General features: G+C 40.3%; 1 protein-coding gene across 1 annotated transcript; it reads right to left on the reverse strand.

Annotated features, from left to right (window-relative positions):
- Positions 1-35,123: 35,123 nt before the first annotated feature.
- Positions 35,124-52,060, reverse strand: LOC118786015 (growth factor receptor-bound protein 14-like). The gene is made up of 13 exons (XM_036541011.1): positions 51,998-52,060; positions 45,089-45,245; positions 43,134-43,255; positions 42,277-42,351; positions 41,855-41,992; positions 40,155-40,265; positions 39,261-39,356; positions 38,467-38,529; positions 37,144-37,260; positions 36,378-36,447; positions 36,142-36,229; positions 35,690-35,783; positions 35,124-35,408 (listed from the first exon to the last, which is right to left on the reverse strand). Exons 1-13 carry the CDS (start codon positions 52,058-52,060, stop codon positions 35,262-35,264), a joined length of 1,341 nt encoding a protein of 446 aa, XP_036396904.1. The 3' UTR covers positions 35,124-35,261.
- Positions 52,061-69,360: the final 17,300 nt, after the last annotated feature.

The following is a 69,360-nucleotide window of genomic DNA, read 5'->3' on the forward strand; positions in this document are numbered from 1 at the left end:
TTCTGAGTGAGAGTACAAGGCAAGAGAACAGCTTAATGAGTTGCCCTCGCCCAGCACAGCACTCCGCTGCCCACCCCTGCTGCCAGGCCTACAGCAGAGAGCAGAGCAGCCAACCTTCCCTTCCCCTCCCGCCTCACGGAGGATGCATCGGCCTCTCACAGCCAACCTGCGGAGTCTGTCTGAAGGAGAACTCCCGTCCCCAGCACTGCCAGATCACAGGCAGGCCTTTACTGTCTACAGCAGTTCGGACAGATATTCGACTAATTTGGAGGCAGGCTCACTGATGGTGAGAAGTTACAGGGGACCCTGCCATGGCCAAGTAAGGTGACAGACAAAATGTAGGTCTCAGAAAAGGGTAACTTCAATTCTCCAGTATGAAGAGGGTATATATATTTACAGCTGCGGGAATATTTACAGTAGTCACTATGAGATGCTCTTGAATAGCACACCAAGACTATACAGCTTTAAACAACAGCAAAAACTATATGGTTGTCAAAAGTCAAGCCGGGCACCACCCCCCAGAGTTCTGTGGGTGACTGGCTTAAATACCCTAAAGAAAGTGTTCAGCAAGAAAAGGCAGATACCATTTTGCCCAAACTATTGGTAAGTATACCAGACATAAAGCACAAAAATAAAGGATTGCAGATATCAGCATGCAACCTCTTTGCATGTATGAGAGTGAACCTAGTTATTGCCACTTACCAAATCGAATATTCTTGCTTATCGGGAAAATAATGCTGTGCAAAAAGATTCATTAAATACCAACAGATAGCCTCTGTTTTTAAACATCCACTCCTGTTGCTTGAACTACCTTCCCACTAGACCATGTCATTCCATACAGGCAGCCAGACAGTAGCACGACCAGGACAAGGAAAGGTTAGTGAAATGATGATTTTTAAGTGGAGTAAACAGTGACCAGGCACCAAAAAAAACACAGCAGATGAAAATGGCAGTTGAAGGGTTAAACTGTATGATCAATAAAGTAAATGATATGATGATATTAAAAGATTACAGTGATTTTTTTATGACTGAAATTGCTCCTGTAGGCTGAAATTAATACGGAATTAATAGGGATCTAGCATGCTTCTTTTTAAATGAGAACGTGATGATGCTGGCAACAGCATGTCATCATCACATTACAAAAGGTGTCCATGGCTAAAAAAGTATCTTTCAGGCTGAGCAATATTTTCTTTACCTGGCCCTGAGCCCTATCTGATTATTCCACCAAATATTCGAGCCCTCCTTTCCTTTTTAGCACGGGATGCTATATTTCAGCAAGGCAATAAAATGAGTTAATCGGTATGTACAAAGAAAGGCATAGTTTGAGAACATTATCAGTGTGACTGTAGTATAGGGAAATGCCTATCTGTGGAACATTCTTTACAGTCATACAGAGCAGAAATCAAAGGACTGACTTTCTTCAGTTATGACCTGCTGAAAACACTGATATATATCTCATATATATATATATATATATATATATATATATATATATATATATATATATAAATATATATATACACATACATGTAGATATATATATATATATATATATATATATATAAAATATATTTTTTTAATTTTTATGGGTCATGACAGGGATGTCTTTTCAGTACTGCATGATAATACCGTGGTCTGACCTTTTTTCCATCCAGAGTGTGCGTGATAGCGAGCCCTCAATTCAGCTGGCTTTTTTATTCTGAATCGATTACTTTGTTACGCTGTTATTAGCACCTTATACCCATTGTACACAAGGTTTTTTCTCATCTTTATACTGTATGATACTAATAGATATATCTCAGAATTAGTTATCTGATGAAATGGGATATAGCAGTGATTGAGCTAAAGGTTTTTTCTTACTGATGCATTGAGATAAGGTTCAACTCATCCAAATAAAGTCTCACCTTTCATTCAGAAAAGTGAGACTTCTCATGAACACATTAAAATACTTTTTTTCTTTGCACTATCCATATAATTGGACACCAGGGGTGAGATTTTCCCCTGCCAACGGCCCTTAGCATGACAGCACCCAGGTGTGCAATTAAGTGTGGATAAGCCGCGGTCTGTGTTTTAATAAAAGCCTGTTTCAGCGGAGATTAACAGTTATTGTTTCATTTAAGGAACTGTAAAAAAAAAGATATACAGGTGAGTCACTGATGAAAGCTATTTTTTAAATATCACAAAATGCCAATGTACATAGGTCATGTGGTCACACTAAACCATCAAACACTAAGTCTGCTGTTTATCAGAGGAATAGCAGGACATACAGTAAAGGAAGAAAAGAGTCAGTGGTCATTGCTGGTGAATTATACTGTACAGTATGAGATTACCAGGCTCATGCGAAAGGCAGTTCAGAATGAAAACTCTTCAACGTCACTGAGATTAGACCGTCGGCCAAGTTCTAGACACAGCTGAATTGCGTTGTGGTAAAATCTTACTCCGCTAGATAATAATGGTGGTTTGGGTCGACCTGGGAGAGAGATCGGAAGGAATTAGAGGAAATACTCATTAAAAGGTCTAATGATTAGAATATTGATTAATTAGCCAAACATTGATTTACAGTCACACCTTATCAAGTACGATGGCTCTAATTACTGTGCCATTACACCATAGATTGACCTGCTCTTTTTTTGTCACTTGCAATGAAAAAGAACATTTCTTTGACTGCCTTTAGGTTTTTTGACCTGTAAAATTTTAATAAGGAGTACAGAAGATGTTGCGTTTGAATTGACAGTCAAGAGAGGACAGGGCTTATGCCCCTGGATTTGTGTCACACAGAGAGCGGGAATGCACCTCAAAGGGATTATACAGCTAAAACTGCTCACTCTTCTCTGCCACCAATCCAAGTTCCTCTCAACTAGCAGCTCACTTCATTGTTAAATTACTCATTTAATTACATTTTTCATTTTCAAGTTCTACAAAAATCAATACTCAAAAACATAATTGTTATGAACAATAATATGTAATTATCCTTCTCGTAGACTATGTTATGAACACATTTTCTGATGCCTGTCTATGGTTAGTTAATGAAAAGGCGCTGGACAGGAATTGAATCATGTTTTCCACTCCGCAGATTCAGAAAATGATGCTTACACCTTTGAATAAATCAAAGTCTGGCTGATGAAATTAGAGATACAGAACTCAGTCTGCGGTGGTATTTTTTCTGTTACTACTACTTACAATACTTCTTTCATTTTAAGCATTGAAAACACTTATTATGTATTATCAGTATCAGTTTAGACAAACAAGTTACCAGCTGACAAGAAAAATTTAAGAAGAAAATTGGATTTAAGCTATAGCATATTTGTATTTTGTATATTTGTTTTGCTAACTGCAAAAATTGGATGTGAACTATAGTATCATCTTAATATGCCGGATACTTGCTGTTAGCATGTCTTTCAATAGCCATCTTTGCTCTTGCTTCTTTCAAGTATTATTCAAAATATTGGTATGGCATCATTGGGAATGTCAATCATTTGTTGATTTTGTCAGTATCATACAACTAGCTAGCTAACCTTTGATAAGTAACCTTAAAAATAAAAAGAAGAGGAAGATAAACAACAGAACGAAAGAATGATAACAATAAACCAGCAATTAGCAAAGATGTCTTCAAAACAAACAAATATACAGATATATGTATATCATTTTTTAATATATAAGCTACAACCTCGTCTAAAATAAAGCTTATGACCCTCCACCATGCTGCATGGTTTCTAGGTGGTAGATCCTGCACCAGATAACATTAGATAACACTGCCATTAACTTTAATGCTAACAACAAGCTCAGCACAATTTGCAAATATACTGATCTTTCTGTTTTATTTTTATATATTTAGTTTGCACACAGAAAAGATAAAACTTAACAAGGCAGATATGAGTAAACAGATACACATGAACAAGGTAAGTAAAGAAACCCAAAAAGGGCTTGTAAGTTGAGGCTTACCCTATTATAAGATGCATTGTTAAAGAAAGAGAGAAAAGAAATGAAACCCAAAACAATGCAAACTGCCAAGAAAAAGAAAAACCCATGAACAGATTACATGGTGAGATTTTGTAATATCTGTTTTATTCAGTCTCTGGATCCAATACACCCAATGATGACATCACAAAATCCATTACATGGCACAACATACTGTGCAATTTGTATCGGCTAACAGAGGATTAATAATAACCTGTTAATTACCCTGTTAACTAGTTATGAATAACAGATGTTTGTGGATCTGATGGCAATCCGAAACAGCTTTTCTTTTATCAATGCTTGGATCAGGTTGGCACAGTTGCTCTGATGGGTCTTTGTTGGTCAATTTTCACACATAAATTAATGTAAACTTTGGCAATATATGTTTATGGTTTGCAAAGTTCTACCTATGAAATAAGTTTAAATGAAAAAGAATAAATAAATTAAAAATGAAGTGGATAACCTTGTAAATTACTTTTCTCATTTGATGTCATTTAAAGGTATCTGTCCACATTTCTTTCATGTTCTGTTAATCTACCACTGACCTTTTGAACTTATTTTAAAAACCTTTAGCTGCATGTTTAAATGGCGTTGTATTTTAAATTGTATTTAAAGAAGACTGACTCTTCTAAATAATACATTAAAAATGTATAAATGTGTGTTAAAAGGGATGTAGCCTTTTAAGAATAGTACACAAGCTCAAAAGTCTTTGTATGTGTGCTTTGTCAAAGAGCTAGCTAGCTCTCTCTCTCTCTCTCTCCTCTCTTTCTGTCTCTCTCTCTCCTACAGCCTTGTTAGTGAATACTGTCTGTGCATATGATTTATGAGTCCAATGACACTGCAGCAATATTTTATCAGTGAAATTGTGTTTTTGTTTGCCTCAGAGACCCCCAGGAAATGATAGGCTAATGCCTTGGTTTAAGGAACTGTGATTTCCATCAGTGCTGAGATCATATCACGCGATTCATGCAAAATGTATTTCTGGATACTCTGACCTCTATCAATCTGATAACCGGTGACCAAAAGGCTAAATTCACTCGGTACAAGAACACAGAAGTGAATCATAGTCGCTTGCATCAGGAGGTAAAGGTCCTTGCATAAGGAGAAAGACAAGACGCTGGCTTTCTCTGAACAATAATCACGATCTTGAGTTCAGCTGATTCTAGCAATAACTCTGGTGTTCATGCAGAGTATCAGTACTGTTTCCTCATCTGATGTCATAATTCATATATGTTTTTCCCACACCCATGGGACTGTGTGTCTTGCACATGAATCTGTTTAAACATATCAAAACCCTGAGCCAAATTGCAAACAAATTCCAATAAAATCTGCTAAGAGAGGAATGAGGGAACCACACAGGCTGTCTTCTTGCATTTCTCAGCAGACGAGAAATGCCTCACACCTTGGCCATTTTGCTGTATCAAAACCCACGTCCACACCACCTTTGTTTGCACTCTTTATTTGCATTTCAAAGAAAGCCCATGGGAAACTGCTTTGCATATTTACATCTGATTAGTGACTTTAAATGAACATGTCAAAATCAGTAAAATGTTCCTTTCTGGCTTTGAGTTGACTACAAGACTTATCTTATTAGCATCTGAGAACCTGTTCTAACAAAGGCACAATGCAAGGCAATCTTGTGTAGTGAAAAAATGTTTGCAATATACCAAATTCTTCACACTAGAATAACATATATGCAAAATAAAGTTAATTAAACTGTAGAAAATGTGTTAAATGATGTTTCTATGAAATTACGTAGCGATGTACTTTTCCCATTACATTTACATTCAGTCTACTTAATTTGTAACATTGTTTCATTAGTTTTCAGTAAATAGTATTATGTGAGACTGCACTGATCATTTGAATGTATCCACATGAGAGTGTTTCTTAGATAGCTGAATCTGAGGTGAAACACAATCATGTTGTAGGGTGTATAACCAACATTATGTTATTATTACGTAAATCTCACAATAACAATTTCAGGTAAACAGGTGGCCATAAAACTGCTGGCAAGATGTTCATTCCCCCACCTCAAGTAATGGTTAAGTCCCTCTCCCAGCTTTCCTCCACAGTCTACAGTAACAACGTAAGGAAATAATTCAAATGTTATGACCCTTCCTCGATGATCACTTCATGATGTATTTTTTACACTACCTGTCTGCGGTGGGAAAACTAGGCTGGGAAAAGCAGGCCGCCACATCATTAACGTGAGCCAAGCTTAAACATGCAAAGGGGGGGGGGGGGGGGGGGGGGGGTCGGGGGGAAAAAAAAAACCAAAGTTCAAAATGTTAAGCTGCGGCTGAAGCATAATTGCAAAAAAAAAAAAAAAAAAAGAAAACTATCTTTGCCGGTAACTTTGCGATGCAAACTTTGTTCAGCCTTAGCGCCGCGCGGTGTATAAAATATGAACTAACTATGTGATTATTAATTGGGCCCATCTTAATTTCTGTATTCTGCGCTGCATATTGTCGGCGGCTCTCCACGGGATCCGTCTGCGCGCTGGCGGTGTCGGGGGGCTCACGGTCTGGACGTCTCAGCCATTTAAAGAGCGGCTCGCGGATCGCGCGCCGGAATACCAATGAATGGGGTTAAAAAGGCTCTGCTCCTCTAAGAGACCGCCTCTGCCTCACCGCCGTTCCTCAGGAGAGTCTCCGAGGACTAATTTCCAAAACCACTTCTTAATGTGGGCCTGTGTCAATCACTAGAACAGACAGCTTCATCCCCTGATATGAAATAGTCATACATTAGGAACCGAGTGGTCCAGCTCCACTCCAGGAGCGCTCGAGCTTTCAAATACAAAAAAAAGGATACTTTAATGCCAACAGCACCAGAAATTATTTCTCGTTTTGCTTTTCGGGCGCGTCCGCGTAACAATTATAAAGATCGAAAACTGAGACACAGCTGAAGTGGCCCTCTCAGAAGATGTGTTTCCTTTTCATTAGTGATCTTCCACAAGACATGTACCATATAGTGCAAGGATAAGGCAGGCCTGAGAGCTGGGGATGTATCTTTTTTTATTGCTGATGAATGACCAGCGTGTGAACTCTTCCCTTTTCATGGTGTGCTCTTAGTTGACGACTTCATTCGGGGGCCGTGGCGTTCGGAATAAAAATTTCAAAAGGATCTGCGGCACTATGAAAAAAAAAAAAAAAAAAACGCAAAGTGTGGGAATTCATTTTCTCCTGAAAGAAGTCTGTTGTAGATGTTTCATTTTAAACTTTGTCATTTGAAAGCCTGGAGGGTGTTGGAAGGGAAAAAAAGCATGTCTTATACTTTCCATCCCATTATTTCATGAAAAGAAGAATAAAAAAAACACAGAAGCATAATCTACATATATCACTGTTTGTCTAACACGTCAAAAGAAGAATAATGAGAGAAGAAACCAAATTAGTCAAATTCTTACATTTTTACATAACAAATTAATTTGATCTAGAACTGTTGGATTCAGGGTAACTGCATGTCTTGTCAGTATGCAAATTAAACATCTCTTTTAAAGACATTAAGCATGTCTTTCTGTCTGTTCCCAGCATTGGGGGTGATTCGTTCCTTATTCATTGTCATTTAATACAAGTTCATGTTATCCTGTTGCTCTTTCATTTCAACACAATACTACTGCCCTGTCTGACCACTAGCACTGGGATGGCTGCGTACTGTTGAATGTGAATGTTTTTTTCTTTGTTCTCATTCTTTCCTTTAAACATAACTTGGCATCAATTGCAACTAAAATACTGCAGAAAACATTAGTTTTCAGAACGGCTTGTCTGAAAAAAGACATTATCACTAATCACAGTATCCAAACTCTCTGAGTGTCTCCTGCTCTCTGCGGAAATGGGTTCATTTTATGCTATGTGACGGGCGAACTACAGTTGTGTGTCAGCACTAAGTGTAATTATTGATTACAATACAATAATGCTGAGTGTGTTCTGGTCCCCAAAGTTCTCTCACCCCATCAGCAGATTCCAAATGAAGCGACTGAAACACAAAACAAATGTGGGAACCTGTTAGGATACTGTCTGAATTTTAATTGGGTGGGGCTAGATGTGGGTTCTTAAAGAGACGGGTGCTTTTTTTAATTACATAGTTACTAACTACAGGGTTTAGGGCTCTAAGAGGCTTTCTTACTTCTGAATGTTAACATTTTTTTCTTCGTTCTGCATGGTGTTAAATGGTTTACTCTCATCAGATCTCTTGAAAGTGCATATTTCATCCATCTGTCTATACATCAGGGTCTACATTATTGAGAATAGGCCTCTGTTATTGCTTATTAATTACCTATGTGTCATGCACACTGGGTATCCTTATGTAACTATATGGGGCACTAAATAATGTGTTATAAGTAAATCATTTCTTTGTAAACACCGCCCTGTGGTCACATAGCTCTTAAATCATGGCTTTCCCGTTCACTCTCTCTCTCTGTCTTTCTCTCTCTCACAGGACCTAAACTCTTTCTTGCTTCTTTTCCAGCCACAGAACCTATGGAGCGATAAAAACCATCTCACACACTGGGGTTTTGGTTTTCATTTTACAGTTCGAGATGACATGCGACACGAGGAATGATGAGAAAGCTGTGGGGAGGCTTCCGGAAGATTGATTCTCCCACTGCCTCATTCTTTTCTAGTTAGTCTTTTATTGACTACAAAGGTATGGGCGACGCAGTAGGAAAGAAGGGCCGGCCTGCCCTGTTTAATCCTTTGGGGCATTGGCAAAAAGGTGATCACTTTTGGAGGACGCTAGAAGGCCTACAAGGAAATCAGTGCGGTATATGAGCTCCTAAGCTGATTAAACACACGAGGGACAGCCGGGGTTGAGCTCCGGTGCTCTCCGAGGCGCGGGAGGGAAATGAAACCATCCTACTGGAGGATATTGAGAGGCTTCGGTACTGGGGCCGCAGAGTACAGGCGATCACTTAGGGAACTTGTCACCTGGAGAGCAGCCGAGCAAGGACTGTGGGGGGGGGAGAGGGGAAAAAAAAGACAAGGAAAAAAATAATAATAGGTTCTCTCCCTTGAGAGAACACAAAATAGCAGATCATTTATTGTGCTTATGGTTATCGGTGAGGAGAACAAAAAAAAAACATGATGGATTTTGAATGGTTTTAGGATCATGTAATGTAAGATGGGCCAGGTTTTCTCTCTTTCTATTAACAGAAGTTCAACCTTCTGTTTCTTTTCAGGCATATGTTCTTGATATCAAATTATTTTGGTTTTAATGGCTTAAGTCTGTTGCTCAATTTTATGGAGATTTGATACATGCACTTGCTGAATGGAAGATAAGATGACTCTCTAAGCTTTTACCACAGAGCTTGAATTTCACTTTAAGGCAGATCAAGTCGAAACAGAAATGTATTTTCTGATTGCAATTCCCTTATCAGCCTGTAACTTTATTTTTGTAAAGTAATATATTTCCAAACATTTCCATACAGTACAGAAAACTCAGTGAAGGTCATGCCTCTTTGTAAATGTCCATAACTTTATTTGTGGGCAGTTAATGTAGTCATGAAATGCATTTTGTATGAATATGCAGATTACCTCTCCCCACTCTAAATACTGCACGCATTTATGTTGCGTGAATAATGAACACCTCGTTTATCATAATCTCTCTGTACTTCTGTGCCTACCTTACTGCCCACTGGCGCAAAGACCACAAAGAAGAACACACCTTACAAATCCATTTTTGGCGTATTTACATTTGAAGTGCCTCTCATCCAAAATCCACAGAGAATATATTTTCGTTTGTCCTCTTGGTAGTTACATAATAAATTAACCACTTCCAAGCAGGTATGAAAAATCAATGCTTAAGGTGACATGTATAACTAAAAAGCTGTTTTCAGCTGTTGAGTGGTTGTCTGGTTTAGGCATTCATTATGGCCTTGGTTCTTTCCCAGGCTTGTCATCAGCCAGCAACATCCAGGAGCTCACAGAGGCGTAACGGATTGGTCTGGTTCTGCCAGGATTGGGTGGAAATGCTGTTTTGCCACTCTCAGGCACCCTGCAGCTTGTCAGGTGCCTATAGGTAGCTCCGATCAAATGACATCAGCAAGGCTGCATCCATCCTGCAGTTGATGTATGCTTTGAAGCAGTACGTAGGGTTACTTGTAGTGTGAAAAAAAACCACTGTTGGCTCCCAAGTGGCTCAGTCAGTAAAAGCACTCATTCGCTAGCCGACAGTGACCAGAGCTCACAGGCGGAACACATTGGCTTTGTTCTGCCGGGGATAGGGGTAGGTACATCAGCTGGGGCTTCGGTCCCATTAGCAACAGCAACCCCTGCTGGTCGATCGGGCGCCTGTGGTCCACGTGCCAAAGCTGCATACGAAATGTCTTCCTCCGACTCATAGCTGAGCTAGCTTAGCTTGTGGACCGCAGTGTGAAAAGAAGCAGCGGCTGACATCACGTGTCCCAGATTGACAACGGGGGTTGTGCAATGGGACCGAACATCGATGATGACAAATTGGATATTCCAGAAATCAAGGAATTGGCCATTCCAAATTGGGGAGAAAATGGGGGAAAAAAAAAGAAAAACAGCCACTGTTGGTGTGTGAGTGTATTGGAGGATTGCATTCACTGTTCCCAGCTCTCCTGTACAAGGGCTTGGGGTGTCATGGCGGTCTAAGTCTGGTATGCATGTGCCCATACCAAACTGGGATGAAAAAGGAGGGGGGACAAGTGCAAACAGAAAACCTTCTTTTTTCTTTTTTTTAATCTGTTTCCACAGGAAAGCAAGAAAATACAAAATCACTTTAGGTTCCAAATTCAATGGAAGTATTTACTTAGCTTGATTTGCATACTGAAATGGAAAAAAAAATACATGTTTTCAGTTTATGTGTAAATTGAACAACATGATCACTCCCTTTCTTCAGCTGAGCTGCATGGCTTCCAGATGTTCAAGCTTTCCCTAATTATCCCAAGCGCTCTTGCCCTGAATCTAACACATAGGTCCTTACTGTTGAGTCACTGTGTCTCTTTGTGCCTCAGGCACGAGCGAAAAAAAAAAAAACAACTCAAAATCCAATTACAATGAAGCTACCTATCTGTTGTATTGTAGTTGTCTTGCCTGAAAACATGGTAATGACTGCATCGTGTAAGGATTTTACACTAGTCTTTCTAATCAACGTTATCAAAGATATAGTCATTTTAACACGTTTTGTTCAAAATCGGCTGTTTTAGACTAAGGTTTTCCCAAAGTCAAGAATGAGAACTCTTTTCAGTTGTCTGGGAAAGTGTTCAAAATCTACAGCCTCTGCACTCTTTTGGCATTCCTTGCAGACGCTATACACTGACACGCCAAGGCGAGGCTCAGACTGAAGTAACCAGCACTATTACTGTGCAAAACCAAGTCTTAGGGCCTGACTTTAAAATTAATGAGCGAAGAACTCTGACTTCCAGTTGATGTAAAATTTTTATGAATGCTAATCTTCAAGTTATCTGTGTGGTGCTGAATTACTATCACCACAGTCTTGACGCTTTGAATTTTTTTTCTTGTCTTTCGGCGCCTCTCCTGTAGATTGGCAGGCTGGCTGATGTGAATACCGAACCGGGTGTGGGCTAAAAGGAACAGAGGTCAAGGGTGAAGGATTGGACCAACCTGTTGTTTAGTTTTGTGGTAATATAATTTGTGTTGTTAATTGATTTAACAATCCTCCAAGATGCAGTTTTCTGGCGGAAGATTAAAGATAACATCTGGAAGATGGAGAGAGGGAGGAATGGATATGGGATAGTCAGGACACAGGGAAAAGGCTCATCCACCTGCACGCCATTTCTTTTTGTGTGGATTACATTGCTTAAGCTTTCTGCTAGCTACAACCTGTAAAATCCTGTGGTAGATAATTCCTAAACTGGGCATGGATTGGTGAGACTATGGGTCGCAGGGGCTCTGAGAGCGTAAACGCTGCCAGTGCTGCATCCTTCCAATCTCAGTGCGGAGGGGAAAAAATCGTAACGTTTCCATTTATCCCAACATTGCTACATTTAAAAGGTTTGAACTGGAACTTCTCTGAAACGAAAGCGCCCAGACACACAAACACAAAGGCACTGCTTGAAAGCTCAGAGCTGCCACTGCTATGTACAACCCCCACGTCATGCATCGTGTGCCAACACCCGTGTTACTCACTATCGCCGAGTGCTGTAAAATTACAAAGGATCTTTAAACAAATCAACAAAGTGAACCTGCCACCGGAGTGCCAGGAATCAATTTGTCCGTCACGTGCGGGATGTCGCTGGCGGATGAAGTGCGAGCAGGCACTCGGTGAGTTAATGGCTTCTTGTCATCGACGCTGAAACGCCACCCTCGCCAGGAGTCGTGCCTCACTTCTGGCAGGAGTGGCCAGTTCTGCGGAGATGATTTTAATGCTCTGTAATTTTGCTCCCCAATAACGAGACCCTCCAGTCTCCAGTGGTTTAAAAAAAAAAAGAGAGAAATGAGGCTTTCGGAGATAATGTTGTATCAGTGAAGCAGGCATGTGCACAGAGTGAACTTGCAGCTCGGTGAGATCGTACTGCTGAGACGTGTGGCCAGTCTTCATGGACAAAACTTTGTGTGTCAGGCTTAATTGTGAGAATAAAAACATGATAAGACAGACATAAAACAATTCTACTGATGCCAACTGTTGGGATAAACTCTCCATTACTTTAACCTTTTCCTCCAAGTAACCTTGTTGAGCAGCATGGAGCGCGCTGTAAAACATGGTGACAGTGGCTGACTTTGGGGTTTTTTTCCCGAGCAGAGGCAGAATAAATGTGTGGATGTGTGGACTGGAAGATCCCTGTAAGAATGCTAAGCCGGCGGATCTCCCCATGGGATGATTCTGCCTTCTTCCCCAGTGGCGGTAAACCCATTGACCCTTGAGTGTTCTCCTTTCTGCAGCTAACGCAGGGCTTTCTTTAATCTTCTGGATCAAAGATCGGTCAATAAAATCGTAGTAGCTTTTTTCAGAAAGAAAAAAAAAATACGATTGGTTTCATAACAATTAGGAAGCTTCCTGGTTATATCTGTGTACATACTCTCATTTAAGTCTAGTAAGTTTTTTGAACATCACAGCTGAAGTAAATGTTGACAATTGATAATAAATATTGGTTTTACGTAGTGCACAGTAGATTATTATTGGATTGTGGAAGCTCAAGATGATTTCCTCAGAAAAAAAAGATCTGTATAATAATTCATATTGCCCATGAAAATCACAGCTGTGGCTTCAGAAATGAATGTTCATTATAAAAATTGACTGTTTAGAGGCATTGGGTCAGAAGAACATGATGATGATGATTATCACTGTTGCAAAAAAGATAACATTTACATTTTTACAGTTAGCTTCGGAAGGTATATTTTAAAACCGAGGAAAGGACTGAGAACTTTTTAAAAACTGAATGAGCATGTTCATTACTGTTGGTGATGTATGTTTGGGACCAGTGTAAGGGACCTCTGCAGACCAACAGGAGCAAAGTCTGATGACGCAGGATTACACATGGGGTATCAGATATGCATTTGAGAGTGCCATCATATATTCGTCATGGAGAAGGGTTCTCTTGTCAAAAGACCCATAAAAATGCGTACTGGATCACTGAGATCTAGATCTTCCCTATATCTGTCAGACAATTTATTGTCACACCATTGCTCAGGTATTTAAATTTACAGAAATAGAGTTTGATAGTCCATACAGGTAAGTTCATACAGTGAGTTTACACTGGCTGAAGATTTTGGGTCTACAGTATCACCTTTACTAGAGGGTGTGGCTCATTCATAACATGAAAATACACCAGCAGGCCATAGCTGTTGAAAGGAGGCCCAGAGCCAAACAAACACTTTGGTAGATTCCCTTACAAATCTCTGGTTGGCATTCAATGGTAAAATGAAGGTACTGTCAGTTTCGTTGAGACACACAGTGAGTTTGGGACAGAGGGAGGGAGGGACACTTCTGTTTCTAGGATTGCAGCCCAAAAAAAAAACAGATGACAGTGTGCCGTGTTTTGTCTCAGACAAGATTATCATAGGAATAAACACGAATGGGGCAGGCAGTGTCCCTTTGTATTTCAAATCAGGTTTTTTTTGTTTGTTTTTTTAGAGCCAAAGACTGCTGATTATATGCCCTCCTCATCTGGATATATGCCATTAATTGTAGAACTAATTTTTCATAAGTGAAAAATGCTAGAAGAATGCTTAGATTTTTGAATAACATGATTAAAATATGAGATGAAATGCACTCTACAGGCCTGTGGTGGAGGAGCCCTTACCGGTCCCCTAAAAACTACTGATGTGGGATTATTTGTTTAATTGTTAATTGTATTTTTAATTATGTGTTAACTGAGGACCCTATGCTCTCCATTCACAGTCTTACTGAATAACAGATCACTCCATCAGCTTCATTTTCAAACAGGTTAATTGTTTTTGTAATAGTCCATTGTGCCTAATTGGACAAGCCACTGGCTAACAAGCCCCACCTGCCAGATTAGAGTATTTAAAACAGGTGTGTGCTGTTGGAGAATGTCTCAATTCAATTTGCCGTGGCTTTTTGCTCTGGCTATTCTCTTTATTGTAGTGAATTAAAATTATTTCTTTCAAAGAAATTACTGAAATTTTTGCAAATATTTCTACCTCTTTTTGTTTTTGCATGATGTGTTAGCCAGCATCACAAGGTCACATAGAATTCCCTTCTTTGATAATCTCTAACTGCTATGTTTTCAACAATGAAGTCAAAACTGTCCCTTTTTCCAGGCACGCTGCTTCAGTGTTATATCTTGCCTCTGCTAACCAGAGCTGCAAATAACACTGATTCACTAGTTTCTTATATCGGTTGGTTCATTACTTTCTTATATCATATCAGTTGAACACCTAGTTGGCTCAAGTGTACATACAGAAAAGACGACACGATAATGGGCAAGTGTAGAGAAGCTGACCGATACTTCTCCAATAAACGAGCCCAAAAAGAACAAAGTGTTAAAAACAATTTTAAAATCAAATGGAAAAAAAGCCTATACCAACAACCAGGAGGAACAAAATGAGCCTTCTTGCTACTCACGCCACACCTGTATTTAATCACCTTTCAATTAGTCAAGTGTGACTCATTACCCTATAGGCTGGCTCCCCAAACAAATTAGCACAAGTGCACACAACTAACATATGAATGACAATTAAACTAGTAATTGACAATTGACATTTAGTCCAAGGAAGAGGTGGTGAAGGCTCTCCTTTCACATTTCCTTGCCCCTCTGCCATAACTGGCTGCAGTGAAATGTCCCTGGACTGTCTCCACCAGGCAACAGTAGAGCCAGAGTCCCCACCAACACACAGCCCAGGACCACCAGACATAACGAGTGTTCCCTCCAGCTTTGCAGACGCCAGTCCCCCCCCCCCTTGTACATCTGGGCAGAACAGCTGACCAAAAGGCTCTGTCCAGCCTCCCGGGGTGCCCCAGCTGTTCTCCCACCAAGGGCTATAGGGTGGCCTCTCACCCGTCACTAGGAATCACCCTTCTGGTCCCCCGAACGGTTCTTCTGCTGCACCTGACACCAGCTCTCCCTCCTAGCCTCGCCAGTTCCAAGGGATTCCCGAGCTGCTCCCTCCTCCAGGGCCCCCAGGTTAGCAATAACACACAGTCCCTCTCAGGTCCCCCTCCTGGTTCTCGTGGCTACTACCTTCTGGTCTTTGGCTTCTTCTGTCTTGCTCCCTTTTGTTCTCTTTTCTTGCTCATCAAGGGTCACTCCTTTGAATCCCACTTCTAGAGCCACTTGTAGAGAAGCTGGCTGACACTTCTCTCATAAATGAGCCAAAACAAAAGGTTAAAAACCAATAATTCATTTTAAAACCAAACAGACAAAGAAACCAGCCTACGCAAGCCCACAGCAGGGACAAACTGAGCCTTTCTCCTGCTCCGCAGCCACACCTGTATTTAATCTGCCTTCCAATTAGTAAGGTGTGGCTCGATATCCAATAGGCTGGTACTCATACAAATTAACACAGGTGCACACAATTTTGTGATTAACAATAATCAATTAAGTTCAAGGGAGAGGTGGTGAAGGCTCAGGCTCTCCTTCACAGCATGATTGTCATTGAAAATAAAAATCATTCCGACTACCATTGCAGTTGTACATAGTATTAAGGAAAAATCAATATCACACACAAGAATGTGCATATATTTGTTATAATTATTCTGTGATAATGGCGATACTACAGTATGTTTCACTGTGTACTCCTAAAAGAAAGGTCTCTCTCTGACATTGCTGACATCACTGGGTCAAAACCACATTTTTTTTTTTTCATTATTCAGTGTTTAATACTATAATTGAGGCCTTTAAGCTCTCATCTGATATGAGTCATGTCATATGATATAGGTCAACAGGAAATACAGATATGTAATATATGCAGCATTCAAACAGCAGATACCAACATGCATAGCTCTTCTAACATCAAACCACCCGATACAGTGATACACTGCTGAAAGACAGAGCCCTGGCAAACTCTGAGTTAGTTATTAATCCAACTGCCTCTAATTAATTAGGTTTGACTGATCTGCTGATGGAAAACATGTCTGGGTTTGACAGGACCTGGCAGTTATTTGCCTTGAAGTCCTTAAAGATAGACATGCGTTGTCAGAGGTGTGTTTACAGTATGCTAATAAAAAGACACAAGGTTGTTTATTCTGTGTAGTTTTGTTAATATTTGGCCAGTAGCACTGGGCAGCTGTCTCACTTGTATTGAATTTCTTGTGCAATTAGTTATTCTTGGTCCTATGACAATTTGTTGAACAAGTAATTAGCCTTAATCAATTAAGTTGCACACTAATTTGTATTACTGACTTGTTCAATGGTCAGGATGACTAAAATAAGTTAAGTAACTTATGTCTGTCAGCAACACACTGACCACACAACACATTTTTTTCACAAAAAACTAACAATTTCAAGCAATATCAAACCCAGATCAGTATTCAATTACAGCTCAATTAATCCAAGCTCTTTAATAGCTCATCTGGGAAGAATACACAATGGTGAGTGAGTCTGGAAACAGTGATCTAATGCACAAAATGCTAACATATTATTCAAAACATCCAGGTTAGATTTCCAGTGAATCAATTTATTTTGTTTGTGCCACATTAAATGAAAAAAACATGATATGATGATTGCCACAAAAAATGAGGCAAAGAGATTTCCCCCTGCCTAAAATGTGCAGTAACTCAGATGTCATGGGCATTTTGCTCAAAACCATGTCAGAAGGACATTTTTTTTTATTCCATGCCTCATCAAGGCTGCAGATCCACACAACACATCTCATAATGGGGAGGACCGACGCTGCACCCACAGCCATCAATAGATTGTTATATATGTAGGTCAGAGTGTAATCTTTTCAAAGGGAAGATGGCAGCACAAGTATCCGCAGGTACAAATGAAGAGTGTTTACAAAGTCATATGCCAACAGCTCCTGAGCAGACTGATCCAATCTGTAATGGAAGAAAGGGATTTTTTTTTTAAATACCATTATACCTGCTTCATCAAAATTGTGGCTCCTACCTATGGTGCATTTAGAAAGATGGATCGGACCCGGGCACAATTAACTTGTCTAACATCAAGGGCCAAAGTGAGCGATTCAGCTACAGGAGATTAAATCATAACAGGGCCCAAAGGTATGATGTACTGTAGCCTTGATGCAAGCTCGCAAAAAAAAAATTAAATAAATAAAAGGCGTGCAAGGTAAACAAATGATACTCTTTAAGAAGCGTGAGCATCAGCGACGCTCCAAACCATATTCTGACAGAATTAAAGACAGGAGTCAGAACTCCTAATGACACTGTACTGCGTGCACGAGATACTTTCCTCCAAGACCAGGCGTGATTAATTAAGTCATCCGCGAGAGGCAACCCCCAGCCAGATCAGCTCCGGGGTGGGACAGAGCATTGCGCCTCTCATATGGATTGAATAAGTCAGCATGTTACGTCGTAAATCTCCGGCACGAAGGCCAAACCCTTTTGCTTTGGCATCAAGGGGCCCTGATGAAGAAGAAACTCTAAAAGGAGAGACTTATTAAAGATGGAGTGGAGGGAGGCTAAAGGAACAATGTCAACCCGCAGTGGTGATAGATGGCACAGCTCCTGACATAGATGTTCCTCTCCTCTTTTACTTTTCCTAGAGAACCCCAAAGTCACAGCATTTTTTTTTTTTTTTTTTGCGTCTCCTATTATGCTCCTAATTATACAAAAAAGGGAACTTGTGGGAGGGTTAGTGATGGACGTATTTTCCTTCTGCTTGCTACAGAGTGACACAATGTCAGATCCTGTCTGGATTCTCTCTGGTTTCACTCCAGTGAACATCTCACTACTCCCTTCTTTTTCCTCCAGCAGTTACTGAGTGTCCCTGAATACATTATTCTATCAACGATGGCAACCGCATGAATAATAATAACAATAGCAATTTGGTCTGTAGCAAATTCCTCTAAATCTTGGAGTTACCGCTGTGTCTACAGCACATTATTACCACTTATGGCAGAAGAAAATCAATTGGTAATCAATTGCTAATACCCGGCGCTTTGCGAAGTCGTGTAATTTGTGAATGAATAACTGTCCTAAGGATATTGTACATGCATGTCAACCTCTGTATGTCAAAATCCTCCTTTATTCTGGCCACCATAGCAATAAATAAACGCAATCCAGCTCACAATAGGGGGATACTGTTTTTTTTTCAGGGCCTTCACAGTATTGTAACAAATAACACAACCAAAACAGCGGGTTGTTTTAACATGTGAATATGCCACTACAATAACTCTTTGATCCGGAAACACACAGGCGCTCATAAGAGCCGTAACGACGAGCGAATAAATCACGGTCTTCAGCGGCCGTTGGTCAAGCCTTTTGTCATTGGGGGAAAATAATGGCTAATCAATGGAGAAGTGTAATGTATGAGTTTGCCGCCCTTCATCATCCCATTTTCCCCCATCGCCTGGGGGTTTGTATCCGCTAGTCCCGCCATCGATCGCTATCGGGGGCGATCAGTCACCGCCGACGGAGCGCTGTCAGAGGCAACCGGAGCACTGCCTCTGTCATCAGCCAACAAGGCCACACGGCAGCGGGACGGGCCCCTCGCACCTGGAGCCAAGGGGGCAGGAGGACGGAGTGGGTCCCGCTCGCACGAGGGGGGCGGGGGCTTGGGGGGGGGGGGGGGGGCTTATAGTTACACCTCTTCTATTACTTATTGATACCATCCATTCTTCAACTCAACCATTTCCAGGAACATGTCAAAACTGAACAATTTCACCAACAAATGAATGTGCATATACATTACATGTGTATATATAGTGTGTAGGAAATTTAACATAACAGTTACATTATGTTCATATACAGACTTACACAGGTATACCCATTTTTCACCCAACAATATTTTCCCCTTCATGATCACATCACACATTCAAAAACATTTTATGTTTTGATTAGATTAGTCATAACTGTAAGATCGTTAGCAGTATGTAAACATCAGTTCATTCACACAGGACCCTTCTCACACTCTTGTATGATGATGACACACTCAGCGTTTGATCGGGACATCTGTTCTCTGGACGTCTGATTTTAGGAAAGCGTCAGAATAGCTAATTGACATAAAATGTCCTAATTAGTCTGTACACCTCCACATCTCCTCGTCCAACATAGCACCTGAGTCATTCTATGCCATACTGGCAGGTAAATCAAAAAGCTGAAGGTGATTCTGCATAATCTGGCCCTCCCCCATTAAAGCAGTTCATAAAAATGGAAAAATTCACAACAGAACAACAACAACGACTATGACTGGTGATGTGACTGGTGATGTGACTGTCATGTGCCGGACAGAAAAGGTACATTTAGCCAAACTCTTCACAGTCAGAGCCTCTTGTTTTTGGAACAAGTTTCCTATGAAAATGAGGAGCTGCACCAATTACCATTCTTTGACAAGTAAGATTGAAATCTGGATAAAGGTGACTCAGCATTGCTGCCATAACATCTCACCCTCCTTATACTGAACATATGCTGACATTTTACATTTATACTTTTTAAAAATATTTATAACCATATTTGTTCACCTGCTAAGGGGCTACAAAGGAAAAGTAGTGCAGTAGTGTAGCTAAATTTGGCACTTTGTGAATTGACACAATTGCTTATATCTTGATTACAGTGCATTGCGCCTTTTAACTTGAGGACATACATCAATAAATTTGGATGGGGACATTATACTGTACTTTCTGCAAGATGCCCTTCTCAGAAGTGATCTCTTTGTGCCCAATCATCGGAATGTACACTGTAGCACACCATATCAAACAGTGAAAAGAATCAAATATTTGCTATATAATCTAATGTGATTTTCTGGGAGAAAGAATGTCATAAATGCAGAGAGAAACTTCACAAGGTAGTCTATTCAGCAGGTATGTGAACCACCTTAACATAAAACCAGAACTTTGCCAGCACCATTAATTTCCCAAGTTTCAAATAAAGACTCAGTAGGTGTAAAACGATGACGAAAGATGAAAAAAAGATGAAACATTAAAAATATTTTAGATTCAAAATGCAGAAGTTTGCTGTAAACCGCTTCTCTGGCATACCTCAACAGGCATAGGCGGATGCTTTCAGACAGATGAAAGGGTGACTCCAAAGCAGATTATTTCACACGCATAGACCCATCAGCCGGGAGCACTTACAGCAACACCTTTCACACAATGTGTCCTCTGAAGGCAAAATGCAGCCATTCTCATGAAAAGCCTCATTCCCAGCTTCCCTTTATAAGAAGACTGCATTCCTCCAGTTCTCTGCGTGATTCACTGCGAGGATCTTCTCTTCTCAAGCACACCACCACTTCATCTTACTATGACTTCAAATACCCTCACACTGCAGAATATTCTAATCCTATTTATATCATTGTTGACCAAATACAATTGGTATTGTACAAAATGTGTATTGTTATATCATGTATTCAATGTTTTATCACGTATTTGATATTTGATTCATATTATTTTTGAACTTGTTTAATACATAAGTCCGGGTAATAAATTGCACAATCATATTTATTATACATTTTATGTGCATTATTTCACAGCTGCATATCAGTGTCATACACATCCATTGAAAAAGTTTGATCCCTTATGCCATCAACCTGCCAGCAGGAATAAGAGCGTGCGACGGTGTGATCTCTTGTTGTACTTTCCCTGCCCCCTAGTGGTATGAATATTGCCGTCGCATGCATTTTAACCATACTTTAATATTGTAATTAACTCTCCACAAATGAGTGTTACGCAGGCTCGGACCTACAAGGGGACTCACGGGGGGCTGGGCGGCTCCAACAGCCAGCTGCCCCCGGCTCAGATGTGTCAAGTGCGGCTGGAAATGGATGTGTTTGTCTCCCCCTGACAATTAGCCGTCATTGTAATATGGGCGTGAGTAGGTGGCCGGCAACAGTGGCTGGAGACAGGACTTAACGTAGAGACGGGCTCAGCAGAGACTGACGCGAGAATGGGGGGGAAATGATCTGATTGAGGCAGAGGACCCCACTTGAGTCTCTGTTTTCCTCATTGGTCGATTTAAATAGGGCCTTCATTTAAATTCAGTATACTCGATTAGGGAACCAAATAAATGAAAGTAAATGAAAATGAGACTCGTATTGCTGTAGCTGTATAATGCACAGAGCTTCACAAGTACTCAGTTTAGCATTTACCATTTGTCAGTGCCAGTTAAATAAAGATAATGTAAAGAATTTAAGTATCCTGCCAACAACATTTTCACTGCATCCCTTTTACAGTAACGCTGGTAAATTCTGCTTCCTATTTCCCAATTGGTTTGATTGCTCCTGCATCATAAGTTTTCACTGTAAAGTACAGTAGGACCAGATATGAGTATTAGACTATTTTGGGTCTCCATTGTAGCCACCAAATGGAGGTCAGCAGGCTAATATGGTTGTGGTTCCACCGCTTAGCATGATAAATTAAGCTAAGCAGAGAGACTACAACCAAATCAGTCAGCTGAATGCCATTTGGTGACTACAAGTAACCCCCCCCCCCCCCCCACGAGGTTAATCCAGCCCTGCTGTTAATGTGTCATTAACACAGTCTATCAACAATGGTTGTAACTTCACATTGTGCAATATAACAGGTCACAATCAAAATTGTTAAGTACACCAAGACATTTTAATAATGTACTCAGAGGATATAAGCACAATATGGCTCATCATTCTTGCTATTTATTATTTTGTGTGTTCTTATCCAGACCAACCTTACAGACTGATATGGCAAGATACATACAGTGCATATCTCAAGAGCAAATGCCAGAGCTATGGTATCAATCAATCCATCTGTTCTGAGCCCATATCAAGCCAAATGTCCCAAGCTGATACTGTATATGTCTGCTTTCATAAACACAGTTAAAGCGATTCGAACAGATGAAGAAAAATGAGTCAGGGAATCTGGTTGTCTGCATCCATCGCAGGACCAAGGCAGACACAGTCACCAATCAAAATGTATGTTTATTTCTAAAGAATCGTTTGTGACACTAAGCGCATTACCATCCAGGCAAATATATAGCATCCCATAAGGTAGTGTTCACTGTCAGCTTTCATTTACTATGTCTTCAATAAATGAAACAAGAAAATATGTGATTTGTTGTTTTTCTTTGCCAGCTGAGACATATATCTGAGACTGTAACATATTTTTGAAGACCAGTTTTGGGTTTTAAATACAAATTCTTCAAGACACCCACTCCCCTCAGACAAACAAAACATATTTTTACAAGCAGATGCAAACACATTTTCTGACAGCTCAGTTGTAGTTTCCTCACACATACACGAAACTGACGTGTCTGTGTGTCTAATCCTTACACTGATCAAGAGACAGTCACATGCTCAGTTAGGCTACATAATAACATACTGTTTTACATTTGTAATAAGTACAGATAAAAAATACTGACAATATATATATATATATATATATATATATTCAAAACCCACTTCTGAAAAGGATTCTGATTATTGAAATAAAGCCTCGCAGAATCAAACGATGAACAGCATGATACAAAATTTGATAAAGTTAATATGCATAAAACTAGTTGAACTTTGTGCCAATGTGTAAAAACAACTGTAAAGAAAACTATCATTGCACTGTTACTAAAGTAAAATAATATATTAAAGAACTTTTTTTTTTTCTTTTTTGCTCAGATGGCTTGTTAACATGTGGCAATTCGGTGGAGTTTTGCATGAGAAACTATTCACGCTAAATCAGAAATGCATATATGCATGACATGGGAGCTAGAAGGGAGGTAGCAGTTAAAAAGGGAACATTCAGTGATTTCCCATGCTTTGGAAACATGAGAGACGCAGAGTAAGTGGTAGCCTATGCCCAGTGAAAGGTCAGCGCTGTATCGAATTTTTCGCCAATTTTAAAAATACCTTCTGGCATTGCATATATACTTGACTACTGCCCCTCACAGTGGGAAAGCCTGGCTCTCCCTGTGCTGAAAGCTCGTATGTTACCCCGTCCAGAAAAATACTGCTCTGGGTTATTCATCGATTGACTGTTAAAATCCCAACGTATGCTGCTCTGCTTCCCCTAAATACTGCTTATAGACCAGGTCTATTTCTTACCTCTTTCAACTACACTTCCAAACTTGCTCAGAGGTAATTCTCATGCAGTGAAAAATTCGAAAACCGAAATATAAACAGGCCGAAGTCACATGTGGTGTGTGGGCTGCTTTGCTGTTTTTCAAGTGTATCCCTCAGGTGTGTGTGTGCGTGTGTGCGTGTGTGTGTGCGTGTGTGTGTGTGTGCGTGTGTGTGTGTGTGTGTGCGTGGGTGCATACGTGTGTGTGTCTGTGTGTGTACATGTGTGTATGTGTGTGAGTGTATGTGTGCTTGTGTGTACGCTCATGCCCACTTCCTTGATGAACGCATTTGAATTAACCTCTTTTTTGAGGTGTTTGTATTAAAATTACTGTTATGTTACTGTCTCATCCAATTCTGTGAGGCTGACTGCACTGTTCTGGGATCAGCAAACAAAGCTCCTCTGGGATCAGTAAGCTGATCTAGGGTCAGTAGATGAAGTGGCTTTAGATAAACACTCTTTTTATCACTATAAATACTATTCAGATATTAACATTCAGATATCATTTTCATTGTCATATTATTGTTTACATGTCTTTCTGTCTACATTTAATCAGATGTTAATTTTTGAAGTGTTTAATTTGACTGCCAATAAATGTGAAAGAGAGGAAGAGAAAAAAAAAAAACTGACAAAAAAAATCCTATGCTTATTGAAGTGATACTCCTCTGAAACATTCCAAATCATTAAACTTTTCTTTCTTAACCTTTAAATCATGTTGGAGGGTTTTTTTTTTGTGAGGCTCTTTTTTCCAAAGTTGTATTAAAGATGTAAGTCTTGAGTCTTCTCTGGTATCTCTACAGTCTGGGTGCCTCAGTCATTGCAAGTGAACATTTGTTTAAGGGGATGTCTACTGGAGTTCATAAATATGTTCAATATGTTAAATATGTTATGTGTCATTTTCAATAAACAGATAGTCAAATGTAGCCGTGTTTTTAAATCAAATCCTCCTCCCAAATGGGTAAGAATAATATTTCACCCCTGTGGTTTCTCCAAACAAAAATCAACTCTGAAAACATTAACTTGAATGTGACTTTAGCCACATGCAATATAAAATTCAAGCAGTTAAATTATTCAGTTTGTATGCCTTTAATCGCACGTCTTATTAATAACTACCCAACACGGAATAACAGTGGGAATCTGGCACTGACTGAGGAAAAAGTCATTTGGAAATAACCTCATTTCTACCTGCTGTCAGATTTACCTGCCTTCTGCTGTGTAAGAGGGTATGACTCCTATGATGCTAATGTGGGCATCTTATTTTAAATATATTCATAGAAATTTGCATTTTCTACTGCGGGGGTGGGGGTAGGAGGGTCCCTAATCATGTGACTCATTTCATTTTCAAGGCCCAGAGTTTTAAAATAATAATAAAAAGCGGAATTCTTTAAAAAAAAAAAAAAGAAAATATTACTATTTCCAGCAATTTGTATGACATTGGTTAGTCAATGTTTTCCTATTTGGTTTGACTTCAGTTGGATCTATTGATTTAAAAAATGAAAAATGTAAAAAAAAAAATATATTGTGCTTAATGAGACAGGGGCTCCATCTTTAAAATACAATAATGTTCATGCATCCACTCAATGTCAACGCAATAGTGGAGGACAATAATAATGGAAGGCATTAGTTATACAGTAAGGAGTGAAACGGGAAGATTTTCTGTGTCCATGTGTACCCCTATATGACTTTACTATTTATTTTGTTTAAAGTAGTTATTACAAAGCAGTAGGCATGACCATAATTCTGAATTTTGTAAAATCCGAGGCCCTGAGAATTTATTGCGAAATAATGTTAGAATGATGAGTTATGGTGAGTTAGAATAAAACTATCATAGAATAGTTTTTTTTTTTCTTCTTTTTTTATCATGGAACGAAAATTTCATGTCAGTGGAAGTTTCATTTGCTTTACTTGTTCTGTCATTTACTCCTCGGCAGTGCTGTAGCAAAAAGTCCTTTATAGAACAATTAGTTCTGATCCGTTGTTCCTATTAAATGGTAAATGGTATTTTGGAACATCTTTTTAATGTCATTGCACATTAACAAACATAAATATTGTAACTGATCCATTCCACATCACAAAGTTCTAAGTTAAGATACTGAGTATGGACCTGTTTAACATGTCTCCCAAGAAGTGAGTAGTTCTCGTAGTAAGCCAGCAACTGAACTCTACTGTGTCCACTGCCTACCTAGTGAACTCAACACTACTTTTTAGATGAGGTTAGGAAAGCAACTGTAAATATTTTAGTAAGTTAGGTAGTACTTTCATTGGCAGTTCCTTGCAATTAATACAATTTGTATCAATGCAATCGTCAATTTCAGTCTCTCTTCTTACTTCAGGTAGCTGAGTAGAGTTCATACACTTATGGATCCATTTTATAAAAGCAATAGGGCATTCAAACCCATCGTACATCATGAATATTGGCATAGGTAAAGGACATTTTTCTGTTACAATTTCATATTGCAAGCTCCATTTAATAAAATGAATAGTACTATGAGGTGAATATATTGTCCCATGCCGACCAAGTACTTATTCCGTCTATTATATCCACAATTCCATTTTTTATCCATTCTTATGGTAACTTCCAAATTTACCCTGTGCCAAGTGTTCTGTCATACCCACCACAAGTCCTTGTCCCCATCTCCTAGGAAATGCACAGCCAGAGAGCGCCACAACCAACCCTCCTATCTCAGTAAAGACCAGCAGAGTGGTGAAGGGAACCATTACTGAATGTTTCTCTGACTAGGGAAAGCTACCCATAAAACTTTAGAATTTTAGTTGTCAAAACTCCACCAGAATTTTCTCATTTTTCGAATTGTCAGCTCTGTGCAAGTAGCAAGTTGTGACTGAGCAGAACCAATCTCTTCCTCATTAGTAAAGCACCGTCTTAAAATCTTCATTTTTAATCTTTGTGAGTGTTCTTTTCATTTAGCAACTTGATTCTTGACCTTGGAGAGCTGTGGTGTTTCATACAATTCAGATTTAAAAAGTTATTAAATTGTGAACCTAAACCCCAGACAAAAAAAAAAACTACGGAAACGGGGCCCAATTAGTGGCAAAAATGCGGTGCACAAGGCAAACCCAATGGGTTTTGGTAATTTAATTTTGCTGCTGTTTCAGTGTTTTGCAATTTTCAGTGCTTTGCTCTGTATAGGAGGGTCACGGCTGGTGGCCAAAAATGTGGGGTGTGGCTGTGAGTATTTGGGACATAGAGGTATTTTGACACAGTCCCGCCACCTGGGTCCTGGCAGACAGTCCGTTACAGTGTGTATACCCAGATGATATGACAGGGGGCGTTTGATCAAAAGTCATGGTAAACTACCAGAGAAAAGCATCCGCTGATGAGCGTAACATACAATTACCAATGTGTAACTTCATTGATAGCGCTGGATATTTTTTCAATTGTCTAAGTTTGAAAACCAAAAAGGAAATATAGTCAGCCCCACAAAACATTACAGAGCTGCCTTGCATGGTTTCATAACATTGTCTAATTAATTTTGCTTCTGTCTCAATCGTTATAATCAATCCAGCACAGCAGGATTATGGTTCATACAGGACTGCCTGAAATCCACAACAGCGGGGCAGACAGAGAGAAAAAAGGCTTCAAAGTTATATAGGACTAGCCTAGACAAAATCCACAACTATATACAACCAGGTAATAATCTGATATGTGACTTAAAAAATGGTCTAAGATCTCACAGTTAACCAATCTCTATTGTATGTTTGATGTTAAAAATACTCCCCTTTCCCCGATAGCAGATTTGATTCCATATTCCCTACCTGTTGTTGTGAAGGTGACTGACACCTTGTCCACTGTTCGTTATGTCCCTTGTGGGGGGCGGGGGGGCATTGAATCAACATCTGGGGTGTTATGCTAAAATGCTGTGGGTTTTTCACTGTAATGTTAGATTAATGGTGCAAACAACTTTACTAGTGTTCTCAACCAATCAGTTATTCAGACTATTAGCAAGCTAAGTTAGCTATGTGGTTTGAGATACTCTCAGAGTGTTCCAGGAGAGTGGTGTCAGCTCTCACAGTACCGTATCCCATTAGGCAAGCTTTTTGACACATTTTGATTGAATTGACAGGCTGCTCTTCCTTTTCAAACACGAGATTCTGAACAATCATATAAACATTATAAAATGTATAGTCATAATATTTTAAATTGCATGATATGCTTACATATAGGCTACCTTTTGTTTGTGCTTACCAGGTCAGCCTTTGCATTTTCATGTAAATTAGGATAGCTTTTTTCACCCTACCCTTGTTATATATAGGATCACATTGATCACATTGTTGCCAGAATTCCGCTGCCCCAAGGCACTAGGGAAAACACATCTTTAAAGGCAATGTGCCGAAGTTCTCATTGGCCAGGCTGGTCATTCCTTTGTCACACCCACAGCTCATTAAAGTGTGTTCCTTGGCGCACTTAGGGTTTGTGCTGGCCTCTGCTTCAGGCTGTCAAAACGCCACATTGTCCTGACCGCACCTTTCTGCTTGTGCGCTGGACCATTGTGTGCTGTGTTAGCGGTTGATCCTTTTGCCATGAAGACCGGGTCCATGTTCTCTCATTACAGAAATATCTACCAGAGCAAATCCCTGCTTTTCAGCCACACTGCTCGTGACACACTTTGTTTGGTTGGGCCTCAATGCATGTTTGGCCAAGTGTATGCAAGTGTATTTTACATCGTACCAATGCTTCCAGGCAAAGCGATGGGGCTAACATTCTCCTTTTCTGGTTTTCCTCATAAGAACATTGCGCTTTTGACAGGTTCTATGATTTGAGCGGAGGAGAACTGCAAACACCACCCTTTGCATGGAGGAAAACCTGATGCTAACCCGCTTGTAAGCATCTCAGAGGGCGAATTGTTTAAACTTCAGATGTGCGTATCGTGCCGACTCCAACCTCTAAATCCTCCACCGCTTTCACTTCACGGCACCTCAGACTGCAGAGTAACCGAGACGATGCCGTCGTCACCAGTTTCCCGTCAGATCTAAATAAGCTGATACATATTCGCTGTACACGTCTCCCTTTTATTCATAACCACTGTTTACTCTTCTCGGTTCGTATCTCGCAGAGATCCTGCCTCGCTGTGTTTTTCGCATCACCTTTAAGCCACGATAAAGTTATTCTTTTCAACAGGGGATTAGGAGAGACGCAGCTTCTCTCCCCAGGCCTCTGCAATGCCGAGGCACTCTTTCCATGTTAATTTCCCAAGGTCAAAATCCCCCTTCCGACGAGGAGCTTTGAAGATGCGCCGAAAAAGACAGTGACAGCTTTCCCGCTGTCTGCAGAAAACAACATCATGATGTGTTAAGAGAAAACTGTATTTACTGCATTAGAGAGAGCAGACAGGCATCTTGGCGCGGCGTCTGCAGGTATCTGCAAACCTCTCTGCTACGAGAAGCCTTAACAGTGTAATTATGGCAGTGATACAAACGAGTCTGGTAATGATTTATTGACATAAGATAAACATAAAATGAACCACAGCATGGACCCAATGCAACTATCTATTAAAGAGCTTTAGCATGAAATGTTATTCAACACATTGCAAAACCCCTGTGATATGGGCATACTGTATGACTTTTATAAATGTGCTTCTGGTTTGTATTCCAGCTGAAGGGCTGATGAATGTTAATAATTCTGGAATAAAAAAGGGGAATCCCTGTCCTCCAGCATTAATGGAGGGTTAGTGACAGGATAGGACTTATAGAATACTTATGGACAGCAATAGAGTATTTGCCATAAACTGTGCAAGTACTTGGGAGTAAAATCTATCAGAAACAATGTATCAATGTTTCAGTGTACACACCATTGTGGCTGTTTTTCATTTTTACTCCCACCGTAACAGACACCACTCTTGGCTGTGATGTCATAGTCCAGCAGCCACAGTTGGAACACCACAAGACACAACTTTCAGCTGTGAAGTCATAAACCAGCAGCCACAGTCCAAACTTTCACTATTAATAAGAGGTCCCGAGAAACAGCACACATGAACTGCAGGCCTACTGTATGTTTTAAAAGATGAACTTACTGTACACTGTAATCTGCACTGGAGATAAAAAATGATGTGACTTTGGATGCAGTTCAGGGTCTTTTTAATGAAACAGATAGCTATTTTTGTAAAAATCCCTCATCTCAGCATTGAATAGTTAAAAGATAATTGATCATCACACATCTGCCAGGCTATTCATGATTTTGGAGTTCCATAAAATGAGACAATAATAATCCTGACTAACCTGACTAGCTTATATTGTCCCAATACAGTATACAGCTAGCAGTGTGTACTGTTTTGACTATATCAGCTGAGAAAACATAGTTTGTTCTCGCACTCCATGGAGAAACCAAAGATAGCCAAACATTTTTTAGAAAGATGTGGGTGGTTGTCTTCACACATGCATTACTTTATAATGGCTTGGCTTTAATGAGACCTCCTGCAAATCCTGTAACCTGTAAAACAGTATTATGGTTAGTTCATGCTGCTTGAGTATGGTGTTCCAATTTATAATTTCAACATGTTATATTCAGATTCTTAAAACAGAAAATTTGGCATTAATACCACAAGAAAATATATCTTGAAACCGTATCTATAGATAGTGCGAAAATACCACAAGTGGTGGGTAGATTATCCGTTTCAGCTCTTTCACATCACTATCACTTAGTGAACTTTGAATGAGTCCATATGCAATTTCCATGCACAGTAAGACCATCACAAATCAAGCTGGAGGAGCAGGAAGAGGGATGAGAAGATAATTCTAATTCAATATCAACTTCTTACATGACATTACATAAATTAATGTCTTCATCAATTTACTGTTTTCTTATTTTCTTATTTTTAATAGCAGTTTAATAGCATTTCTCTTCTGAGCCTCAGTTTGGGCCACAATGTTTACTTTTTTCAATATCAGAACACAAAAATGACTTTTCTTATTACTGTGCTTTTTTAGGATATCAAGAACATGCTGTATAGCCCATGTAAATAACACATTTCAACAGAGATGTTGCTGATTCTTGCATAATTTCAGTAATTTAACTTGAAAGGCCTCTGCTGTCTCTTAATGTCATTCTCAGAGTTAAAAACAGTGCCATATGCGGGCTTGTTGTGTTACTGGCATATTTCTATCCGGACAGCAACAATAGCCCTCATCAGTCCTGCAGCAGGTAAGATCTCAGCCTTGCAGGAGGTTGGAGCCCTTTGCTGCCAATCAAAAACTTGCTTCTGTCAGTAAAGTTAGGGATTCACTCTTTCAGCCTTTGTGTGTATGTGTGTGTTTGTGTGAGTGTGCTTGTGTGTGTGTGTGTATATGTATATGTTTGTTTGTTTCTGAGGGTGTGTGAGTGTGCTTGTGTGTGCATATATATGCTTGTGTATGTGTGCATGTATGTGTGTATGTGTGTTTGTGTGTATGTTTGTGAGTTTGTGTGTGAGGGTGTTTGTTATGTGTGTGTGTGTGTGTGTGTGTGTGTGTGTGTGTGTGTGTGAGTGACTGTGTGTGTGTGAGTGTGCGGTGAATGTGTGTGTGGTGAGTGTGTGTGTGTGAGTGTGTGGTGAGTGTGTGTGTGTGTGTGTGTGTGTGGTGAGTGTGTGTGTGTGTGTGAGTGTGCGGTGAGTGTGTGTATGTGTGTGTGTGGTGAGTGTGTGTGTGTGAGTGTGTGGTGAGTGTGTGTGTGTGTGTGTGTGTGTGTGTGTGTGTGTGTGCGGTGAGAGTGTGTGTGTGTGTGTGTGTGCGTGTATGTATGCGTGGCTTCCTCAGAAAAGACCCCTGTTGGAACAGAAAGGGTAACCCGGTGCACCCGCTACAGGCCTGGCTGTGCGCCAGATTGTCAGGTGTGCAGCACCGAGTCCCTCTCCACATCCATCCAGTTGTTTGAGCAACACTGGAGGACCCAGACAGCCAGGCCCGGCCGGGGAGAAGCATCCAGAGCTGGTGGGGCTGCGTCTGGCTCAATGAATTCATTGGGGTCAAAGTTGGATCGCATAGCTGCCATCTCTCCCTGCAGCCATAGGAGGATCAATGACAGGAATACAGTTCATCAGAGAGAGCGTTTAACAACACTGCCTGGAAGCAAGAGTCCAATTATGGCATCTGTGTGCACAGTTCTCCTGAATCGGGAAAAACACATAAAAAATACAACAGTTTAGATAGTAATGACCAGGACAGAGCTGAAATGCACTGAACATACTGCAAAACATGGGCTTTACACTGTTTTACCAATGTGAGTAGATTTTGTTCCTCCAGTTAAAATGTACAAATATAATTGACATTCAAATGGTCACTTCAAATATACTGTCCCATCAAAGTCATGGAAGGAGAACTAAACTTCCAGTACTATGAAAATGAGCTCATCAAACAAGAGAAATTCATCATGTTTTTGCTCAGATATTAAATCTGAATAATCATAACTGAATGATGCATCTGTTTACATTTATTTTCAAAAGGATGCATCTAAATTAATTGTGAATTTATCAAATTCCACAAACTGTTTTTTTTCCAATTAGTGAAGCATTATTAAAGTAATAATTAAAAATGCACAACATTCATTTTGAAATATTGGGAAAATAATTTAAAGTGCATCATTCTGAATCACTCTGCGGTCTTATTATTTGTTTCAAAAGTATATTACCTTTGATCAACTGAGACAAATGTGATTATATATTTAAGTTTAAACTATTTTCAACTTATCCACGTATACAGTTTAGTATAATGTATCTAATAGAAGACAAATTGACCAAATGATTGAGAATTTTGTTAGTACAAATTATTTATTGTCCTGTCCTTATCATCCAGAATTAACACTGGATTCCGGAGAGCCATTGGATAGCTTTGTGAAAGGAAAGGAACCTGTCTCATGAGCAGCTCTCTTTTGCCATCTAGTGGTAGTTTTTAGCAAAACACCACTTCTGTTACCTGATCCGAGTCTAATCCATATGGAGAGGTTGGATACTGTGGATCATTTATAACTATTTACATTTCAGAGAGAGCCTTTCACTACAGAAATTTTATTGATGAAAACATAATCAACAAATACTTTGTCTCTTTTATTTCAGATTTACTTTACAAATCACTCCAGTACTGCCTGTCAAATTATGGCCTCTAAGGAAAACTGGAACAGTGGATGCCTAGCATGTAGCTGGAGGTGATCCAGCCCTTCGAAATACTGGTGCAGACGGAGCAACGGAAAAAAAAATGCAACGAGTATAGCACATCATCATATCACCAAAAGTAAACATTCTCATTATATAATTCACTCTGACTTGGAATTCTGCTGTAAATAGTGCACAGGTCTGCAAAATGTCACTTGCTATCAGCAAACACCATCAGATAGTACAGTGTTTCTCAGTCCTGCTCCTGGACCCCCCCCCCCCCCCCGTCCTGCATATCTTCTATCTATCCTTGCTCCAAACACACCTGATTGAAATTAGTGCGCTTGCTCTTGATTAATTCAGGTGTGCTCAGCTAATCAAAAGTGCCACTGATGAGTTCAGTCAGGTAAGCAGAGCAGGGAAAAACGGAAAACGTGCGGAGCAGGGGGCCCCCAGGAGCAGGATTGAGAATCAGTGAGATAGTACATGGGCCCTTGATTATGTTCTCTCAAAGTTGCGGGTATGTTGTAGCAATGTTATAAATAGGCCACAGTGTTAATGCAGAGAAATATTCACTAATGTCACAATTGTCAACATTAAGTGTCAGCATGAATAACATCTCCTGAAATATTACAAGAAAAAAAACATAATGGCTTCGTAGAATCTGCAGACAATTTAACAAGAGATGTAGAAGAAAACAGTGAACATGTCAGAGAAACCTGTAAAGAAAACATTAAATTACATATACACAGTCATTCAACCTACACTTTAGGTTTTTTAGGTAGATACAAAATGCAAGCAAAATATATCTGACCAGACTTATGAGAAAGGAAATTGCAAGCACTGAACGTCTCAGAACATTTTAACAGTCCTTAACAGTCAATATCTATCATTAATATTAGAAATATTTGTTACCAGTTTTTAACCTACAGTGCAATTATTATTGTCTTCTGAATGTCAGGAGTAATCATTCTCATGGATGAAAAACACCTTTAAAAAAAACAGACACTTTCTTTGTAAACTGACAATGGTTCAAACAAAACCTCACAGTTAGTGACATTCCTGACTGTTTTAAAAGCACTGTATCTGTTGATGAAAAAAAGCTAATCTTCCTGCAATTTGATAAAAAGTGCAGTATAATATTAAACTTGATCTATATTGTAGCTATCACTTTTTCCTTGCAGTGCAACAGTCTGTATGTGTGTTGAATGTAGTGTTTGCAATAACGTGTTTATATTCTGGTTAATTGGGACAGAATCTGTCTCCTATTCATATTTTCTGTGTAACTATTGTTCATAGCCTGAAAAAGTTGCATATTTTGTTAGATACCTTTTAAATGAATGTGCTGTCCTTGACGTTACTGAACCAATTCAATTGTTGCACATGGCTTTAGTTCTGTCTCAGACACAGTCTTTAAATCAATCATTTTAGCAAGTAAATCGAATTTTTTAAAAAAAGATTTTAAACGGAGTCTGCTGTAAACCTTCAGTTTTGAGTATCACCAAACCGAATCAATTAAATGCTTCATACAAAACCAAAGGACTGTGCTGCTGGAATGAGATTGCTTGCAATCAATACAATCCATGTAAATACACAGTTGGGGCCAGTGTGCATGTATGTGTGTGTGTGTTGGTGAGTCTCACAGTCAGCGTGTAGAAAAATCTAGCAGGCACGATCCAGCTTTTACAGTATGTGTGAAAATTGCAGTCGTTCTCCAGTAGCCAGACATCTCAAAAAAGATAAAGTCCCATTTAGAAAATACCTGAATGCCTCGATATTAATAAAACAACCGAAACAAGCCGTGCGCACCTACGGAATCAATGGAGCAACCTGTGAACGAGTGCAATGGTAACAAGAGAGTGAAGCGCAGGCCACACGTCCTCCTTCCAGATTTTGTGAACGCCTCTTGCTGAAGAAGCCTAAGAAACCAGGGCCCACTTCGACTGCACCAACCTGCCCTCAGTGTTCACAGCCCATAATGCAACACCCATTGTCCTGGACTGAATCTCAAGTATTTTAGCTTTTTTTTTTTTTATCCAGCACCATCATTTTAGCATTTCGGATGGTGTGATTACAGCACAGCCTTACTGGGAATCAGCGATCGGCTTATCTCCATGCTCTGCTTTGCAAATGCTTTCACAGTCCGTGCGGAGAATGCGCAGCCACATGTGCTGATACATTATGCAAACACATTCATTGATTCAACATTCAGAGGAGTTTATCTGGAAAAGCAAGACACACCCATAACCTCTCTGTTGTCTTTTAACTTTACCAACCAGGCCAACATGTAGCTCCAAGTAAGCTGTTATCGTTCTCTTCGGATATGAAAGCAACACATGGACGCACACTATCTTACTCTCCATGTGACTTAGTACCCTTCTCGTGTTCCCAAAGCATTCATTTATTCACACGACACTCGAACGTCCTCCTCTTCCTCACCACGTTCCCTCATCACAGAGACTGGGCAGGAATGGCCAACACGAGGATGAAATGATTCGGTGGAGTCGATGGTCTGAGGGTTTTTTTCTTTTTTTTTTTCGGCTGCTCTCGTTCTGGTGCTTTGTGTGTCCAAGGCACGGTATGTGCTGCTGGTTGTGCAGGGAGTCCCTCCTCCTGTGTGCAGGCCTCTGGCGGCAGGCCCGGCTCACAGGGTGATCCGGGCACAGTGGTGCTTCAGCCTGCACGGCAGCACGCCCCTGTTCAGCTGGTAGAACTCCACCAGCTGGATCAGATCGCTGAACCGCGTGTGACCGTCGTCCAGGCTGAAGAACAGCTGGCCTTCATCCTCCACCTGTGGGACAGACATACGTAAATACCCACACGCAAACACACGCACACAAACAGACAAACACACACACACACACACAAATGAGCATATACATGCGCACACACACACACACACACACACACACACACACACCCACGTGCACACACACACACACACATACACCCACGCGCACACACACACACACACACACACAGTCACACAAAAGAAGCACACATAATGACCACTAATGGAATAATGGAATACAAAGGCACAGATATGGTTCACAGTGAGCCTACTGTACTTACAGGTAGGATCTGAAAATGTTTGATCCTCTGGGCGTGACACAGTGACAGGACAAATGTCTTGGGGTTGCTTTGACTGTCCCTTAAAAGAAAAACCCTAAATCCAAGCAGAACACTTCAGATGATTAGGCAATGTAACATGCATACATAAACTACATAAAAGCCCACACCATACATTTCAATCTGAGAGCCCACACCACACATCTCAATCTGACTTTGCCTTCTTGCAATGGGGGGGTACTGTAAGGACACAGTACAGTGATCCATTTATTACATAAGGACACAAGGAGGACAGGATCCAGAGCCATAGCATTTAAATGTACCATTCCCGCAGAAAATATTACATGCTATAGCTATATATCTTACTGTATATGTTGCACAACATTTCTTAAATAGCTGCAACATTGTTAGGCAAACCTTCAGACACAGCACAGGTATGTGACAGAAATGCTTACCCATCAATAAGACCTTGCTGTGTTATTAAGCGCTGTGCCTCTTCTCGGGACAGTCTGCTGTGGAACCAGGGCTGCGCTCTGTGGATAGCTACCAGAGGGACCAACGTGTTGGAGAGCACTTAAACCCAGGAACACCCTCACATTTTGGCATCATTGAGAAACTTGGTCGTTCCCAGCACTGCAGTATTGGCAGTGTGGACACAGTACGCAGTGAGTGATGGCTTGGTTTTACTGACCTAAGTTAGACAGAGGGCTCAGTGAGGGGGAGGGGCTTCCGTGAGAACTCAGACGGTGGCAGCTTTTCCTCTGAGGGAAAAATGAGTCGGGGAGTTACACACAGTTTCAGAGGTGAGCATCCATTTAAATATGCACACAACAGAATACAGCTGTCTACTGTAACACACTAACAGTAAAAGAAGCAAACTGAGTTGATATTTCTTATACAGTGCTGTTCAATGTTGCTGAAAAAAGGGGCCATTTGATGTAAAATTAAAAAAAAAAACAGGGCCAGGTGACATGAAATAGTTCAAAAAGACTGGACACGTTTGCTTGGAATGATGCTTGAAAGTTGTGTGGGATCACGTGGCCCAAATTATTTAACGTAACTTTGGTTCTGTTTTGATGTTAATAATTTTAATGCCATACGTACTTTGCAGGGGTTTCTACAGACATGTAATGCGTAAGTACATCTGAGTAACTAGACCTGTTGTTTATGCTGAAAGGGAACTGTGGGGATACTCCTATTCATATACACTGGAGCCCAATATAACCAATATAACAGGGATGAGTGTCCATGGAATATATTAAGGTACTATCCAGGTATCAACCCTCTTTCCTGTGCTTTATACTTCTGTCCTTGTGTCAAGTTCTGATTTTGAGGATGTATAATACAGCTCAGACTACAGGTTTCTCTCTATGCCCCATTCCTGGTGCACAGGACCAGAGACACACAGTAGAACGACTAACATTAAAATCAATGAGGCATAGATGTGGGGGACTTACCCTCCAAGAAAGCCCCTCCTCCACGGCCACGGACAGCGCCTCTGTCGGGTTCTCGATCACCCGGCTCTTGTGTCCTGAGAAGTCCATGGCCACCAGGGAGTTCTCCGAAATACTTCTCTGGAGAGAGCCAACACAACCCTGAACCCAGCTGGGTTTTCCTTTCCTCTTCATTTAGTGCAAGACATAGAGCGCCTGTGTTCTAGTATAGTATCACTGCGCCATCTAGAGTCTACAAAGTGAATATATTTTTTTTTATTCTGAACAACATCATAAATGGCAATGATATGCATAAATATGGTGTTCTGCTTTCTGGGACACACGCGTGCTTTGTATTGCCAGAAGGCCAATAACTGTTGTGCTTGAAGAGCCTCACAAATCCCTTCTCTTTACCACACTCCGCCACCCCTAATTTTACAGTATCTAGAATTCTTATTATAAAGTGATTAGTGGGATTAGTGCTGTCATTTAACAATGAAAACATTCCACACCCTTAACCATTTTCTGTTCTCCTGAAGCAACACTGATCTCAGCAAATTGCACTGCAATGTTTGAGAGTGTAGCAGATGCCCGTCCACACTGTGTTTCGTCACAATGAAGAAAATCTTTTCTTTCTCTCCCTCTTTCTTTCTTTTTTTTTGCTGAAGCAAACCACATTATAAGTGCCTTCCTAAGGGTGCAACAGCTGTGCTCCACCACGGATTCAAACCCGTGACCCGCTCCGAACACTGTGCCCCAGCCTAATCCCTGGCCTCTCCGCCTCCCCAGAGGCAGTCAGGCTCCGCGCTGCGTGCAGCTCTGGGTCGTGGCCATGCTGGATATCTTTCTGAGTTCTTCTGACAGAGGTGGTGAGTTGTAAAGTCCAGTGGCAGCTGACCAGGGGCTATATTTAGTGGACAGTGGCTCCTCCAACATGTTCAGCTGACTGAAACAGGCCGCAGGTTGACCCGTTCGGGATTGTTCGGTTTAACGGGAGGAACGAAACTTCTAGGATCTTGAGATGTGCCGTCTCGCACGCCTACTTTTCCGACTCAAAAATTCTGTGATTTTTATGTTAAGTCTGAATATATATATATATATGTATACACTTAGGCTACAGCTGTGTACCCTTCAGACATTTGAAATGGTTCTTAACAAAATGTTGGTAATTATAAATCGTTAACTGAATAATATTTGAATCATTTCTATGTATCCTTGCCATAAGGTCATCCGCCAGAGGGAATGAATGGAAGAAGACTATTATTATTACAGTCAAAAGAGCTCCATTGTCTGTGTCCCCTAGCTGCTTTTTCAGGGTGGAGAGGAGGCACGCCACAGCACACCTACCATTGGTGAGCCTCTCTGTTTCTGATGCGGCTGGATGAAGTTCTGGTACAGCTGCATGCCATACTAAAAACAGAAACACACAAAACAGCCAATCTCCAAATCAACTTTACAATGAAGAAGGAAAAACAAGCATCCTCGAACGACAGCGAACAGCTTTACATTAGATTATCGCCATTAACAGTGTCGTTAAGTCGTTCTTATCCAGAGCGACTCGCACAGGTTACAATTTTATCCATTCACAGAGCTGGATATTTATGGAGGCAATTCTAGGTTTAAGTACCTTGCCCAAGGGTACAGCAGTAGTGCCCCAGTGGGGAATCAAACCAGCAACCTTTTGGTTACGAGCCCTGCTCCTTGCTGCTACGCTACACTACCCACCTGCATTTGGTGAGTTAAAGCACACATGTGCCTGAGGTTGTGTCTGCATGTGACCAGAGGAGTGCCCTTACATGAGCTGAGACTCACAGGCCAAACCCCCCCCAGGACACTGGCAGGGTGGTGCTGAGACCTTTGGTGTGTGTGTGTGTGTGTGTGTTGCATTACATCAGATTATTGGCATTTAGCAGACAGTCTTAGCCAGATCGACTTACATCAATTACAGCTTTTTACAATGTTACAATGTTATCCATTTATGCAGCTGGCTATTTACTAATGCAGTTGTGGGTTGAGGCAATTGTATGTTTCCCAAGGGTACAGCGGCAGTGCCCCTGTGGGGAATTTAACTGGCAACCTCTCGGTTACAAGTCCTGCTCTTTACCCACTATGCTACACTGCCGCCCCGGTGTTTCAGTTACCTTGAAGAGGCGCATGGCGGTTACCCAGCAGGTTCGGATGTGCTCCTCGTCTGCACAGAGCAACTTCAAGTCCCGGGGGGAGCTGGACTTATTAGGCTGAAAGGCCAGAGCACAGTGTTTTAGTATTCCTACATGCCTGGTAGCTTCCCTGCCACCTGCTACAGTAGCAGAGCTGTCCAAACAACACCCTAAAAAGCAGAGTGGGAAAAACCAAGCCTGGAATCCCATCCATTAAAACAGTCCTTACAGTAGACATATCCTGAACAGATGCCTTCTTTGTTTTGCTTTAGACTCTCCTTCTGTTCTCCACCTCTGTGTTGATTTTTTTTGTTCTATCTTAAGTTAACTGATGTTATATAGTTCATTGCAGGGACAGTACCAGACAGACTATTTTTACAACCTGCACTAAACATCCTCCTTAAGATAACAGTGAACACTTACCGGGTTTAATATCAGTGTCTCAGCTTTCACTCTGTTCTTGTCTCAGTGTTTTTTTTTCTATCCTTAGTTCAACCAATATTATAAAATCTGTGCACATCTGTGCACAGGCAGAGAACCAGACAGCCCATTTTTATAGCCTACACTAAACATCCCAGTCAAGATAATAGCGAACATTGATTACGTTTAATTCCACTATCTGATAACGTTCATGCGATAGTTGTAAAGTGCACTGCTGAAAATCCATAAACTCAGCTGCAATATATGTGGGGATGTTATAGCTTTACTGCTCTAGTTACACTTTTTTTCAGCATCCATAAAGTCATTTTTCCCACAAATCAGGAGCTAAGGCTGAAGCCTGAAAAATGTGTCACTGTTCGTGATCATAACACCATGCTGTGACTCACTTGTTTAACATTGTATATCTGGAGTACGATAAGAGCAAAAGCCAATCACCTTAATACAAAATCCATAGTCTGTTGGTGCCCCATGCATCTTTCTTGCTGACAGCAATGTGTAGACATCGCTGTCGCTGAACTCAGCGATGAACTGGAGATGTCTTGGTTCCTTGATGCAAAAAAAGAAAGAAACACACACAAAATGCTTCAGGTAACTTCCTTTCTGGTCACTCAATTTTCATATTCATAACATAAAAAATAGGAGACTCCATATGACCAGTGCAATAAAAAGAGCCCTCTGGCCCAACTGAATTCCTCATCTAACTTTAGCATGTGTTCCTAACTTTAGCTTCAATCCAGCTTTAGCGACGGGAGACATGTAAAATGCTAAGCAATGTAGGTCTTCCAGGATTAGTACAGATTCAGAGCAAATTAAGGTTGGAATGTAAAGGCATCGTGAGGTGCTGCTGTAAGTGTGTCAGTGTGTCAGCATTTAGCCTTTGTGCACTTCTGAAGTAACACTGCGGAGGAACACATGACACATAGGTATTTTTGGCCCATAAAAAAAAAAAAAAACCAGCCCCGTGCTCCAGGTTTCTTAAAGAAAAATACTGCACGCTTTAACAAACCTAGACAAAGCACATTCAACCAAAACAACATTTGCCTATTCATTGCAGCTCTGTTGAAGAGGACGCATTGTGAGAATGAGCAGACATGCCGATGAAAGGAGGCAAACACCCATACTCCTATATCTCCTATGAACAGGTGCACAGAACTTGTCATTGTTTCACCTTTATGATGCAAAAAGACATAAAAACACCGTATTTCCCCATACCAAAGCGCATGACTGAGTATACAGTGCTGTGCGTGAGCCTGCTGACTGACGGCGAGAGTATGGCACAACGCATGGGCAATAACGCACGCTCCCTGCGGAGAGTGAAAAAGGAGAGCCTGACTCCTCCGGCCTCTTGGGTTACATATATTGACAAGCGCAAACGACAAGGGCCTTCTTTGGTGCCGGAACAACCGCTCTTTTGTTGTTGGAAAGGGAGAAAGGAGAACTGGTTGGCACGGTGATGTGCAGGTATAAGCTTCGGCTGTCTGCAGGGCTCGGTCTCTGGCACGCTAAGTGACCTGTGTGAAATCCAGTCTAACCAGTTCCCGGGAACGGCCCTCTCAACCCGGGCTGGAGCGTTGACACGCTTCGCTTCTCAGTCAAATCCTTTCAAAGCCTTGCAGGCGTTCGTGCAGGCCTCTCATGCCCTTTTATTCTCTGAGTAACATAAGTGATCTTAATGTTTCCTTCATTTGGTTTCGGGAACCGTGTCTGCCTTTGCACAAAAAAGAACATTTGAAATGCATGTTTATGTCCTTAAAAGGACATGCTGCATAAAACCGACCTTTGATTTATATATTTTTTTTTATCTTTTTCTTATGCAGATATGATATACATAAATGGGAACAAGCACAAGCTGCCATTACAACTGTTATCTCTCCCCTCCTCATGTGGTATTTAACATGTGTGCACATGTGCTTGAGCACGTACACATGCATGTTCCTCCTGATGGAAGAGCCATGATTCTTTAACAGGAAATGCAAGGTAAAAACTATTCTATGGTGCATCCAATCTGGGTTACTGATCAAATCCTAAAGCTAGCTGAATGCCCACTTTGCCCCCTAGTTTCAGTTTTGGAGCTGACATGGAGGGCAATCTGCTGAGGAACCAATGCTGACACTGACAAATCACCTTTGACTGACCTTTGACTCTCCCTTGTTTGATACGTATAGTCCGGACCTCCTCAGAACAAAGAAGGACTTCTTCCAAAACTTCTTCCCCTGCTCTTTAGCGTGCAGGTACCCGTGAATCTCAGGACATGTGCTTGAGTTGAGAAATGTCTGCAGAACAGGGAGAGAACGCAGGCATCGTTGTGCTGAGACATACAGACGCATTAAATATAGCCACCGAGGAGCACCGAAAATAGATGAATTATTAGGGCAATTAGCACTTCCTCCATTAAGTCAGAATCTCTGGATTAATGTCAGTAATTAGCTAGGTTAAAGCATACAAACAGAAAGAGTTTTTTTTTTTTTTTTTTTTACTGTAACTTTAGGATACTTTAGTTTGGACACTGAGGTGGACACCAGGTGGACACTGGTGGGACCTTCACACAGGTGAATACCTGTATCAGTTGCGAGTGGTTGGTTGTCTCCCTGGCTTCACTTGATGCAGACACCATGTGCTCTGGGAAAAAGTCCTGATGAAATAAAAAATGGGACACATTGATTGACATAAATACACCAACCCCGCAGCATCCAATCTGTCTGAGACAAATCAAAAAAAAATCAAATAAGAGCACTGCTACAACTTCAGCCAATGCACTCAAAAGCAGTTGAATTCACCTATATACTGTATTGCTAATGTTTAAAATACCCCCCCAATGCACCAATGATATGGCTAAAAGGAACACATACACTCTACATTCTCTGCATTACACCATGGTACGAGCAATGGCAAGTGTGAAAAAGCAGGAACTGGATATGTCACTAAAAACCTCCATGTTAAAATCCCAGGGGGAGTCACTGCCAGTATTCCTCGAGTGAGGTGCAGAAATGCCTTGTTATTTGCAGGTGTGTACATTTCCAAAAAAATTCCCCAATATGCAAATAGTTAAAATGACATTGAGGTACAAGCAAACTCCTTTTACTGAATTTCACAAGACAGTAATGCAATAAATACAGTCATGAAGTACTGTCCATGACAAGGGGGCAGCGCTTGTGGTCCAAGAATGTATAGGATGTACGGCAGTACGGCAGTACGGCAGTACGCCGTACTGCACTGCAAGCTTTGCGTGACTTTTTGTGCTGCACTACAGCTGGGAATAAGGAGTCCTGCCAATCCCCAAGCCACAAGTAACAAGGGATGACCTGCACTTAACCCGAAAATGGGTATTCAGTGATAAAACACGCTAATGAAAACAATTAAACGATTTACAGCCACGATCGTACTTTGCGTGTACCCGAACACTCAGGCGCTTACCAAGGGCTTCCTGAAGAATTCATATTTGGCATAGTTCTTCCTGAAATACAATCTGCTGCTGGCATCCATGCCCCAGCCTGACTGCACCTCAGTGACTGATTCATGGTCTTCTATGGTTCTTTCTAGGGTAAACATTCAGAAACAAGAGACTCGATGAGCTGTTGGTTGGAGATTGCAGACGAGCTGACCGAACAGCCTAACAGCGGGAACGCCAAACAGAAAGTCAAGGGAGTGAGAGGGAGGAGGGCACGCTCTGTGTTGCGGTTTAAACAGGGCGGTTCTGCTGCACTTGTACGTGCATTCTAACACACAGATCGCTCATTAACTCTTTTTCAAATGGGTTCCTTACTAATGAACAAACATTAAAAAATAATTAACTTGATTTTTTTTTTTGGTGTGTGATGCAAGCTGGTTGAGTGGGAATTATTTTGTTAGTAAATATTTTATCATTATTGGTCTCAAAAATAAATATATAATAGACATGTGGAAACAAGCTGTTTTCAACCTGGAATTGCTATCTGAAGCTAATTAATATCCAAAGCATAACAATACACCAGACAATGGTCAGGTGAAATCTTCCTAGGTCATTAAGCCATTTGTTTTTTCTTCATAACTGCTACTGCTACTAAGATTTTTTTCAAGGTACTTTAATTTCATTTTGTTTTTCATACTTGTATCAGAATATACGTACATAACTCTGTTGGTTGTTAGTTCAACCCTTGTCCTCATTTCTGAAGTTTCCAGAAGTTTGAAATACACTGCAGACAGTGTACCGCTCCCTGTAGTAACTGGGATTACACAAATGTCCTTGAGTACTTGAGAACACAGCAGAAAATGTGAATGAAATGAAGGACAAAGCAAACTGCTGTGATCACTGAGAAATGTACCTCTGTTACAGGTTACACTAGTAGACTCACTGCTCAATTTCACCTGCAACTACCTGTAACATTACGCCCATGATGCCACCTCTGCCAGAAAAACAGGGTAATAGTATTTCATGAATAAATAACCACTAGCTCTGACATCATAATTCCTTTTTTATTCATGTGACACTTAGCGTGCTTAATAAAATGCCGCTGCTCATCTGTGTGGTTTTAATACATGGGAACATTTTCAATGCATCAAGAGACTAAATCCGTCCATAAATGGCCTCTTCAAAGTTTATGGCTTCATGTCACAGCCCACAATATATCACCCTTGACTCCACAATGTACTGCTTTCCTTAGCCTGAATGGGGAGACATTATTCTTTCAGAAATGGGGACTCTTGAGACAGTTGCAATAAAACAAGAGCCTTCTGTTGGGAGGCCAGTTATTGGATCTCCCTATAACGCATTTCAAAATGCAATATGCTAAAAATGATTTCTTAATGAGAAGATGAGTCATCACCGATATCCAAGAATTTCAAGATAAATAATTTATTAATGCACTGCTTGCCACTCTAAACCATAATGAATGCAAAATTTCGCTAAAAATGAGTATTAGTATAAACTGACTGTACATGTACATTTATTTAATGTGATGTGTCAGTCATTTAGCCTTTTAACTGGCAAATGTGTTTGGCAAATAAACTGATGACTAAATATTGAAATATTTAGTCATCAGTTTATATATTAAATACTGAATTTTGAATACCAAACTGTTGCGGTACAGCTACAATGTATATGATATAGGAATATGAAAAGCTAAAAGCTACATACTTACAGTGAGGGCAAAGAAAAAGACAAACAACAGCATATTATTATGAGAGTGCTGAACTGGTATACACCAGCATGACACCTAAATTTGTGTTCAGTTCTCCATACAGCAAAAAATGCTTTTACTGGATTCAAAATGCAAAATATGATACAATACAGACTCTTACATCATACCTTCAAGGCACCTACATGTCGCCAAATGTTCAGCAGAGTTTTATAAAAACTATTATGACATCATAATAAAAGTGTGAGGTCTTACCTATGCCTAGGTGTGAGAGCTGCTCAAACAATGTCCAGCTGTGGTCATCAATGCAGTGGTTCTTTAAAATGAACAGCTGGCAGATGTCCTGGGCTGTGATGTCATTAGGGACCTCAACTGTTCGACTGGTGTTGTCCTCATTGTACACTTTAATTACCTGTAATTAAAAAACAGTTACATGTAGGAGAATAACAACATCGCTCACTTAGTCTCGTTATGACCAGTGTTATAAAATAGATGCAACAGCATCAAACGAGTGTCTTTTGAAGTCAGCTGTTATTCTATATGTGTGTGTGGGGGGGGGGGATTTTTGCGTAATATAAACATAGTCCATAGGCACTCAAACAAGAAGTTCGCAAGTCCAGAGTCTTGGGCACATTCAGGCTTGAGCAGTCTCGAGCAATCTCTTTCATCAAACACTGTCAACCATCCAGTCACAAACAGCTGAGGTTTTAACAAGCACTGGTCCTATCATTCAGCATAACCACTTTGATCTTAACATAGATTTAACCTACATCTTTTCCCAGTCCAGTACCCCCACTGAGATAAGAGGTTCAGGTGAAAATTAAAAACATTTCCTAAATATCACCTTAAAACACAAGGATGTCTCATCACATCCTTACATCTGCACGCTATTACACAGACACAAGATTTTTTTTAAAAAAAAGAGGCATACAGGCATTTCTGTGTGCTACTTACCCATCTATTTGGAGACAAGCAGACCTGCGCATTTGCGCTCGCTCTGCAGCTGATATAGGGCTGGGTGCACAGCATTGCAAAACCGGCTTTGTACACAGAACACAGACACATGCCTCAGACAGCGCGCGCAGTGTGTGTCAGCCGGGAAGCACCTAGCCTTCTCCTCGCCCCGCACCGCACCGCCGCTCAAATGAGCTAATTAGACGGAGCCGCCTCTTAGCGGCTCCGTTCTGACTTCACAGACACATGTCACCGGGGCTCTGCCCAATCACCTGCCACTTTCTCTCAGGCAAGAGAGCAAGGGGATGAGGCTGCTCCACACACACCATGAGAAAAAAAAAAAAAAAAAAAAGAAAAGAAAAGAAAAGAAGTCACAAGGCTCGCTCCACCTCCCTCCTTCCACAGCCCCGGCAGCTATAGTTCCCAGGATAAAGCTCCGCATGAGTCTCCAGGCAATTACAAAGGTGCTAGTTAAATGTAATGCTAGTTGGGTCAACTCTGTCCAAAGTTGATGGTAGTGGGAGGATGGGCGGGTAAAGGGGGTGAAGGGAGGGAAGAAGGAACAGTAAAGATCAAGTGGCTGCCACACTCTTTGTGCTCCCATCTAGGGTTTAAGGCGGCTCGGCTGGGCAGGACAAGCCAGCCCACTTTTTTTTTTTTTTTTTTTTTTTGGAGAAGAAAGGAGGTCACAGCTTCCCAGCAGGGCCGGGGTTAGCATCCTCCAGGAGCGGGGCAGCGAATGAGAACCTCTGGTTATGACATCATCCTTAAATGAGGTAAATGATCTGCTATTTAATCAGTCGGTGTGGAGATTTACAAGACAAAAAAAAAAAAAAAAAAAACCTTAAGCATCTCCCATTGGAGGTACTTAACAAAAGACAGGGGGCTGGTTGGTTTACTCATGCCCCTTTCAGAGGCTGTTTCCCTGCATGGACACTCAGTACCTGCTGCAAAGATAGAGGGTAATAATATTGTCCCGAATGCAGTTCAAATGACCAGCTGCCCTTATGCGCAAAAAAGAAGCAGCAGTTGTAGCACTGAACCCCTTCTAAATGTTTTGAAACTGTTATGAAATGCATCAGATGATATATTTCCACTGAGTTGAGTTTTTTCTTTTTTCTTTTTTTTTTTTTTAGTAGAGGAACAATCCCACAAAAGCGAAGTGTAGGGAACACATCCAGGCAAGATTCCAACTGCGTCCCTTGGTGGAAATCATTGCCGGAGATTTTGCCAAGTGAAATCTCCAAGTGAATGTATTTCATGAGAAAATGCACAGTGCTGGTCACACAGAGCAGATGATTCTTGTACATTACTTCAGCCCATTAGGGTTTACATTCTTCTGCTTGCACTGAAACTAAAATCGATGCAAGCTGTAGATGTCACTGAGTGAAATGGCAGGAACATTTTAATTTCTGCACACATACATTAATTTAGCATTATTAAACTGCTCTGTGTATCTTGGTGCCATTAACATATAATTAGCATCATCACAAGAGCTCATTTAGGAACTTGTTAAAGTGAGCATACAACACAAAATGTGTTGTAAATGTCTTAGATTATTGCAAAATGTGACTGTCATTTCATCCATCTGAAAATAAACGTAATGAAATATTAAAAGAATGACTGTATCTAAGGGGTGTTGTTAAGATAACATCATGTTCCAGTCTGTTTTTGTAACTGTCTGACTTTTACTTCTGAACTTCTGTGCAAATGCAACAGTTAATATCTGCACCAACAGCACCATAATGATTTTTTTAAATGTCTTCTTTTCAGAAGATCTCCTGCCACACTGAATACATGCATAATTCTGGATTAATTTTTCTACGCACCCCCCCCCCCCCCCCACACAAGCTTTGACAAATATTTGATGAGGTACTTAAAAATACATTCAACACTGGCCTGTGCACAAAATCTGTGTCTGTCCTTGATTGGTATCCTTTGCTGAACTGCACATCAGAACAGTGGCACACTCCAACAGCACATGGGGACACAAATAACCACATTTGTGCAATGTCACAGAAAGCATATACTCCATCAAACACCCACGCAGGTTCAGCGGGGTTTAAACCACAGGTTAATTTTCCTGTCGGTACAGAATTTAACTAATCAAGCGGTTCATCTGCAGGGGATGAAATATTCAGAGGCATTAAAGGAAGACAAAGGAGCATCAGTGAATAATCCTTGGTGAAGACATTTTTGAAAAATCGCCGTGATCAACTGCTGCTCTCAGCCGTGGACGGCTGTGGTTCCTGATACCACAAAGCACAAAGACCTGTATTCATCCAGCTCCACTGCGCCAGTGCTGACTTGTCTCACCTTTTACGGCTATATCTCTAAAGGCCATCTCCATCTGCCATGCTGAAGTCTTACCTTCAAATGCAACTCAAGGTGTGAACAATGACACTGATTTAAAGTAAAATCACTGGCACGAAAACATGGCACCATACATTTTTTTCAGCAGTTGTAATATTTGCAAGGTTTGCATGCATTAAAGAGACCCACACTTTTAAACAACATACTTACCTTACACTGTATGTGTATTGAAAACCACCACTGACTGGTTGACTGATGACACTGCATAATTACATCTATCATGAACAAATAGCATAGCAATCAATTAATTACAAAAATCTTACAAATTTACAAAGCTGCTATAACCCACGTTTTTTAAAATGTGCACATGTGTGGACGTGTGTGTGTGTGTGTCTGTATATTTATTAATGAGTTTATATTTGCATGACTGTGCACAAATATGCATTTGTGTATATGTGTGTGTATGTGTGTGTGTGTGTGTGTGTGTGTGTGCGCGTGCGTGTGTGTACATGTGTGTGTATGTGCTTGTGTGTGTGTGTGTGTGTGTGTGACTTTGTATTAATGTCTGCAGAAGATAAAAGAGTGCACTTTGTACTGAAAAGGATACAGCAGGAGGTTTAAAGGGGAACACCCAGCCCAGCCTCCAGAACTAAATATTAAAGAGCACTTCTGTCCAAAAAAAAAAAAAAAATCGTAATAAATTAACCACAGATAACCAGTGTCACTGCCGCAGAACATGAGGTACTCAAAGCAATGGCACACACAGTGCTTTCAGACAGACAGGTAAGGCTACACACAGATGCACAGATACGAGCTAGGTCACCATGATAACAGCCATGGCATAACTAGGTAGAAAAATATTTAGGCTATGCCCACAGGTGCTTGCTGCCATTCTGAAAAAAAAAAAAAAAAATCTATTTAAAAAGCCACAATACAACTACGGTATGAAAACCAGGAAAACAAAATGAACCAGGGAGCTACAAAAACGCACGAAAGAGAACAAAGACACGTTTAGAAAACTAACGAGCAAACTTAGCCTCTGCTCTATATTTAGATATATATATATATATCCTGTTAGGGATAGACTGTTCTTTACATCTCTTTATCTCAAGGACAGCATAGTACACACCAGTTTACCAATTACCTTGTGCTGGGGTTACCTTGAACCCGGTTTCCGCAGCTGCTGCACTACGTATCTATTTGTTGTGTGACAGAGCCGAACCTCTGTTTCCTGCGCATAAACCGCACGGACCCCCCAGCTCTCTGAATTACAGTAAATCAGCCAGATAGGCTCTGATTCACTCAAACAGATGGGCGTCGTCTCCCAGGCCTCCCCGCAAACGGCATCTGGGTCCCGGGCTGTCTGCCCTGCCTGCATGTTCTCTCCTAGAATTCATCCATCTATCGGAAGCACATGGGGTTGATGCTGCGCTGTGGATATTTTTGACTCAAAGCTGTGGGAAAGCGGAATGAGAGAAGGCACAGGCACAGGTCAATCTAATCACAATGGCACTTTGTCTTTAAATTCGTGTCATGGTTTTAGGAGGGCGCTGCATTTATCTTTCTACCCTTTACACATCACCATAAGCTGTTTAACTGAATTAGTCACATAATCATGTAACGTAATGTAGGAGCTGTAACCTATGTAAGCCGCCCTGGATGAGAGCGTCTGTTAAATGACAATAATGCAATGTAATGTAATCACACACATTGAGTAAGAACCTAAAAAATGAACTATGTGGTAAAACATGTTACTCAAAGTTAAATATAAAGCACCACAGTGTGAAAATTGAATGTTCCCAAAGCCTGTATCACAGAAGACAAAAATGGACACATTACTGAAACAAAAATTTGGAATGTCTTCTTGAAATTTGGAATGTCTAACCTGAATTAGACATCACTCTCTCCTTATGAATGACTGCGGGACAATCACAGGAAAACAAGGCAGCTACTGCTTTCTGATGTTAATTGTCTTTTAATGGGCATTCATAAATAAATAAATTATGAAGGGTAAGTCTGCATGAGGAGGGACACTGCAAAAATAGCAATTAAAATGAGCTGAATTAAAATAATAATTATCCTCACTATAAAGTGTTACAAACATATATATATATATATATATATATATATATATATATATATATAGACGTATACTGTGAACCTTCTTTTAGAAGTGCTTTTGTGCCCTATTATCCACAACACTATAAAACCTCTTGCGTGTTTCAAACACAAAGTGACATCTGTTTGATGACAACTTTAGACATTTTAATCTGTGATAATTGGCAAGTCAGTGTCATCCTATTTTTGCCCTCAACCTGTCACACAGTTTGTATTGTGAATGAGCCTAACAGTTGCTGTATTGTTAGGATGATAGCTGTCTGGTATTGTGGTGTCCTGTTCTGAGATCAGATTGTATATTTTGGCAGAGGTTTAGGAATGAGGATAAGTTGAAATCTGCTGACAACTGCAGAGCACAGAACTGCCATTAGTGTTAAACTGCTGGGGGGCAAGAATCAAAAGGTCCCCAAGCCTTAAACTGACTCTCCAGCGTAACAGCAAATATCATAAATATCATAACTGAGTCAAATTATCAGTTCTGTGTAATCACGCATAACACTTTTCTCCACGCAGACTACTGTCACTCATGCACCATTTAAACTTTTCCATAAAAGCCTTAGAGAAAAGGTTACAGAGAAGGAAGGCAAAGCAGACTTATGTAAATGTAATATTCAGAAATGGTTATCCTGCTTGGAAATATTTTCATGCCTAAGTTCACAGCAGTAACAGTGTGACAATGTATAGCTGTGAACATAATGTGCTGTAAGAACAAAAATAAAGCAAATATGTAAAACGAATGAAGAGGCCAGCTGAGGCATGGTACATTGTCTGGTTTATGAATCACACCCAGATAGTCAACAGTTTTCCACAATCTCAAAGTAAAATGGATAGCATGTCAAAAGCACTACCTTCATGTCAAGTCTACTCTTTATGATGGCAAGGGGTTATGGTCCCTCTCAATGCAATGTATCAAATGTGCATATCTCCCCTACCTTCTTTATTTATTTATTTTTTATTTTTTGATAAGCGTGCTTTGACCATGAGAATGTTATCTAAAGAACACTGATAACATATTACGATAAAGCAAGAGAGAAAAAAAAACAGAGCAGCTAAGAAACTGTCAGCACATCCACATGTGCACATTAACTTTACAAAATGAATCGAGTCATGTTTTTAAGACACAGCTGAGCTGTCGGTATCCTGTTTCATTTATCAAAGCATGCTTAACGTCAGTTACGACAGACACCGTCAGGAGGAGCTAATCTGCTCTTTCAACCTGGTGATGGAGAAGAGCGGAGCTCTCCTGTTGTAACTGGGAATTGTCCCAGGGAATTGTTCGGTATGTGACCCATAGCTTTAACTGTGGCCTGGAATATACAGATCTGTTCTTCAGATATGCATCTGGTGGGAGGGGGGAGAAGTCCGCTGCTCTTTGTCATGCCATTACAACAATGAATGCAAAAACCTTATGAAATATATCTGTAAGCACTATATGTGCCATATGACATTATAACATTTCATTCAGCAATCAGGAGAACAATTTTCCACAGGGAGCAGAAAGCCTACACCATTAGGAGTATGACAGGACTTGAAGTGCTAATTACCTTTTTATTTATGAAAATGTCTATCAAAACCAAACTACATGAATCCTGCTGGAATCTGTGCCAACGGCAGTTTGAAATTGTAATGTAAAGGATTAATCTAAGTCTGCATTTACCTAAGTCAATTTTTCAGGCTCAATATAGCAAAAATGACTTTTTTTTTACTTCCTGCATAAGAATTCTGGAAAAAATAAGAAGAAATCAGACCCCCAAAAAATTAAACAATAAATATTCCTACCCGCTTTTGAAGAGTAAGTGGAGTGATCGCAGGCAAAGTCACTCTTCTTGCATGGAGGTTCATGCTGTTCTCTTCAGAACGCGACAGCCAGTTTGAGAATATCCATATAAGTGCAGTCGGATGCTAACACTGATAATGAAATACTGATGTTTTTCTGCAGATACGGCTCAGCTGTAATACTGAGGAAGCACTCGGAAGCATGCAATTTGTCACTGATCACATGTGATACACTGTACAGTATACCCATTGCAACTGTAGAGTGCTACACAATGAAAGTGTGAGACAGACACAGAGAGGTCCTGACTAATGAAAACAAACTCCGCCTTTGTCCTTGGAACATCCAAATGCTGCTACATAGTATGACACTTCAATATTCCAAAAAAAAGTCCATGAACAGTAAGCACTCTCTTTGATATTAACAGAGGCAAATGTAAATAGATCTTAACACAAATTTTTAAATCTGCAAATCTTCATTTAAAACTTTTCAGTCGACATTATAGTCCCAATCCCAATTCATTCTGGAGTGCATTTTTGCTCTCTAGTAATACCACCTTTGCGCTGTAAGTGGTTCTAGTACTGTATTTTTGATCATCGCTTTCTTATTTGTGAGCTCTGTTCTAATGTGAACTGTGAAACATATTCTTTCTCTTTTACAGATTTAATGTAAAATGTTAAAAAGGCAATTTTTCAACAACTATCAAAATGACTGAACAAAGATTGTGTTCATTTTGCTAGCCAAAAAAGAGGATACTTAATGTCAAAATAACGGTGCTGTGAATCAAACACCAGCTTCAGAAAATCCCAGCTAATTTAAAATATACCATCAATAGCTACCTAGCTAGGGAGAGTAGAAATTTTCTTAAATAGTTAACTGCATCATGCAGAGCACACAATTAACATTACACGGAACACAGCTGTTTTTTGGTACATTATATTATTACTGAATGTTTGTTTTCCATTGGCTGTTCACAGTCCTCTGCTCTTCCATTGGTTGCTGGCAGTCCCTTGTGGTACTTGCAACTGGTAAGGTTCACTTTAACTTTGACAAACAGGTAAGTACTCACCCAAGCTCAACGACATTAAGCAAAATTAGACGTGTTTGTTTTGTTATTACTATAGCCAGAAAGACTATTTTTATTGTTTACAATTAACTAGGTGAAGTAGAGCCACTTGAATCTGTATCACTGATAGTCCACAACAGACACAGTATGTTGGCACAAGCAGGATTTATTCTTCTATCATAGGCTAGCCAGCAAATTTAAAAATTTGGAGTAATAACCTCACTCATTTATTAAGGCACATAAAAATGATTATTTGTGTGTGTTAATTCTACTTGTGCAGTAGCTGAAACTCCATCATGAATCGCCATTTTGGTTCACATAAGGACATCGCATATATAGCTAATGGATTTCAGTGAAATCTAGCAATAGACAACTGTAAAAAGGGCTCCCAAGTATTTGTGCCCGACAGTGACAGTGATTATATATCGACTTTCACAAATGTATTTCATTTATAGACCTTTGCATGGGCTGCCATTTGTTGCTGATTAGTAACATTACACTTGCAATAAAAAAGCACTCCTTGCGAACTACAGCCAGTGATAATCGGCTGAAAGCTGTGCTTTACATACAAGAGCAACGTGAAGTCAGGCTGAATTCACACCAACATGGGGAATGAAGTTAAGTCAGAATGTTAAGGTGGTGTGGTAAATCTGCCACACTGAGCTCTGACATGTCAACAGCAGTTTAAACAAGCAGACACAGTCAGAAACAAATGCCCACACTCTCAATCCGAAACGTCCCCTCCTGTGTTTACACTCACGGGGTCTGAAGCTGTGTCAGTCTTATTCCAATCGTTTCACACCGACACTCTGATATTGATATTGATAATGACCAATTTGTTGAACAATGACCTTTGGGGTCTGTAACTGTAAACAGGATCCAGAGCTCATCCTCACAAAAACTGACTGATTTAAATTTAAATTTCCCTAATATATAGGGATCGTGTATCGTACTAGTTGCCCTTTAGGCTGTAATTGTAAAAATCTGATAGTACTGCGTCCTCAAATAGACCTTGCTCTGAGAACTGTCTCATTGTGGAACTGTACACATCCTGTCCCCGTACTGTCGCTGTACCTACTGTATGCACTTTTTGTAAGTCGCTTTGGATAAAAGCGTCTGCTAAATAAATAAATGTAAATGTAAATGTAAATGTATATGCAAAGTCTTTGTTTTTTTTAAGCCAATTACTCGTGTGTAATTCAAAACTTAATACAAATTGTTCTCAAATTGGCATCCACCTTAAATGGAATTGTAATGGCCTATCATTAAGAGCAGGTGGTTTTAATTGGTGCACTGTTACACACCTGATGCCAACATGTTATCCACAGTATAAAAACAGCCATGAGATGGTGAGGAGGATCATGCTTAGAAGAAGCTGTGATGTAGGTCTCTGGTGCTGTGCAGTGTGTCTCTTGCTTGTTTGGTTAATAAGATTTCTGCTGGTCCTATAGTGACTGATTTTAAAGAGCTGTACTTTTTATTTTGAGTAATTATTCAAAAAATCTCCAGATCTTACTCTTTAAAAAAAACTTTTAATGCAGGGAGCATCAGGCAGCTAGTCCTCAGTCTAATCAACAGATCACCCATGCAGGAAAGGGTTAAAAATGTTAATTTTTTTTAATATTTTCTGGTTTCGATATATTTTAGTGTTTTTGATTTATTATGTCATCAAAATGCAAACATGCCACATAATGTAAGTACTTTTCACACTGTTCAGACATTACAATCATTGTCTTATTACAATGCTGTCACTTTAGCAGACGCCCTTATCCAGAGTGACTTGCATAGGTTACAATTTTTACACGTTATCCATTCTGACAGCTGGATATTTATTGAGGCAACTCTGGGTTAAGCACCTTGCCCAGGGGTACAGCAGCAGTGCCCCAGCAGGGAATTGAACCAGCAGCCTTTTGGTTACAAGGCCTGCTCTCTTAACGTTAACATTAATAACTTACTTCCACTGTTGTACGCTATTGGCTCTTCGTTTATGACTAAACCAGTTTAACACACACTTCCCCCGCGTTAGCCCATAAAGGCCTTATAGCCATTTGTCACTACCGTAAGGTAACGGCCGGAATTGGACCTTTAAAAAGAGCTGGGGAAGGCATGGGGGATGGGCCGAAGCCGGGGAGTGAATTGTAAAGTTTAAAATAGCTCTGCCGTGCCCTGATCCCAGAGCAGCAGTTACAACTCATTACCCATATCAGCTTTACTGCAAAAGAGGACAAAAAAAAAATAAAATACAATAGCACTGAAATATACTCGATTCCCTTGCTGGCATTGTTAGTTGGTAAGGAGTTATGACACACACCGTGGCTGTAGATTTGAGATGCTGACCTAATATGTATTAAGTTATTTACATTTATTCATTTGGCATTTGACAGAAAGTCTGAATCTTAAGAAACCCGTTAATCTGCCCTCAGCGGGGAACAAATATTATCTGAACCCACACACTTTACCACAGACTGTGGCAAAGCTGTGTGTGCAAGAAATGGCCAGAGCACACATCAGGTGAAGTGCCATCTTGTTCAGGGAGATTTCAGAGATTCCCTTACACTAAATAGGTTGCTGAAAATAAACATTACATTTATTGCAGTTTCATATACATGTCCTTTCAAAAACCAAATGATGCATCAAATTATTTCCCTATAATAAAACAAAGCCCATGACTCCTTTCTTAGGTAGACTGACAAGAGTTAAGCTCTCTTGTCTAAAATACAAGATTCAATTCAAGAAACATGCTGTACTACATGCTTTATCCAAAAGTCCTCTAGATAAACTTACAAGGAGGATCAATTGCAATATTCAGACACTTTGTCTGAAGTCTGAGCAAAGTACACAGAAAGAATAAAGCATCCTTTGTTGAGAATTGATCATTATTCTGAAGGAGTAATGCGGCATGGAGAAAAATGAATATTTTTTTAGCGTGCCATTTTTTTTTCACATGAACTTCTGAACAATACATATTTTACATTCTGTCTTCTTTTTAATGAATCACTCTTATCACCTGCAGTACCTCTGTCAACACACACAGATCTGTATCTCAAGCTCAAAAGGTCATCAAACAGGCTGGTGCACCTACTGAGTAGGTGTTTCATCTCTCTTGAGATATACATATTATATATAATTTATGTGTATGTGTGTGTATATATATATATATATATACATATAACATATATATAAAACATATGAAGATAAGAACACAAAGTATTAACATACACCACTGCATAACTATTTTAACCAAAATGGATATAAAATGCATGCTGGTCAACAGTGTTAAAAATTGCAACACTGAAATTCACGCCAATAACTCAGAGTGGGAAGTTTGCTTTTTCAGTGTTACAGTCATCAGAACGGCTACAGTAAAGAGGATAAAAACCAATAGTCTCAATGTTTATCTTCAATCAGAGCACATCTTCCCGCGACAGGGCAGACAAGCAGACTCTTGCGGTTATCGCAGTGTGCAGAAATTCATTTGAATTAAGGGAGCCAGCTTGATAACAGAGTCTCCACAGCTCTCATAACAAAGCAAGGCCCAGACAAGCTGTCCTTGACCAGAGGTTTGATCCAAACAAGGCACCTTCTGCGGGGCCTGTTAGACCGCAGATTCTGGGAGTCCCCTTTCAGCACGGATCACACAGGCAGAAACATAGCTATCTGGGCCAGAATGGCATAATGTATTTCCTCAAGACTGATAGGAAAACATAAACTGAGAGAGGGATTGGTCCATGTGGATTATGTTTGCATTTCTTTGCTGCATTATCTTTAAAAAGGAGTACAATTTTTCAGCAAACTATCACACAACCCATTTACAGTATGTGAACATTTTAACTTTCAATGTGCTTTTCCACATCTTCCCAAATGCTAAACCTTGAGTAATAAACTGTTTGGGTAGATTAAGTGGTGACATGAAAAAGGCTAATTTAAGAACTAACAGGCAGGTAATTTAAAAATGCCACAAGGCAGATATGCATCTAATTTAATGTCTATAATTCAGGCAAGAACCAAATCAGTTGAAGAACTGGGTTTTTATCTGAACGGTTGCAAGTTCAGTCCCTGGGTGAGGCACTGCTGTTATACCCTAGAGTATAGCACTTAAATTTAGGGTGCAATACATTTATGCAAGCAATCATGTGAAAGGCAATGGTAAGACTCTCCAAAAGGCAATACATACTAAAATATACTACCTTTATAAGAAAATGTGGACATATGTTTGTGCAGAGAAGTTTTAGAGTCTGGTGCTCATGTACAGGGAGTGGCAGTGCACGTTGATGCGCCTCTGACAGACGGACGTGGTCCCAGACAGACACACTACTCTCGCGCAGACAACAGGTGTGACGCCCCAGGCAGGCAGGCACACTGCTCCCAGACAGACACGCCGTTCAGTCCAGCCGTCTGAGTCACTGTGAACATACACATGAGCTCAATGCAATCGCTGGCATATCACTGGTGAAGTGTACCTTATGAATGCATTTATGTGTAAATGACGCTGATTTCCTCAATGCACAATGGAGTTTTAACATTCAGTGTTGGGTCCGGCTGGAGTCTTAAGGGTTTTATAGTGGGCAGTTACCCTTTTTTTATTTTGTGCAGTGCTTCATAGAGTCAGAGTGTCTAGTGATTTAGGTTTGTTCTTTGGCACAGGCAGTTGAATTCAATGAGACAGGAGTTTATGGTACAAATGCTACACAGCCCAAGTCTGTTCAATTTGATATCATGATAGTGTTATACTTGGCAGATGCTCCTATCTAGAGTGAGTTATATGCTTGCACTTATATATGTGATATATTTTGTACAGCTGAATAATCACTTAAGCACAAACAGGTTAAAGTGATAGGATTAGCCTAGCATTAAGTTTGCTATTATGTACAGTAAATATGAACTGCTTAGTAACATTAAGTTATTTAAACCACACACCGTCACAGCTGGCATGTAACTGACGGCTATAAAAATAATGTCCCAATACTGCACCTGAGCCATGACAAATGCCATGAAAAATTAATAGCTACTGAGTTCAATTAATAAAAACATGACACAGTGGCCTCCAGTTTTTTCAAACACTCTGTAAATTTAATAAAAACAGAGGATATAGAACTGCAAGAGCACTATATTTTTTTTTTCTCAAGTAACTGAAACTTGGTTAAATTTAATTCTACCAAAACTACTCTGACCAGCAGCATGTTTGACAAATAACTACATGTTTTTGTATTTATTCACAACCACTCAGTCAGTATTTTGTGCATCTTGCTTTAACTCAGCTGACACTGAGAAGGCACTTCCTGCAAATGTTCACCTGTAGAAAAGAGTTCCGTGGGGAGGTCAGGCACCTCTAACAAGAAATTCCTACCCACTCCCCCTTGCAGAATTGCCCCAGGTCCTTCAGATTTTTTTGGTTCTACTCTGTGAAATCCTTTCTCAACTTCAACACGTAAGATCTGTTGATAGTAGACCCTACAACAGAAATTGGCAGGTTCATTTTCATATAATTTCACAGCTATCACTTGATTTACAGAGGCAAATTACACTAATATTTGAATCAGGATTATTTTTGCACTTTGTAGACAGGCAACTAGGTGTAGTAAATTTTACATTAATCTGTGAAAGCAGATTATCTCTAAAATGATAAATTCACCTGCTATGACACAGAACTCACACAATACAACTGAAAGACCATGGCCACTACTGGACTCATACTGGATTCACACTAATTTTCTTTATTCAGACGCAAACAACTTCTCTTCTTATCACTGCCTGCCACTATCCCATTTAACCTCAGACAAGTTTATTCATTACTTCAGCTGGCCCCAGTCTAAAAAGCTGAGTTTTTTGTTAGGTAAACAATATGACACATTATAGTTATGACACAGGAAGGAGACCGGAATGCCGAAAATGCAGATATGTTTGTGTTTGGTCCCTATTGTAGAGTATTCCAAAAGCAACAAATTGTCAGAGTAGTCTAAAATAGCAAATGGGAAAGTCCACGAATATAAGGACACAGAGCCACAGCAAGTGAGATAACGTTTGGCTAAAAATACCCATGTTTGTTACCTTGAAACATTTGTGCTGCAGGCTCTGTTTTGCCGAATCAAAACATGGGGAAAATGTCCTTGAAAAACCTCATGTTGAAAAATGTATTGCTAAGTATTTTTTTAAACCATGAGGATGGTGTAACCATTGGAGTTGAATTAAAGTTCTACATTATATTCAATATTTATCCATGTCAAGGGGTTGACATCCAATAAAAAAGTTCTGTGCACTTTTGCATGTAAGATAAGACAAACAATTTAATTTCAAAAATAATGAATGAATGTCCTAACATAGCATGAGAGAAGTAATATCACTGACTTTAAGTACATTATGTGCATTATGCATAATGTCAAATTTCAAAGAAAGTAGCACAGCCAACAAAGCCAAGACACATACTATGTGAAAAAAAAACTTCAAAAGGCATTTTAGAATATTGTTTCTCTTTTCAAATATGAACCGCCCTCGTTGCAGAGGGGTTAAGCGTTCTCAGTTAATACTGAACAAGCAGTAACTGTACAATCCTGGTCGCGATAAAACCCCCAAGCACATTTTTAAGACTGTGATGTTTCGTTGGAGAGCTACCCGCAGGCCTGCACCGGAATATTTGCATGAAAATCTTTTATTCATAAGCCACTCACTCAGAGGTACCTCTCTCTGCATGCTCCATCTCCAAGATAACCCTCAAAAGACGGCGTGCATAGGAGATGTCTAAATATCTATGTGTGAATAGGAGAGTTTTCACTGTCTCACAATGCCAGTCTCACAGCCTTACAGTACTGGTTCCATTTACAGACACTAAAAAGATACTGCCAACATCTAATTCTGTTCAAATTTCATTCTGTTCCCCACGGAGTAGGGTAAATGGGGGCAATGGGGGCAGTGGGGGCAATGGGAGCATGGGGGGGGGGGGGTTTACATCAAGTGACCAAGCAAAATCATGTGATCACAAAAGCATAATGCTCACTAGGCAGAAAATTTGCCCCTTGAATGATGTTGTAAGTTTTAAGTTGACGATTTTATGTTACAGTGAAAGTAAGCGAAAGCAAACACCGTCTCGTGATATTACAGATCACAGCAACACATAAGAGCAAGGAAAGAAAAAAATATATACTTTGAGCTTCATTTAAGATGAGTGTGCATTGCACAGGCTCAGTTTAACTTTTTTTATTTATTTGCCTTTTTTTAAAGCCTAGAAGTGCAACTGTTTTCCCTGCTAACAAAGTCAGCAGATGTGGATGTGCGTCACATTGCCGAGGCCAGCGCCTGCACATAGAGAGTGCCTCGACAGTCACAGCTCCACAGCTTTGTCATGCTAATGCCCCATGACACTGCAAACGCACCACTGAAGGGGGGCAGAGGCGAGCGCTTTCACGCCGTTAAAGCTGCTTTGAAAGCCCTCATAAAAACTGTGTTTACCGACGTGGGTCCCACAGCGTCTCATAGTCGGCATCCTATTTACTCTCTGTAAATTAGCACAGCTGAGCTGCCATCCGTGAGCACAGCAACAACCAGCCAATCAGCACGTCACACCAAGTGCTACTGTCATCACGGTCACCGGCACCACTTTCCTCACCGAGCTAAGAAGGATTTTATATGTAAAAGCAGATGTTGACACAAGCTGCTTCCCAAAATGTATAAAACATACGATCATCCCTTCTAAAGGGCTGTGAGATATCTTAATTAACTGATATGATACTTTGCTCATTCCTAGCTGATTTAAAATTAATTACCAATCAGAACACATTAATATTATTCAGAGAAACATTGTCAGCTATTTATATACAGTGCAGTTCTAGTCTCTGTTAGATGGGGATGAATGGTGGGACAGTATGCTTCAGAGTGGAAATATTAGTAAAACAGTGCCCTCTTGTTGATAGTACAGACATTAGACTCACACCATTAATTCTTTTTAATACCACGACTCCATCAAACCAGGGGCTGCAAAGTTGGAGCTCTGACAGCAACTAGGTAGCTGTTTTAACATTAGCATGCGTGTATATATGCGCATGCGTGTGTGTGTGTGTGTGTGTGTCTGTCTGTGAAATAATATTGGGAAAATGTATCATTTTTTAGATTGAAATATTTGAGATGAGTTTTTACTTTTAATTTGCATGTTGGAGCTTGGCATTTTTTCTGTGTTCTCTGGGACAATTCAGTCTTTAAAAAATGTAACCTTTCACAGAAAAAAAAACTTTCACCACTTAAAAATCAGGTCTAAAATCAGGTAAAAATTAAGGCCTGTCAGTAGGCATTAAGCTAAAGCCAGGAGGGAGAATCTCCTAGAGAGGCTAGCTACCATAAACTCAAGATGGGGGGTTGGGAAGTGATGTCATAGTGCTGCTCGGATGGGTCTTGACCCCTGACTCAGTGTTTGTGGCAAACAAACAGCTGGTGAGTCTGACGCTTTCCCTTTGTAGCTTTGAGGGCAAAGTCAGAGGCCGTCAGCTACACCGTGAGAAGCCCTCATCAGTGAGTGCCACAGGGATCACACTGTCCCACACTTAAGAGCCTACGGTCACTAACACGTCATTTTATTTCCATGTCGAAAATTTAGATTCAAGTATAAAAACCCCAATGTCTAATCTGTGCTGTTCTCCAGCAACTTATAACAGAAAGAAGACTGAAGTGATTTACAATTAGTCTCCGGTCTTATTTTGTGAAACCAGGGTCATGTTTGGAGACAGGTAGAGGGGTTTCATTTTTGACCTTCTGTATAGCTGTAAAAAAAAAAAAAAAAAAACAGTCTCTTGCTTAAATAGATGATCATGCAGTGAAAAGATATCTAAATAGGTAATACAGAAAAAGAACAAATAACAATCTGATTACTTCCCCTTGCAAAGTGCATGTTGTGGTGAATAGCGTAATTACCAGCTCCCGGGCAAACTCCGAGATAATATTAAGTACAAGCTGAAACCTAAAAACTTGAACAAAGCAGAACGGGGCTGACATAATTGTTCTCAGAGCTCAGCTCTGTTATTTCACACTTTAACATGAGCCAGAGTCCTGGCTTCACACCCACAGACAGTGATGATAACCTGCAGTGGGACAGACACCTCAGTGGTTAGAAAGCCACATTCAGAATTAACAAACTAGGACACCGCATGGCAATGTCTCTCAAATTCAAATTATGAAAAAGACAGATAAGTAGGAATTATTTCTTTGTGAAAAGAACATTTCTTAAGGGTCCATATGCAAATAGTTACTATAGTCTCTGTGTGTGGGGAGAGAGAAGGAAAAAATAAAGTCAATTAGATTACATAACGGCATGAAATAAACAGAGGCCACAGTAAAACAAAGATGTACAAATTCTGCTTGAGCACTTACACAGAGTTCACCAGAGACTGTAATGTAATAGTTGTGCTACACACAGAGGAAGGCCATTTCTGCTCTACCATAAGCAGGCAAGGAGGAATAATTGGACATCTTTTTTTCTGAAACACGATACACACTACAGCAGACACAGACACACATATTAGACTAGCTTACTAGCAGAGAAACAGTCATAATTGCTGGCTGGCTAGCTGGTTAGCTAGTTATCTGGAAGCAGGAAAACTGTTTTGCTAGCTAGCTGCGTAGATTCCCAACTAAAACAAAAAGCCATTGATAATCTTTATTGAGAGTCTGAGATATGATTTGTCCCAACAGGGCTCCAATGACAGCACTGTACTTTTAAAAACAAAACTTGTGTTTCATAGCTGTGCTACATTGGGGCTAAGTGGCTAGTGGCTAAGAACTTAGACTTGGTAAAGTAACTGATTAAACAATCATTTTCCAGAATTTCAAGATTTAGCTACTACTTACACACTTTAGCTACTACTTACTGGTTACACATAAACTTATGGTATTACAGTGATTTGGAGAATGTGTGAAATATCCAAATAAATTGTTCCCTTACCGATAAGGGATAAGGGTTCCGATACCATTAGCATTTTTTCTGCTCAGCCTGCAGTAGTTAATACCTCCTTCCTATTTCTAAACAAAAGCAGCCAGTAAAGATCTAACGAAGCTGTGTTTATAAAATATGAAATGTGTATAATTTTGAGTAGCAAAATATGAAAACTATGCATTTGATGTAAACTGCCATGTCTATCAATGAGATTTTTTGTGCAGCATTCACATAATACAAATCTCGTGGATTATGCACTGCATAGGAAAGTTTAATTTTTGATTTCAAGCCTTATTTATGTATGTAACTTTAAAAGTCCTTAATTGTTTTGTGTGTTATGTATTTGTTCTGTTTTTACTTTCTTGCCTATTCTGAAAATCAGTCAAATGCACAATTCAAAAAGAGTGGATGTCTGTGCGGAGGTCAAACACCATTCCAGAATAATTCGTATAAGCTGGCATGAACAGCAGCCAGTTGGGCATGATCCAAGTGGCACCAACCTAAGATCTATATAAGCCTTTGAAATTAATTTGAAATTAATTAGGTGCTCTACATTCCACCATTAAAGTATTACTCCCCATGAGGGCGCAACCAGTGAATGCATGTGTTCCCAGCGTTCCGGTGTGACACCTCCACAGAGGCCTTTAGAAGGAAAAATGCAGGCTAGATCCAGCATGCTGACACAGTGTTTTCTTTTAAACCTTTGGATCGACTACTGTTACTGGATTCACTCAAAGCGTGTGCTTTTTCTTCCTGCTTCGCAAACAATCTCATTAAGTTAGCACCAGTTAGTTTGAGTGTACAATCTACAGGAAGGTAAATCAGATTTGCTCTTCAAGTAAGCCTTTCGTCACCGTGAAAGGGACTTCTCCCATCTCTTTGGTTCAACAGACTAATTAGTTTGGCTGATGACAATCCGACAGGAGGTCTGTTGCAAGTTTTATGTGTTTCAGCAACATACCTTAAATCATAGCTAGATTAGAAAAATATTAGTCATTTGTTTACTTTGGCTACCTATCTATCTATCTTAGGCACATTCCAATCTGCATAGCAGATAAGCTAGTGTAGCTCAGTATCGTTTCATCTACCATGCTACAAGAAGAATATGGAGGCTGCTGAAGAAGCATAAAGAAGGGCAACAAGACTGGGTCCAGGTATCAAGCGTATATAGAGACATAAAGAGAGTTTAGTTATTATATAGCTGGTTGTTAAGAGAGACTCTTCATCATTTTAGTCTCGACAATAGAGTCAAGGGAAATTTGATAGTTTTTTTTAAAGAGATTAATACTGTGGCCTACAGAAGTTATTTTAATATTTTGAATAGATCTGGAAGCAAACTAGACTTGACACAGTCAATAGAGTATAGGCTGAACTATGAGCCTAGCTGGCCTGAATCACTTGTTCTCATCCTTTCACTGAATGGCCCATTCTTATAATTTCTTAATTTAAATTCAATTTTAAATTCAATTTCAATTTCATAACGTGCAATACACTCTCACTCCAGCATCATCCATATATTTTGCGTAAAATCATATGTTTTCAAAGCCAAAATGTCATTGTTAGTTTTGTATCTAGGGATGGACATGTGACATTCATTTCAGCTATTGAAATAACATAAAGTTTGAGACCTAACATTTTTTGCTGTCACATTACATGAAGGGACGTTAAGTCGTGGCAACGAATAAGAGGACTGCTCACCTGAGTTGCACTGCTTTTGGTCCAAGGAAATAAACAGTCTGGGTCTATAGAGGAGACTGTAGAGGAAAATACCTCCGAAATGGGATTTGTAATAGTGGTGGCCAGCATCTCCTCCTCCTTCTTACTCTTCCTGTAATAGTAAAAGAAGGGTATTACAAACTGTGCACTGACTATCTTCAAGCAGCAAGAAACTAGCACACACAGGCAAAAAAGCCATTCTACTTTCCGCCTGGTGTCCTAAGAGCGGCAGTGGTGATGTCTCTGTTTTAAAAGCAGAGAGGACTTTAGTGTGTTTTGCTTTAGTGGTGACAGTGTGTCCCCACATCAGAGACAGCTATCTCCTCTTTAAGCTCTGAGTGCTTCAGCAATACGACATGCGACTCTGAGAGGTTCCCCCATTAGCTTTGGCCTGGTTTCCATTTAACATGCCTCTGTCATGCTTTCAGCCATTTCAAAATTTCAACCTTATATTTTGTATATTTTTGTGAGCTGACTGGCATTTGTAATCACTGTAATATGTAATCACAGCATGAAATAAAGTGCCATGTAAAATTACATCCCTAATTGTCACACGTCAGCCTGTTGGCACATGTTTTTTGGCCTATATTTTTATCTATGTGGGTTTATCTTGCATTTGTGTCTTTTATGCATGTATGGTCACTAGTTTTTATGTGTTACTTAGCCTGTGTAAGATCTTTATATAAATATAAGATTTTTAAAAGATGCGTATAAGCCAGATACCTGCCAGAACCTTTTTGGAAGGATACAAAACCCATTTCTGAAAGAAAATCAATCAAGATGAAGATAGATTACAACCGTCAGCTACTGTAGCTATGATGTTCAGTTATTAAAGTGTTTAAAACGTTTCCTTAAAAAACATAAAGTGCAGGGTTTTTAAATGCGCTACCTTCTCTCCAACTCTTCAAAGGTAGAAGGAACGTTAGGACTGCAGTGTGTGACTCCCTCACTGTCAAAGGTACCTCTGCACTCCCTCCACGCTTTAATTTTATATGTGTTTATGCTTCATTTACCCTGTTCTTACAGGTACATTTACTCTGAGCTTGTACTTTTTTTTCATATTCCACGATTTTTTTTCCCTTTTACAAACAGTCCTCATCCGCTTGTTTTTAATCTGAACAGTCCATGGATTTTTTGACACTTTTATATGAATGTGTAATATGAATTAGACGTTTACAGATAATCATCTATATTTTTGGCTAGAAGTATTTGGTAAATGGGTGATAACGAGGACAATCACAATCATGAACGTTATATTGATCGGCTCAAACAATATTATACAAAAGTACATGACAGCACAGCGGTGAGGAGCTTTGTAATCAGCACGAGAAACAGGCTTGTCCGAGAGGAGAAAACCAAGTCCATAAAACACACTCCCACCTGCTCCAAATGTACAAATACATAATGTGCCTCTGTCACAATTCTCCATCTGGATGTATTAAACCTCCCCTATTCCCAAGTAATTACTCCATGATACAGGTGATGCTACCTCAGTGCCAAATTGTCTGTTTGGTGGGTGTGGACTGGTGGTGTGATCGTACTATGTGTACCGTGTGCAGTAACCTGCTGTAGCCTGCTCACATCCAAATTAACCTGGAAAGGCCCTCATGTGTAGGGGAAACATTAGGGTCAACGAAGCCATGGGATGTTTCTACATATTGTGTGAAGGAAAAATCGAACCAAGAAGTTACAGAGTGTGTTTGTAATTGCACACATTCCACAGGATGCCACCGCCTAAAAAACATATTTAGAATACGCTGCTAACTGCATACAGTATGATAACAGGTGCTCGAATGTGAGTGCATTAGTTCTTTCAACTGTTTGAATTAAATAAAAATATATTCTTTGGCACCCCTGTATTCACCATATGTGTTTTTACAGGTACAAAGTCTGCCTCAACGCTTCAACAGGACCTGTATGCCCTGTTATAGAGAATACAAAGACTCCACTATTCTCCTGTTGGACAGGATATTGAAAGTACTCACCGATCACAGATGTTAAAGATTAACTTTCAAATAGTGATACGGTATTAATACTGATACAGACACACATTCGCTCATGAATTTAAAGATTTACAGATATATTATTGTATAAACACATCTATGCACACACACATTTATATATTACACTGTGAAAGTATTGAATTTGCTACACTTAAAGGTACAAATGATGTTATTATTTAACAAAGAGACATTCGAGCCAAGCCATACCTGTTCCCCTTGTGTTGAGCTGTCCTGTTGTGCAGGGCATTGGGTGGCTGTGACTGTAAGTCTGAGTGAAGGGGGCCGAATTCTGAGCCAGATAAGGTGCTCACATCAGTCTTTCCCCTTTGAAAAACGGCTGCTTTTTCTCCCGGGCTCCCAGAAGCGCGTACGTCCTCCAGGGTCTCGTTCATATCACTCATGGGGCTACACCCAGGGCATCATCTACGGCGGAGACAGCAGGCGTGCTTTCGGCCGTTAGCGCAGAGAGCTCCCCTGCCCTCTCCACACGCACACACACACGCGCACACACACACACATACGCGCGCGCACCTCCCAGACTCATCTGCAGGCTGTGAGGCTGCTCCAGCCGGGAAACGACCCCTCCTACCAAAACATGATCCACCACAATAAAGTTATTTTTAAAGTGATGACTCTGAAATGAGCCCGCCTTACAGTGAGACACTGGTGCATTAGACTCCAGAAAGCTCCACTCCTGCTGCAGTCTTGGCACGCTTCGCTCCTGTGTGCCTTTTTTTTTTTTTTTGGTCAAGCCCTACCTGGAAGCAAACCCCGTACGAAGCAGGCTTGGACAAAAGGTTCTTCGTTTGTTGGTATGCCACTTACTTTTGTAATGAGGTCTGGACACCAGCCAGGCTGTAAACCGACTGCTTCTTTGTCACGGACTTCGCACTGAGTTCCTGATTGCAGTTTATATGCAACACTGTGCAGGAGCTTGTGGAAGTACAGACTATCCCAGACAGGGCAGTTTCACACCTGTTCTAGACTGCAGCCATTCCACATCAGGTGTTACCATACATGCAGGTACTTTTAATGATCACCTGGAAGCTAATTTTTGACAGAAACCGTGGTACTTTCATCTTAAATCTGACACCATACACAACCATACTGTAATACAACTGCCCTCATTATCTATTGATATTCTTTGTTGAAATATTGATGCTGCGTTAAGGTTTTATAAAAATCTTGTTGTCAAGTGTACCCTGTCCTTACCCTCCTGTCTCTCTCACATGCTTGTTAGTACCTTTGTTTTCTTTTGCAGTTTAAAAGAGGCACACCACTCATGCATTCCATCTTCAATCCTACAAATCAGAGACCTGTTATTATTTACATGTTTCTGCTCACAATGACGAGGCAAAGTGCTTCACTTTACTGAGAAAGGCAACGTTGACCCTTTCCCAGTGACCGGACTCACACAAACACTGAGGCAGCTTTTGTGTCACTGTTTCAGAGACACCTACCAATTAAATGGAAATCGGCCTAATCTGCAGTGACACTGATACCGCGCGTCCGAGATAGTGCACACAGCCGCAGAAAGGGCCGGAGCTGGAGATCGACAGCTCCGTGCGGGTCATGTTACCTTTTCACCTCCACCTCATTACAGAGAAGGACCTCGGTGGATGTCCAGAGTTACTGACAAAAAAAAAAAAAAAAAAAAACAGTATCAGCAAAACAAGAAACACTGAGGCCCAAAACTAAACGTATTAATAAAGCCCTGCCCCTGTACGGCGAGAGTGGCCGAGTGACTCACCGACTGACCCACTCAGGCCGCATTTGACCGTTTGGGCAACTCCACCAAAGACCGAGGGAAGGACACGCAGGCCGAACAGGGGGAGGCGTCCAAAAATAACTGCGGCCTGAACACACATTCTTCTGGTATCAGTCAAAGTAAATGCTTTCTAATTGCATTAGTATAAGGTGAGAGCCAGGGCTATTTTGGTGCCAGCTGTGTCAGCACTGCTTCACTCAAGCCTATATGGTGGCAGCCAGCGTTGATAAGACAATAAAATCAACCGCTACATTGCACTACATTCCTAAAACATTGAAATAAGATTCCTGAAGGGATGGATAAGATACACGGAGCGTCGGGGAGTTAGATAACGGCATGCAAGCTGACTCAGGACTCTATCTATACACCGGACATTCATGCTCAAAACTCATTACGATACGAAGGACTGACATGCTCTACATAGGCAAAGAAAAAAAAAAAACACCTCAAATATGAAATTCATTCATATTAACGTTCATTTATGTGGTCCCTCCCAATCTGGTAAATTCAAATTGATAATACATGTACATTTCACCCAGAATAATCATTTATTGGCAGAGTAAAGGTATCAATTTTCACAGGTTGTGTACTGACGCCCACTTATAAGGTCAAATGCTTATTTATTTTTTAAGACTCTTCAAATTTATTTAGTTTTAGAACACTCATTTTTATTTATTCAGAACACATGCTTTTAATTTCACGAAACCTAAACCCTCTCACACGCAGACATGACCTCATCCCCTATGTATACACTAATGACCCGTGGCCATACGCGGTGGTCAGTCTCCCCTCTTGGATATTCAAGCTGTCAGCCCCTAGCTGCACGCTGCCCTCACACAAAGCTCCACCCACCACTCTGTCCGGCCCAATCAGAGTGGCCAGCACCACCTCAGGAACAGGTT

This window comes from Megalops cyprinoides, chromosome 11, assembly GCF_013368585.1.
Source record: "Megalops cyprinoides isolate fMegCyp1 chromosome 11, fMegCyp1.pri, whole genome shotgun sequence".
NCBI lineage: Eukaryota > Metazoa > Chordata > Actinopteri > Elopiformes > Megalopidae > Megalops > Megalops cyprinoides.

Bases quoted from the DNA above. Each gene is read 5' to 3' on its own strand.
- LOC118786015 (XM_036541011.1), bottom strand. From the start codon at position 52,060: ATGAACCTCCATGCAAGAAGAGTGACTTTGCCTGCGATCACTCCACTT. The intron at 39,357-40,154 runs GTGATTGGCTTT...CTGGCCTTTCAG, and splicing joins ACTATGGATTTTGTATTAAG to CCTAATAAGTCCAGCTCCCC. The intron at 36,230-36,377 runs GTCAGTAAAACC...TCCCTCTGGTAG, and splicing joins GAGCCCTCTGTCTAACTTAG to CTATCCACAGAGCGCAGCCC.